General features: G+C 36.0%; 1 protein-coding gene and 1 pseudogene across 1 annotated transcript in view; both read left to right on the top strand.

The window, feature by feature from the left end:
• Positions 1 to 12,181, top strand: part of BRIP1 (BRCA1 interacting protein C-terminal helicase 1) — a 116,932-nt gene extending 104,751 nt beyond the window's left edge. Inside the window, exons 19-23 of the mRNA XM_015568125.1 lie at positions 1,785 to 2,612; positions 5,159 to 5,247; positions 6,748 to 6,826; positions 9,411 to 9,632; positions 11,976 to 12,181. Coding sequence (XP_015423611.1) covers positions 1,785 to 2,612; positions 5,159 to 5,247; positions 6,748 to 6,826; positions 9,411 to 9,632; positions 11,976 to 12,166 — 1,409 coding nt within the window. The 3' untranslated portion in view covers positions 12,167 to 12,181. The remainder of the gene's footprint in view (positions 1 to 1,784; positions 2,613 to 5,158; positions 5,248 to 6,747; positions 6,827 to 9,410; positions 9,633 to 11,975) is intronic.
• Positions 12,182 to 63,006: 50,825 nt separating this feature from the next.
• LOC102765621 lies at positions 63,007 to 68,184 on the top strand (annotated as a pseudogene).
• Positions 68,185 to 72,089: the final 3,905 nt, after the last annotated feature.

Below are 72,089 nucleotides of genomic sequence, written 5' to 3'. Positions count from 1 at the left end.
TAGAAAAGTCTTCCATTATTTTTAGTGAAGTGATATTTTTGTGTTGTAGATTAATGTCCTTAAATACCTTGGTTTGTAATGTAAAGTATTATTATAAATTAGTGAAGTACTAAAGTATATTGGAATGGGAACAAACTTTTGTCAGGAGAGTTGAGCACATTTTCTGATTTTCCATTAACAAACTTTGCTACTACTCCCGGCTGGCATGACTCAGTGGTTGAGCGTTGACTTATGAACCAGGAGATCATGGTTTGATTCCCCAGTGTGGGGCCTGCAGGAGGCAGCCGATCAATGATTTTCTCTCATCATTGATGTTTCTATCTCTCTCTCTCCCCCTTTCCCTTCCTCTCTGAAATCAATAATAAAAATATATTTTTAAAAATAACAAAAACAACTTTGCTACTAACTAGCTTTGTGACCAGGAGCAAGTCACTTAACTTTTTTGAGTCTTAATAGAAAAAGGATTATCTGCATACCTATCCCTCAAAGTTGGATTGTAAAGATTTAATAACATAAATATTACAGCATTGTAAAGTACTATGCAAATGCTAGGTGTTTTTCTAAAGGTTATATTGAAAATTGGTCTCACTTATAGGTCTTTTTCTTACATGAATTTCTTAGTTTAAGGAAATGAAGCCATGTATTCTAAATGATAAAAAAATATTTCAAAATATATTAGAATATAATGGTCAATATCAGGGATTGGCAAACTATGGCCTCTGGACCAAATTTGGTCTGCTATCTGTTTTTTTAAATATAGTTTAATGGAACACTGTCACATCCATTCATTTATATATTATATACAAAGGTGGAGTTGAGAATTGTACTTATTACACTAGAACAGCACAATTGAGTAGTTGTGATAAATACGAAAGACGCACAAAACCAAAAATATTTGCTGTCCGGCCTGTGATAGAAAAAGTTTGCCAAACTGTGTATGTATATATATATAATTGGTATCATTTCAGTTGTTTTAATGAATATATGATAGATTAATATATCAAATTTTAAATGTTTTATAGTATATGCTTCTATCTATATACATAAAAGCCTCAGCACCCATTACAAATGGACGACTGGACTAGTGGGCCAGTAGCTGTGACTCGCACTGACCACCAGGGGCAGATGCTCAACACAGGAGCTGCTCCCTGGTGGTCATTGTGCTCCCACAGCCAACCTCCCGTGGCCGGCCAACCTCCTGTGGTCCCTACCCCTGGCCAGCTGGCCCCGATTGCCGGCCAGGCCGAGGGACCCCACCTGTGCACGAATTCATGCGCTGGATCTCTAGTATACAATAAATGTCATAGTGAATCCAAGGTAATTATATTGGTAATCAGGAAACCTAGGTTCTAATTCAGGTCTGAGTACTAACCAGTTTTATATCTTAGTCTGTGTAGTGTCAGTTTCCTTAAGGGAATTAGTCTAGGTCAGTAACTAGTTGGTGGATTTAAAAAGTAAATTGTTACAGCCTGTTCCCTCCATTATTCAGCCCTCTTCCTCTTTTTACTCCTTTTCTCATTCACTCCCAAAGTTCCTGGAGAGGGATTTGAAAATATACCATACAGCATTATAACTTGGGTTAGGACTCACTGGAGACATAAGGTTCTTTTCAGAGTTAATATTTTGTGATTTACATTCTAAGATGGAAGTCCTGCTACTGGTTGTGGGCTTAGAATTTTGTCTCCTTTACAGTTATTGTAGTATTTCTAACAAAAATCATTTTGATAAAACAATTATTATGCTAGGAACAGAAAGTTAACATTTTTACATTTTTGTACTCATAGATGATCCAGAATTATTGGAAGAGTCTGGCCAGGCAATGGAAGCAGAAAACATTGGGATTTCCAGATCCACAAGCCCAACCTTCAGCAAACAAACAAATAGAGTTAGCTGGTCTAGTTCTAATTCTTTGGGACAGTGTTTTTCTAGTAAAATTCTGACTACAGCACCTAAGTTTAGGTCATCAGAGGACTGTGCCTCTAGTTCTTCCACTTTCAAAACAGAAAAGGATTGTGAAACTGTTTTGCCACTCACTGATAAATTTGAGTCCTCATCTCTAAGAGTAAGCGCATCATTTGAACCATGCCCTCAGTCAGAAACTGTTATTCCATCAATAAAGATTGAGGCTGCTCTTCTTAAAAAAGATCATTCTGAACAGCTACTCTGCTGTAAAGAAGCTCTGGATCCAGACCTTGAATTATCTCTAGTGAGTGAAGAAGATAAACTTTCTACTTCAAATAGAGCTCTTGAAACAGATGCAGAAGATGAATCTATCTATTTTACACCTGAACTTTATGATCCTGTAGATACAAATGAAGAAAAAAATGAACTAGTTGAAACTGATAGAGACAACAGATTGGCCAATAATTCAAATTGTATTTTAGTTGAAGATCTTTTTGAAACTAGGACTACAAAAGAAGTAGATTCAGTCAGGAAAATGAAAGTTGAGGATTGCCCAGACACAAAGTTAAATAGACTCATGCATATTGAAGAAAGTAAAGTTGATGATATTGATAATAATATAAAAACAACTCATATAAATGAATTGGAACTGGGGAAAACTCATGAAATGGATATAAAGGACTTTAAACAGTCTCCTCCCCAAAATAAAGGTGTGTTCCCTGGTATTAGATAATAATACTTAACTGTATTATTGTACTTATATTAAACTCTTATTATAAATGATAACTTATACATTAGCAAAGTATAATTTTTTAAATTTGAGATATATTTTTTACTTTAATTGCATTAGAGTTTTAAAAGTATAGTAAGTTCTGAAATGTAAGTTTTACTATTCTTGAGTTTTGATAAAGAGATTCATTCAAAATATTTTCTTTCAACAGTCTTCCTTAGCTAAGTGCAATTCAAAATTAATCAGTTTAAAAGATAATAGTTGTCGAGGGCATTTTAAATTTTACATAAACATTTATATATTGTACTTTTCTTCATCCATTTGTTTTCATCCAATACATAAAAATTAACAACAGTGTAAATCAGTAATGTTTTATTACAGATTTTACCTCAAATTAGTCTGACATTTCTTTTAGAAATCAAAGTTTTCTTAAAAATTTTATTCCTGTATTAAACTGTCTAATAATAATTAAGAATTAAGGAAGAAAACTGCATGCATTTTAAATTGACGTCTTGCATTTGTTTGTTTGATAAACTAAAATCAAGCATGTTTTAAGCAAACTTATGTAAAGTTATAAAATGCCAAATGAAGGACTCCGAATTTTCAATTCTGATTATCTAGCTTCATTATCATTGGGAGGAAAAGTGACATGTTTTAGCATAAAGGCTTTAATTTTGCAACTACTAAGATAAAAAACTTCATATGTAAATTTGATAAGTAAATGTAAACATGTAACTGTAACTTAAAAATGTTCCCTTACAGCTCAGTAAGTCTTTCGGTAAGTTTTGACTAGGTTTTTGTGAATGGAGCTATACTTCTTATCAAAAGTGGTTATAAAAGAAGCTCTCCTCTGACATCGTTCCAAAATTACATTCACTGATCCTTTTCTAAGAAATATCTATTATTTTATGGACATTTAGGCTTCTTGTGAGTGATTTGAATTGAAATTTTATGAGCTGTTGAAGTTGTGGAAGTGGTTTATTATTTTCAAGTCAGAATTCCCAGCAATCAAGTTTATTTTACATTTATGTGGATGATAAATTATTACATATGCATGTGTTTACTTTTATTTTGATGGTATTTAGATTGAATACAGCTTAACTGTTTTATAGCATTGGATGCCATAACTCTTAAGCATAATTCAAATTGATAATTTACCAGTTAAAGCATTCATGTAGAGATTGGGATGTACTATATCCCACCTACTATCACATATTTTTTAGTTGATCAATGAGTAATAAGTTACAAAGCATTAGATTAGAAGGTAATTTCTAAATTGTTTTCAAAGGGTATAACCATTTCTTCTCTCTGGTATATTTTTAAATTTGTTGGTAAGGGTAGTGGAGTAGTAGAAAGAATACTGGGTGGAGGAAGAAAAAAGATTTGGGCTCTATTCCTGGCTCTGCCACTAATTAGCTTAGTCATGTTGTCAATTACTGTGCCTTTAAGGGAATGTTTTAACTGAAATGCAGGATTTAGTACTATAAAATCATGTAAATCTCAGCTTTAAAAATCTATAAAGGAATATGTTATTTTACTCTGAATTACTTTTCAATTGCTTTGTTCTAAAATGAGTAAAGTTAAGCACACCATTTTATAGAGTAGATGAAATGATACTAATCTACCTTTAAGGGACTAATTTTATGAATATGTACATAATAATTTGAGGAGCAAGATACTGATTTTAATAATTCTGTGCTTAAAACGCCTTTAGAAAAATTGGTAAACTACATGAGAAAAACCAAGCACATTATATTTTATTCATATCTTAGTGTTATTATCCAAGTTGATCTCAAATACCATCCCCTTTCCCTAATATTTATTCCTTCCAAACTGTCTAAAACTAAAAAATTCTCTTATTTGGAATGTATGTAGAGATGTGCCACAGCTTTTAGTAATTCCAAGAGGTGTTTCAAACATTTTGTATAATGTCAATTTTGAATCAGGTATATATCTATATTGTATCCTTAGTTTATAATTTTGACTGAGTGGATATTGCAAAAGTACTAACCTATATAATACAGTAGGTTGTAGAACAGTTTCATTAGTGATTACATGCTTTTTAAAGATGTTTTAGAGAGTTGAATACATTAAAATATATAAAAGCATTTAAAAGAGTACCTGGCAGATGGCAAACTATCAGTTATTAGTTAGTAAATCAATCATATCTGGAGTGCATCCTTACTTTATATGAAACTTCCTAATGATGATGAAGATGATAGATAAATAAATAGATAAACCAACAATAAAGAATCATTGTATGTGATGGCCAGAGGGAAGAGGGGACAGGAGCTGGTGGAGGTGGGCAAAGGGGTGGGAAAATGGGGATATCTGTAATACTGTCAATAATAAAAATAAAGTTAAAAAATAAAAAATAATAAAGAATTGTTATATGGTTAGAAGGAAAATTATTTGGTTTATTCTTTAGGACTTTTGAGATATTTAAGATAGAAATTGCTTATCAGGTAATTTGCTTTACCCATTTGATGCATATGAAGTAATTATCTAATACTGAATTTATTCAAGGGCTGAAAGTTTATAGAACATACAAGCCACGGACCAGGAAAACTACCAGTTGGAGAAAGGGGAGAAAGGGCTTTATTCATGGAAGAAAGGTACAATGTAAAGAGTAGATGGTACCTGTCTTGACTGTTGAAATTTAGATGAATCATTTAAAACTTGTAATAGCTATGATGGAAATTAATGACAACTCTTACTCTGCTACTACTATGCATTTAATTATTACATGGTTTTTAGTTTAGCACTGTTCCAAAATTCACACAAGGCTTTGTTTTTAGTCTTCCTTATGATCTTTAAGACATTAATTTTTTGAAAAGGCTTTCCTATATTATTTTTCTGCAATATGACTATGTCATGTTATTTTCCTATGGTAAAACACATTCAAAATATTTCATTCTTTCGGATTGCTTATAAAATTTTACAAAATCAAAGTGCCTGATGTAAAATTACTTGAAAGACTGGTTATTGTATTCGTTTAACCTCAGTGATGTCATTTTTTTGGGTATATGATTACCTAAAAATTACTTTTGCTTGTGCCCTTTTTAATATTTATTAATGAGCTAGACAAGATTTTACTTTAACCTTTATGAATTCTTGGTAGTTTTCAGTCTTTAGTAAATAGAAAGTTATTAATACTGAAAATTTTATTAACAAAAAGTAAACTTAAGACTGTATCAGACAATGAATGTCTAAGGAAGCTAAAACCATAACATGAAGTATCTGCAGCTGTTAAACATACAATAGAGAACATCACTTCAGGGAATGGAAATTTAGATGGATGACCTAGGCTTATTAATTCTGTAGCCTTAAACGATTTTCATGCCTACCAAAAAAAAAAAAAAGAATTTTGTTTCTTAAGCTTTCACTTGATAGAACGAACCATTAGCTGCCTGGCTTCCTGTACTCTACAATGGAGCCTTGTTATAATATCCAAGGGATCTGAGCCAGTGGATCACCTTATTGGTGAAACCTCCTAAGAATGAAGTGCTTTCAGTAACTAAACTCTTGGACTAGGTCCAAAACAGCCCATCTTATACCAAATTCCACTCTATAATGAACGAGCTTCAATGTATTAGAAAGAAAACAAAAGCTGTATGAAACTTACTATTCCCAGAAATTAACCTTTGAAAATACAAGGATAAATACTGATTAAAAGGAATATTTATTAACAAGGCATAGTCATGTAGATATCTTACTATTCTTCATAATTGATTTGTATTTTTTTAAATTTTAAGCAGTTTCTATGATTTTGATGCTCATGCTTTTCCCCAAAATTTCATCATTTCACATTAAATTATTTTACATCAGTATTTACAAAGCTCAATATTAAAATGTTTCATTTGGCCTCTTGCTATTATAAAATATGAGATTGTATAATTGGAGTATCATTTATGCAAACTAAGTTAGATGCCATCACTTATATATGATTCATAGTAGTTGAAAAGATTTGAGGATATTAAATACTGATAGTTACTATTTTGTATCAAGTATTACCTAGGTATATTTCCTCTTTTATTTTCAAACTGCCTTATGGTATTCATTCTTTAATATTAACCGTTCTTTCAACCATTGATCTCTCTTATGTGTTGTAAAAGGACACAAGTAACCTGCCTTGCCAGTCAGGACTTTATTGTATTATTTGTGGAACTGAACTATTACCTAAAGCAGAAGGAGGTAGGAAATATAAAAAATTACTTTGTGTCATCCTTAGTATAGGTTCACCTAAATTGCAATAAAGTAGATTGGTGTATTAATATTTCCATATTTTAGTCTTTAAAGTTGATTGTTAGTATACATGGACTTTATTATCATTAGACTTGGAAACGTTCCAGTTCCAGCTGCTGACTTACTTTGATCAAGCTACTTAACTTTTGGAATTTGTTTTCTCATTTTAAAATGGAGATAAATAATTTCATAAGAAATAAATTAAACTTTATGAATACCAATGCAGTAGAGTACATTAAAGCTTTTTTAAACATCAGGCAAAGAGAAAGATAACAAAATTGGGGGTCAAAGGAATGAGTGTGAGCTTTGGCCCTACTATTTACAGAGTGGACTTGGTCATAGTATTTTGCTTTATTGCGCTTTGGGTTTATTTTCTAGTGGGGAAAGGTGAGCACTACCTACCTAAGAAAATTATTGTGAGGATTAAATGAGATGATATACAATATGTGAAAGTGCTCTATAAATTCTGAAGTACTGTGCAAATGTTAGTTGTTAGGAAACTAAAACAGTAATCTACAGTAATTGTTATCTCAGCATTGCATCTTCAAATTTGGCTGAGAAACATTTAGAGCTTCTTCAGGAAAAAAGTTCTATGTAGTTATTCTTTTACTAGCAAGACTTAAGTATTGTGAAGACTTATTTTCTGGTTTTTGTTTTTTTTTACATTTCATTTTAGTATCTTAAAATATATATACATTGAAACAACACACACACACACACACACACAAAGTTACCAAAGGAACACTGAAATCCATTGAGAACATTCTATGTAAAATCCATAGGGCAGATCAGGGATTTTTTTTGGAGGAGGGGGGTGTCTTTGCTGTTTACTCTTATACTCCCAACACTATATTAACTGACTATGACTAAATAAATTGAATAGAGCATTCTATAAATGTATTTACTTTGTCATGACTTTGTCATGACACTTGGCTCTCCTTTTTCATTTGACCAGTTTCTAGGCTCTAGTGACCTTTCTCTTTCCACAAGGAAAGGAGAGACAGAAAGAGAGAAACATAGATGTGAGAGAAACACATTCTGTTTGTCCTGTATGTGCCTTGACTGGGTAGGGATGGAACCTGCAACCTTTTGGTGTTTGGGTTGATTCGCCAACCAACTGAGCCACACAGCCAGGGCAATTTTCTTTAAGTTTTTACGGAAAAAAACAAACAAACAACAAAAACTTAAAAATATATTCTTGAGGGAATTCAGGATATGCTGTTTGTTCCTGGTGTTCCCATCTTCTGATCTCTTAGCCTCTCTACTCTGGATTCTTTACTTATAAAGCAAGCAAAGCAAAGCAAGAACATAGCAGATACATCTATGGTGCTTTAGAGTGTGCCATGTAGTGTATTATAGAGCTTTCAAAGTCAACAATACAGGTGGTATTCTTATTTTATAAATGAGGAAAAGGGAACGTTATAATGAGAGCTCAAGCAAGGTCATGGAACTCTTTCCACCATTTTGATGTATTTTTGTACTTTTATATTTATTTTAGTTTACCTTTGCCAGAATCTCTTTATGAAAGGCATAGTCTTAGAATTCTGAAAGCAAGCCTCATTCTCTTATTTTTTTCCCAAAGGTGTACTTTCCAGAATCATAGTATCTAGATATATATAAAAGCCTAAGCGACTGTTATGACCAAATGACCAGAACGACCGGTTGACCAGTCGCTATGAGGCACACTGACCACCAGGGGGCAGACGCTCAGTGCAGGAGCTTCCCCCTGGTGGTCAGTCTTCTCCCACAGGGGGAGCACTGGTCAGCCAGAAGCTGGGCTTACAGCTGGTGAGTGCAGCTGCAGTGGCGGGAGCCTCTCCGGACCCTGCGGCAGCATTACCCAGCAGTGGAAGCAGGCACAGTGGGCCAGGATGAGTGTGAGTGGCGTGGTGCCAGCTTAGGCTCCTCCCTGGCCGCCTGCCGCTTAGTGCACTGCTACATTCCCTGAGGGGTCCCGGATTGCAAGAGGGCGCAGGCCAGGCTGAGCACCCCCCCCACACACACACACCCCCATGTGCATTAATCTGTGCACCAGGCCTCTAGTTTTTATATTAAACAAAAATATATTAACATTTATTGAGGAATATAAACTCAACAGTCCTAGAGCATAGTATACAGATCAAGGTCATTGATGGCAACACACCACACTTTGTTTTTAATGTAATTTAGTTCATATTGATTTCTTAAGTCATTCTTAGAAAAAAGTACAATTTTAGATAACCAAGAAATTAACACATTAAGATACTAATTAAAAAGCCACTCAATTATATTCTTTGTAACTGCATCCAACTAGAGTTTATTATGAGAAGTGGTATCTGTTGGTGATACTAGGTTTTAATGACAATATATTTACTTGTTTTATTGTTTCCACTATGTGTAATAATTCTCCATTGAGTTGTCTTCTGATTGACAAACATACCTACACAAATTAATTTTAATAAATTACAGCAACCAGCAGTATATTTCTAGAAAATTAATATAATTACTAGTATGATTTACTTTCCTTAAATCTCTTTCACCTTATTTCTTATAGGAGTTTTAAAAAAAGTTTTTTCCAAGAATGCTATGCTGATAAAAATCCAAAGAATCTTCCTAAATGTTAAATTAAGTTGCACAGAATCCCTTTGCCATTGCTTAACTGAGTCCGAGTACAGCTCAGAAGAAGAAAATTCATTTTATGTCACCGGGGACAGTGCTGCCCTTAACCATTTAAAAACCACATTAGTGGTTTATCAGACTTCAGTAAAGAATGAAGGTAAACTTATTTAATAGCTATATTGCTTTTTTGTCACTTTCTAAACCCCTTAAACGTAAATAAGGGACTTTTTTATTTTCGTGTGAATTCTCAAATGAAAAGCATTTTTAAAAATTGCTCTTTAAAATATGTTCCACTGACTTAAGAATTGCAAAGGAAGAAAAATAAAACAGAATCTCAAATTTTGTTCAAAACAAAGAAATGTATAAATAAGAAAAGTCACATCAGGATAGATGAGGCATTGATCTATCTGTGTCTGATACTGACTCCAAAAAAGAAAAAAAAGAAAAACCACAAATCCAGGTCCCATGCATGCTTTGACAGGCTTGACCTGGGTAAAGGATGGGCAGTAACTCAGGGGAGCAACCTCCAGGGTAGAAGCAACTGGGCTCTACCAGCTATTCCTAAAACACAGTTGGCTAGATGCTTAGAGACAAACAAATGACCCGTAAACACAAGTGTTTTTACCTTTGCATAAATATGTCTCAGGTTGCCTACTGCCATTGTACAATTTCCCGGCTACTTTCAAGTCTGCTCATCATGTTCATTTTTATTCTACCAATACCTGTTTCCAATGTTGGGTAGAAAGGACTAGGCCAAACCCTACTATTCTTTATCTCAGCCCTACACTCACCTAGAAATAAGTTTGTCTACTCTTCCTAGAAGCAGTAGGGACAAGGCGAAGCATATTACTTCTGTTTCAAAATGCTGACTTCAGATAACCCAGACACCCTATCATTTACCATTTTCAACATCAGTGGGTCCATCTAAACCCTTTCTTCCCATTTAAAATCCGAGGGCAACAAGCTCTATGATAATATACATTCATTCAATACTAAATATAAAAGACCCTTAAAAATAAAACTTGGGATTTCTTTTTGTTGCTACCACCTCAAAGGTGGACCATTCAGGACAAGTCTGAATGTTTACTTTGGTTACAAATGTCTGCAGAAACATATGGTCAGATCATATGTTTCTAATAATGTTCACGTCAGTACTTTGCAGCTTTGACCAATTTCAATATTTTCTCTGGAATTGGAAATTCTTTCTTGTGGGAATGTACTCATTTATCAAAAAATGAATATGTGGTTGTTAAAATTTCTTGGCTTAGTGCAGTGTGGAAGATTGTAAGATAGTTTTGAGAATTACAACTTTGTATAGATTCATAGTCCTCTTTTACACAAATTCTTCCCATTTCAACTGCATACACTTAAGCTTGAAGTGAAAAGCTATGTTGTTAATTTTTTTTCTGTGCTGCCTCCAACATCTCATTCTGAGTTTCCACTCCTTTTTTTAGTGACTTCCAGGAACAAATAAAATTCAGTCACAAGAGAGGTTGGGGAGTACAATGTTTAAGAGAGGTTCTCTCTTGGTCTCTTGTCTCTTCTCTGCCATAACTGTACACCTTTGTTGTGTAGTACCATTAATTCCTACAGAAGGTAGCAAGTGCTCATTTAACACCTGGAACTCTCATTTCCTCCATGAAAACTTGGAGCTTTACTCATTTTATGCCAAAGGCAGTCCAACACAAAGAAGATTGTCCTTGCATATTTGAAATTTCTTCGTGGATTGTTCAACTAAAGAATATGGAGAAACTTTTTGTCCTGAAACCAAATATATAATAGTGATATCTATTATTGTTATGAATGTACTGTAAAAGGAATGCTACTCCTGCAGATGTATTATCATGTGAAAGCTTGAGCAAAATTACTTTGCTATTTTAATTGTGGGAAATTACATTCTCATATACTTGTATGATAAACAAATTTCTGTTTTAAACTTACTGGTGTTAAATTTATGAAAAGTCCCATTTCACAATTAATGTAGAACAATTTTATGATTGTAGAATATGGAGATTTATAGGATTCTCAACTATACATAGTCTTATTTGAAAACAAAGAATTACATTTTTCTCTTGAAAACAGTTTTGATTCTGAGGAAGGCACCAAGCCAAAGGGACTGAAGCATGAGTTTGGGATTTGGACATTTTAAATCCCAGCCTATTGCTTTCTGACTTTAATTTATACTCCCTGAAACTGTTTTCTCACCCATAAAATGAGGACAATAATAATTACCTCATAGTGTTGCTGTGAAAATAAAATAATGAATTTATATAATAGGCATTAATAAATGTAAGTTGTTACTCTTTTTTAAACTTATTTTCTGTACTCTACTATGTTAAACTAAAGATTATAAAAGTTAAATATGTTAAAGTAATGGTTTTCAAAAATATTACCCAATCTTAACATCCACTCCACTTTCTGTTAGACCTTTATAAGTGAAATTGAGATGTTGAATCTGGTAGTTCAGGGTTTATGAAAGGCCTTTTTTAATTTTTTGTAGGCATGGAGACAGGTTTATCTTTAAATGCCATCTGGAATACGAAAGAATGTTCTTTAACCAGCTACTTACAGTGTAGAAATTGTATCAACCAGTCTCTACTCCCATGTCCTTTAATTGGTGCTGAAATAAGTGACCCTAGAAATATTGCTGAATCGAGGGTAAGTTTATATATGTTTGTTTTTGAAACTTAATTTGAAGCTTGCCTTATGCATAACTATACCTATGTTGTGAAGATATATGAAGTATTGCTATGCTGCACATAAATATATTAATAAGGCCCATTCTCTTTTTTAATAAAAAATATAAAGTATGATATACTATTAAAGATGAACTATTCTTAGATGTAGTGCTTTAGTAAATTGGACATTAAAGCCAAAGTAAAAAACCACTTGGTGTGGCTGCATAGCAAAATTAGATACATTAAGTTTCCACATTACAGTGAAATTACACTTTAGAAACTTGCACTATTATTTTGTCTTACCTCTTTGTGTGTTTTTTAATCTGCTCATTTAAGCCTAATCAGGATTAAATATACATTGGAGACATTACCCAAAGATTAGCCTTGTAAAATAAGGATTGGATTTCCACTCAATGTAAACTGCTAGTGCATATCCCTCAACCTAGTAGGTTCAAAGTTATCCTAATGATGTAAACAATTAGGTTATAAATACAATTCCACCAGAGTATGGAAGTACTTTCAGCAAATATGTTCTATGAATAAGACTAGGTATGTTCTTAAAGAACTATGAGTTACTTTACTTTAAAAAACATCAAATCCCAGGTAAATAAATGTATGTAGTAAGATTTTTAAAAATGTTTTCTTAGTGTAATATAGTGTGGCAGGTAAGAATGTAAACTCTACAGTGAGACCAATTGGATATCAAATTCTACTTCTGCCACTTTATTAGCTCCATAACCTAGAGCAAGTTACTTTTCTGTGCTTTAGTTTCCTTTTGTGCAAAACTGGGGAAGTAATAATACCTAACCAGTAGGGCTGTTATAAGGATTAAATGAGTTAATTCCTATAAACTACATAAAATAGTGCCTGGCATGATGCAAGAGCTCATGCAACAATCAAATTGATAATAATGCTTTATTATTATTATTGATACTACTTTAAAAGTCTTTAGTTTTTAAAAAGTACAGGATCATTCATTATCTCAACATTAAATAACGTAAATAGAGGTTAGAACATTTATCTCTTAGTATTTAAAAAGTCTGATGATGGCTAGGCACATGAACAATTTAAACTATAATATTCCTGTTTTAGCATCATGAAATAATATCATAGTCCCTTAGCAACAAGAACTGCTCTACCGTTGTGGATTTTATAAGGTGAGTTTCAATACACATTCAGAGGAAATGCCATTTATAAGCATACAGTTAATTGAAGGCTCACAGGAAGAGTACAGTTCCTTTGTGGGCTGGCGAATTATGTCTTACAATGAATACTTCTCTGTGGGGAAAAAATGGAGCTTGTCTTTCTTCCAAGAAAGGTAAAATTGGCAGTATGGGAACATTGAAAAGCTCTGGCAGGGTTATATATTTTATTTTTTAAAATTTACTCTTCCCAATTGGAAATGTAATAAAAATTTTGTAACAAGATTTTGTTCCGTTGTCTTGCCTGATAAGAAATTTAGACAGGAGGATAAGAATAACCTTATTTTGGCTGGGACAGCTGGGAATTAACTGTCAAATATAACTTTCTCCTTTATAGTTATGCCCATGGCCTATCCATCCATATCACACGCTCTTACATTTGTTAGGAAATTGTTAGCTGAACATAAGCATCACCTAAGTTACTGAGAGATAACTTTTTCTTCTCTTTTTTCAATCGTACCTAACAGTAGCACACCAAAATTCAGATATTACTTTTTACTTGTTTAATATAGTGATCCTTTTGAAATAGTGAATTTATTTGGAAATCTAAAATCTGATCTGACTGTACATGCAAATTTACTTTGAAAGTGAAGGATTAGTTCTGTTTCTGGCATTATGAAGGTGGTTTTTATAGCTATTGGTAGCAATCTTATTGATGAAAATAAGGTGTGCTTTAGAGATGTTAATGTTTTCATGCCAAATACATCATATGTAACTTAATTGCTTGTGAAAGATACATTTTTTCATATTTTATAACCACATAGAGTGAACAAACTACATTTTCTCTGATTTATAGTTCTTAACATACTCCCTTTTCTTTTTATAGCATCTTTAAGCACACCTATTAAATATTAGTTTTTTAAATTTTCTATAAATTTATTTTTCTTGTCTTATTTCTCTCATTTATACCTATTTATAACCCTTCTCCCTGTTTTGCTACTTACTATTTATACCAAATTAGGGTTTGCTTATTAGTGTTCCCTAAATGACTGCATCAATATAACTTACATTAATTGCATTACTCCCTAAAAATATTTTGTGTTTTGTGGAAACCCAAAATATGGAAAACATTTGCATCCTATTTGGCAACTATTAAAAGAGAACATTGTGTCGATCCAAAACAAATCTTCCTCAATTAAGGCAGCACTTCTGCCTAAGAACAAAGCATACCCTGGGATCAGTATGTCACTTCCATAATTATATATATAAGAGGCTAAGCAACCACCCGACCGGCGGTAGCTATGAGGCACACTGACACTCAACACAGGAGCTGCTGAGCTGTGGTGACTTGGCAGCAGCGGTTCTCTGGTGACGCACCCCAGAACCAGAGAGGAGGGAGCCCGATTCCTCATGGGGCTGCATAATTCCACCTTTGACCCGTGAGTTATGTTGTTGCTGGGGCATTGTCGGCCCCAAATCTGGTTTACTGCACACTTGAGTTTGCATTCCGCACTCTGGGGCTCCTCGGGGGGTGTTGGAGAGCCAGTTTCGGCCCAGTCCCTGCAGGCCAGGCCAAAGGACCCCACCTGCCGGAGGGACCCCACTCACTCCACAGACACCCTTTGAGCGGCAGCGCCGCCCCAGGTGTGGCTGACTCGGGAGGGACCATAGGAGGTTGGCTCCAGGGTGTGTCTGGCCCAGCCCATCTCACCCAGTCCTACCCCACTGGCCACCTTCTAATTAATTTTCTTTCAATGAGTCTGTGCACTGGGTCACTAATACTGTACATCTATAAAGCATGATGAAGGATGCACTAAAAATCTCATATTGCATCCTAAGTTCAACAAGAGTAATGATTCAATAGAGAATTGGTAAAAACTTGCTTTCTTTCATCAACCAAAGGACTTACATGCAGGCATATAGGCCTAACCAATGGACACGGACAACGGGGGGTGGGGGGGTAGAGGGTAACGTGGGGACAAGGACACATATGTAATATTTTAATCAATAAAAAATATATTTAAAAAAAGAAAATTAATAAATATAGCAATTAAAAAAAAAAACTTGCTTTCTTTCACATCTCTCATGATTTAAAAATGCTCTTTTTAGCTCGGCCAGGTGGCTCAGTTGGTGCTAGCGTCATCCCCTATACCAAAAAGTTTTGGGTTCTATTCCCAGTCAGGGCACATACCTAGGTTGTGAGTTCAGTCTGATCAGGGCATGTGTGGGAGGCAACTGATTGATGTTTCTCTTCCTCTCTCTCTAAAATCAATAGTAGTAGTAATAATAACAACCCTATACAATAAAAGCCCAGCGACCGAATGGTGGAAGGACCAGAACAACCAGTCAACCAGTTGCAATGATGTGCACTGACTACCAGGGGGCAGACGCTCAATGCAGGAGCTGCCCCCTAGTGGTCATTGTGCTACCACAATGGGAGCGCCGCTTGGCTGATGGGGATGAGCGGCTGCTCCTGCTGGGAACCCTGGGCCGATGGGCAGGAACCTGGGCTGCAATCAGATTATCGCCTCCTCACCCTGGGCTCCTCCTCCTTCCTGCCGCCTCCTCCCGATGCCCGCAGGCTGTGCAGCGCAGCTGCCAGGTTCACAGAGCTGACCCTGGAGCCTAGGAGGCGGGTTCGTGGCCCCCGCGGTACTGAGGCCTACTCTGTTGTCTCTCAGTGCTGTTGTCCCTGGGCTGGGCCCCAACTGAGTCCCCTGGAGAGGTGAGTGCTCCAGCTCCTCGGAAGATGACAGACCAGGGAGCAGCCACTCAGAGGGTGGGTCCACAGGCTTGGCTGACCAGGATGAGTGGTGCTCCCACAGCGGACTGATCCCCGCAGGTCACGCCTCCCACCAGTGCATGAATCCCCTGCACTGGGCCTATAGTAATAAAAACATATCCTTGGGTGAGGATAAAATGCTCTTTTAAAAAAATATACACTAAAATTATACACACACACACACTTATTGATTTCAGAGAGGAAGGGAGAGGGAGAGAGAGAGAAACATCAATGATGAGAATCATTGATTAGCTGCCTCCTGCATACCCCACACTATGGACTGAGCCAAACCCAGGCATGTGCCCTGACCATGAATGGAACTATGACCTCCTGGTTCATAGGTTGATGCTCAACCACTGAGCCACACCAGCCGGGCAAAAATCCTCTTTTTAATAATTCTTCACTCATTTCATTAAAGCGTCAGAAATTTTGTTCGTTGTTATCCTTAGAATTTATCTTTTTAAACTTCTAGATTCTTTAGAAGATATCTTGATACTGTTGAGAAACCATTCACACGGGTTTACTGATCTTTAGTGAAAGAATTAAGCAATTATACATTGATCATCTAAAACTTTCAGTAATTATTTTAAATAATTGCCCGATTCAAATATATTGGCTATTTTCTCCAATGAGTCAATTTTCTTTGTATTTTTTTTCCAGTGAGTCAATTTTCTACATGTTTGTTATTATGCAAATCTCTTAGTACATTTCTATTTTAACCTTAAAACCCTAACACTGACACCATAATTTCAAAATAACCACTTCAAATTTTTCTTAATGAGTATATAACTCTATGTTTAAGATGGCAACTCCTGATTTTTTGTAAGACAATATATCCTTGTGACAAAAGCCATAATTATGATGACTTCTATCCAAGGAGGAAAGAACTGAAATTAATTAATATTCAAGATATTTTCGCTTTTATGTATTTAAGAATGTGTCAGGCTATTTTGAATTTTTCATACAAGATGGAAAAGTCCACTGAAATTTAGAATATGTTTAGAACCTATGTGATGAAAATTATAAAACTTTTCTGAAAGATATTAAGATTTTCAGGTGGAGGGAAGAGTATGAGCATCCTCGTATTTTGGTATCCACAGGGAGCCCTGGGACCAATTTCTTGTGAATATGTACTGAGGAACAACTTAACTTTTTGGGTAGTCTAAAGTTATATGTGGACTTGCAACTATGGGGAGTCTCCATCTCTAACCCCACATTGTTCAAGGGTTAACTGCACTTATATTTATACTTTCAAATTTATGTTTTTGGTATAGAATGTAAAAGAGAAAAATAGTGGCATTATATAATGGAAAAGGGATCAATCAAAGAAGAGGACATTACACTTATAAATATCTCTGCATCCAACATAGCACCTAAATACATAAAGCAAATATTAACAGACATAAAGGGAGAGATAGACAGTATTACAATGATAGTAGGGGGATTTAACATCCCATATACAACAATGAGAGACCATCCAGACAGAAAATCGACAAGGGAACGTTGGCCTTAACACATTATACCAGATGGACCTAATAGATGTTTACAGAACACTAGCCAAAAACAAAATACACATACTTTTCAAGTGCACATGGAACATTCTCCAGGATAGATCACATGATAAAACAATTTTATTAATTTAAGAAGACGTCATATCAAGCAACACTCCTGACCACAATGATATAAAACTAGAAATCAATTACAAGAAGAAAACTAGAAAGCAAACATGTACAGGCTAAACATGCTACTTACTAAACAACCAATGGGTTAATGAAGAAATCAAAGAGCAAATTCATAAACAGGCCAAACTAATTTATATTGTTTAAAGTCAGGTTAGCCCAACCGGTGTGACTTAGTGGTTGAGTGTTGAACTATGAACCAGGAGTGTCACCCTTCAATTCCTGGTCAAGGCACATGCCAGGGTTGTGGTCTTGATCCCCCACAATGGGGAGCATGTAGGAGGCAGCCAATCAATGATTCTCTGTCATCATTGGTGTTTCTATCTCTCTCTCCATCTCCCTTCTTCTTGGAAATCAACATAAAAATAAAGTCAGGTTATTGGGCTGGCACGGAGGTATCTGGTGACTGAAGGGGCTTCCAGGGTGCTGTTTCTTGATATTTAGTTTTTAAAAACCCAGTTATTGGTTAATGGGATGTGTTCATTGTGAAAATTTAGGGAACTCTTATTTGTGTACTTTTCTATATGTATGCTATTCTTACATAAAGTATTTTTAAAGTACGGTTTGTTGTATCCTCCTCTAACCTCTTTCATACTTTATTAATTCATGCTTACTTAGATAAGAAACAATGATCAAGCCTAATTGGATCTAAGGCATTTTAGGAATGTATGTACGAGTAAAACAGAATCACTGCAAGTTACTCAGAAAGGGTCATTGGTAGAAAAACTTAAGCAGTGGAACTGCTAAATGTTCTGTGGCATGATTTTATCATGTTTCCAGTGTTTGGAGATTAAACCAAATTGATTTAAAACTTCTCTAAAAATTAAATACATGTGACTCGTAAAGAAGGTTGGCCTATTATTTTCCTAACTGATCAGACAAGTCAGCTGCTAAAAGGTGACCTTTGTGTAATAGGGGTTTTGTGTTTTTTAAGAGGGATACATGTTAAACACATTTGATAAACTTTTTATCTTAATGCGCCTTTCTGGAATACCAGGCTGACCTCAATCTTAACAAAGCCTTAGTTGATGTTTGCAGGAGGTGCTTGGTCATTTTCTCAGCCTGTATGTTTATTATTGAATGTTAATCAGATTCATCACTAAAGATTTCATCTGCCACACAAATGCATAATTGGCTATGTTTGAGTGGTCACCTTTGTCTTGAGCAGATTGCTAAAACTGAATTAAGCATCATTAGACCAAATTATGACCTTATTAATTTGTCCTTTACTTGTTTTCTAACAGATTGGATCTTATTATTATGCAAGCACACAATGAAGTACAATCTTAGAAAAAGCTCATATGAATTCTTGTTAGTTCAAAACAGGTTTTTATATTGAAGAATGCATGTAATAATTGCTATTTATATTTATTAAACAGTTTCTTCTTGTGTATGTTATAGAGTACCATTGAGAATCTATGTGTTAAAAGTGTATAGAAGTGTATAGAAGTGAGAATTTTGTAAGCATTGCTCTTTTACCTTGATATATTTTATCCACTTTTATTGATGAAATGATACAGAGGGGAAAATATTACATATATTAATTAAACTTACATGTTAGCTTTCCCTTGATAGAAATAAACAGAAAATAATCATAAAAGTATAATTTTTAAACAACATGTTTATACATTCACATTTTCTCTACAACATATTTTCTTAGAATCCTATTTGCTGACCCACAGAATTTTATTTGTAAAATATTCATCTAAGATTTTTTTTCCCAAAAGATTTATAGGTGTGACATCTTTCTTGTTCAATTTCTATTATTATTGTGATTAAGTAAATTTAATGGCTACGAGATGCATGGTATCAGCTGTCATGTGTAATCTAACAATTTCATCATAATTGGTTTAAGCAGAATGTGCTTCATACGGATCTCAGAATGTCTTTGATAATCTGTCTGCTCCTGGTATTGAGACTTGGCCACAAATGAAATTATTGCAGCCTTAGAAATAAAATCCTCATCAGTTAAGGGTTAAGGTGGATTTAGCATTTTAATCTGGTTTAAAAGTTTTGAGTAAATGGAATTAGATAGTTGTCCTTGTTTTCTGACCAGTGAGTTTTAGAGGAAAGATATTTATTATTTTATATTTTATGAAGAAACTGAATTTTTCTAATTCATATTGCAAATTATATTAAGAATGAGTTAATGTCAAGCATTTTATAAATAAAGAATTAATTATAGGATGTAATAATGATTTCTATTTAAGAGTGAAAATATTCACTTTAAAAAAAATCCTCTAGTACCTTTATTGTTTAACTATTCTCATTTAGATTTACAGTGCATCTGGGATTTTCCCAGATTTGTGAGATATAATTGACAAGTAAAAGATGTATCAAGCCAAAACCGGTTTGGCTCAGTGGGTAGAGCGTTGGCCTGGGGACCGAAAGGTCCCAGGTTCAATTCAGGACAAGGGCATGTACCTGGGTTGCGGGCACATCCCCAGTAGGAGCTGTGCAGGAGGCAGCTTATCGATGTTTCTAACTCTCTATCTCTCTCCCTTCCTCTCTGTAAAAAATCAATAAAATATATTAAAAAAAAGATGTATCAAAAAAATATGATGTTTTGATATATTGTGAAATGATTACCACAATCAATCTAATTAATGTGTCAACCTCCTCATATAGTAACCTTGTTTTATGTGTGGTGACACGGTTAAGATCTACTCTTATAAATTTCAAGTATGTAATAAATTATTATTAACGATAGTCTCTATATTGCACATTAGATCTCTGGAACTTATTTATCTCACAACTGAAAGTTTGTACCCTTTCACCAACACTTCCCTGGTAACCACTATTCTATTCTCTGGTTCAATGAGTTAGACTTTTTTAGATTCCACAATATAAATGAGATCATGCAGTATTTGTTTTTTGTGGCTGGCCTATTTCACTTAGCTTAGTGTCCTCCCTTAGGTTTATCCATGTTGTTGCAAATAATAGGATTTCTTTATTTTTAAGGTAAATAATATTCCATTATATATTGGTAACAAAAGTACCTTTCTGATCAATGATGATAATGGGGGAAGCTATGCATGTCTGGGAGCAGGGAGTATATGGGAAATCTCTGTATTTTCCTCTCAATTTTTCTGCGAATCTAAAACTTTAAAAAGGTATTTAATAATAATAATTATTATTACAGCCAGCAAAATACTTAATTACAGTAAAAAAATCAAATACTTTTACCTAAGAATAGGAACAAAATAAGAATATGCTCTAAACACTTCTATTATACACTGTACTGGATGTCCTAGCTAGTGCAATGAAGGTGGGGGTGGGTGGGGGTGGGGACTAAGCATATATAGACTGTAAAGGAATAAGTAAAACTTTTTATTCACAGACAATATGATCACCTATGTAGAAAATCATAAAGAATCTACAAAAAAGCTACTAGAACTAATCAGTATGTTTAACAAGGTCTTACAATACAAGATCAAAAATTTAATTTATTGTTTTATTTTATTTAAATTATGTTTTATATAGAAGTTTCTCTTTTAGTTTTTGCCTGCTTGTGATGAATTCTTTTTATATTTAGTTGTCTGAAAACTTCTTTTACAATCATATTTGAAGGATATTTTCATTGGGTATAGAATTATATGTTGGAATTATTTTCTATAACCACTTGGAAAATAACAATCTATTGTCTTCTTACTTCAGTTGTTCTCATTGAAATGTCATATGTACTTTCTTTCGTCTGGCTACTTCTAAGATTTTTCTCTTTGTCTTTGGTTTTCAGCCCTTTTACTATGTTGCTCCTCGTATATTTTTCTTCGTGTTTATTGTTCGTGGCGGTATTTGTACATCTTGAATGTGTGAGTTTGGGAAAATTCTTAGGCATTATCTCTTCAAATATTTTCTGTCTTACTCTCCCTCTCCTCTTCTTCTGGGACTCCAAAAAGAGTTTCGGAACTTTCGTACCCAACCTATTACATGGTCACTGTAATATATTGGCTCAAAGTGCCCTCATCTATGTTAACAGTTTTTGGAATATTATACTATAATTTTGTTGAATATTATAATTAAAATAATTTTTTACTTAAGGAGAACACCAAAATTTCTGAATAGCTTCAAAAGAATAAGTATAATCTTTCTTTCCTTAATTTATACCTTTTTAAAAAAAATAGAAGCATCAATCTCAAATACTGTTTTGGTACTTACACTGGATTTTATAAGCATTAACTTCTATTCACCCATACTTATGGAAAAAGTCTGCATCCTTCATTTATTACTACCAGCCAGGGATATGATTGTGGATGCATATTTTTGTTTCAGCTTTTGTTTGAGCAGCTTCCAAAACATCATCCTATAGGTTTTCAGAATCTGTGCCAAGTTCAGCTCAGATTAAGTTTCTTTGTTAGAATTGCTTTTTAAAGCATCTGGATCAGAAATCATATACTTCTGCTGCATAGCAAAGAAACATTTGGAAATCATCAGGGACATCATAATAGAGGATGATAGTATTGTATGTGGTTTCTCGGAGTAGGTAATGGCTACAACAAAAAATAATTTTATTAAGAATTTAGAAAATGCTTGGCTGATGTTATTAAAACATTTTAAGCAGCTGATAGCTTACTTTGAAAATAATATTATTCTACATATTATTGTACCTGAAGCTATCATAGGAAGACTTCAGTTGCTAATATAGTACATTGTGTCATTTTCATAAATGGGCCAGAATTTCAAAAGTAGTCTCAGAACTTTTGTATCTATGAAGTAAACATAAACTATGGTTTTTAGGCTCTCCAATAGTTTATAAAATGATTGATAAATTTTGGAGAGATCTTTGATTATCCTGTATCCTATATAATAAAGAGCTAATATGCTAATTAGACCAAACAGCAGAACGACCTTCCAGATGAAGCCGGGGCTGGGAGGGCTGGCTGAGGCTGCGAGGGGCTGTGAGGGCCGGCCGAGGCTGTGAGGGGCTGCGAGGGGCTGCGAGGGACAAACCCCTTGTATGAATTTCATACATCGGGCCTCTAGTATAGCCATAAGAAGGTATATTTAGGTTGCGGTCTGGAAATCCAAATGATTTAGTGGATAAGCTCAGACTGTGGAACCAGAGAAAGGAGTTCTTTTTCTAGTTGGAGAGTGACCTTTGTCTTGCTTCCTTCTGTGCTATTCTTAAAATTAGAAATATTTTTTTCCTTTATGTTTACCTTCAAAGGATAATGTGAGCCTATGAAGTCATCAAGATACATCACAACCTTGCCGAAACCGGTTTGGCTCAGTGGATAGAGCGTCAGACTGCGGACTGAAAGGTCCCAGGTTCGATTCCGGTCAAGGGCATGTGCTTGGGTTGCGGGCATATCCCCAGTAGGAGATGTGCAGGAGGCAGCTGATCGATGTTTCTCTCTCATCGATGTTTCTAACTCTCTATCTCTCTCCCTTCCTCTCTCTGTAAAAAATCAATAAAATATATTTAAAAAAAAAAAAAAAAAAGATACATCACAACCTAAACGAACCTTCTCATGGCTGCATATAGTAAAATCAAATGATCACTCCAAATCTCATCAGTCATGAAATCATACCAATTATGATTAGTATGACTATTTTGGTACTAATTAAAGCATCTATAGTTCTTATTTTTGTGAATAAGGTCCTTCATATTGGTAGAGCTATTTTTTCAAAATCCCTAATACATGGTGTTTTTTTTCTCATCTCATTAGCAGCCATGGAAGTTATTGGAGCTAAGGTGGGCAGATCCTTCAGGGAGTAACACTTTTGCTTCTTTACAGCCTACCTTATCTCCACCTAAAAGACGTAGCTAAAATGTGATGTCTGAAATATGTGTAGCAATGAAGTTTTTATTGACTGATATAAATATGGATGGCTTTGTTCAGCTGAATACTGGTGGTAGGAGTTACTGGCGTATGTAATACATTATCTTATTACACTCATTTTATGGAAGCTGATCCTGATGGGACAGTGGAAGGAGAGCTTACTCCAGCTTTCTGGAAAAGCAATTAATCCTCCTGCTTATGTAGCAACCATGCCTTGGATTGCATTGGTGTGCTGGCACCCTTTCTCCTTTTATTAAAACAAGAATGCAGCTGCTGACCAGAAGTGCAGCTCTACAAGTGGGGCTTTCATCGTGTTGGTAAGAGATTCATATCCAGGGTTGACATCATTTCAGTTATGGTCTTTTCATTATTAAAGTTTGGAATTTCAAGTTTGTTTATTAAAGATTTAAAGCTATAGGCTAAATCACCAAATTGAAATCTATGTATTTTCCTATACTCTGATAAGTGGATAAGGTGTGCTGGAAAATGTATTTTTCAGATTTTATCACCAGGTAAATTATTTTCATTGTAAAATGCATTTTATCATAAAGAAACGGACACTTTCCCTCTTAGTCTTTAGCATTTCTTCTTTATAAATAATTCTCTACATCCCTCAGTTTCTAGTAAGTAAATTTAGCAAATTTTTAGAGTTATTGACTATTAAATGTTGGTAAAAATAGTGGCCAGGACATTTAGCCCTTGTGACAACTTTACTGTGTACTTCATCTGTTTCTCATCAGTCTCTAAAATTGATAATTTTTTAAAACACATGGCATTCACCAATATTTACAAAGATTTTTTTTTAAATTCAGTATAGTCTTGTATATAAGGACTCTCTTAATTTGTAATTCAGTATTTTTCATGGCAGTGCATCTTTTATTGCAAAACAAAAATTAGCAGAATACTTTTTATCTAGGGTTAAAAATAAATTATTTTAAATTACATAATATTGTATTGTTCACAAAACACTTTTGCAAAAACATTTATGAAACAGTTCCAACTACAACATATTTTGTATTTTTAAATTGCTAGTGTTTTAGGGTTTTGGCATTTTAGCTCTTTTTCATTAAATTGAAGTCTATTGGGCTTTAGTTTTGACCTCTATAAATATAATTGAAATAAAGACCATTGAATATATATATGTGTGTGCATATATATATGCGCACACACACACACACATATATATATATACATACACATATATATATTCTATCGATTTTATTCTCATTCTCTGTGTTCTGCATATGTGTTAGTAGGTTGGGGTTTTTTAAATTGATATTTGTTTTGTTATTTAAGATGCAAATATTTAGAAAAAGCAAGTTGAGTAATGGCTATGACATCACTGACATATTTTCTTTAAAGGCTATTTAAATTTTGTGGTTACATATTGCAGGGGGCAGAGGAGAAATAAATTTAAAAGTTTACAACTTCTAAGATAAAAGTGCTGTGTTCACACCAATTCTCTGACACCAATTGGGTGTCCTATAATTCAGTTCAGTTCAGATTTAGGACAGGGTCCTTCACAAGAATGCCCCTACTTCAGATGCCAGTCACAAGTTTTGGGAATCACCAAAACACTCACACTAACATCTGGCAACTACAAATTCAGGTAGGGTTTCCCACAACCTTCTCAGATTCATTAATTAACTAGAGTAACTCACAGAACTCAGGAAAATGCTATTCCTATAATGGCCATTATATTATAACTAGAGGCCTTGTGCATGAATTCGTGCATGGGTGGGGTCCCTTGGGGTGGCCTGTGGAGATTGGGCCCCAGCTCGTGCCCCCAGCCTCACAGCCCCGCAGCCCTGCAGTCCTTCCTGGCACCCCACCTTGGCCTGGCACTGCCCCCTCACCTGCTCCACCATCCTGCCTGTGGGGCGATCAATTGGGGCCAGGGCCCACACCCAGTTCCCTCAGTGCCTGGGAGCCGGGTGGTGGCCCTGTCCCCTGCCACCATCGCTGGGCACCATCTGTGGGGCGATCGGGCCCCTGCTCGCACCTACCGTGGCCTGGCGTCGCCCGCTCACCTCCATTATCCTGCCACAGTCCCACTCTCGTCATGGCCTATTGGGGCCCGCAGCACCTCCACTGCCACCTGCTGCCAGTGCCATGTCGCTGATGCCCACCATGTTCCGTGCCGTCCCCTGGTGGTCAGTCACATCATAGCGAGCAGTTGAACGTCTGCCCGAGGGGACAATTTGTATATTAGGCTTTTATTATATAGGATGGATTCAAATGAACAGTCAGATGAAGAGCTACATAGAGCAAGGTCTGGAAGGGTCCTGAGTGCAAGAGCATCTGTCCCTGTGGAGTCAGGGTGGGCCACCGATATATTGAAATGTTCACCAATCAGGAAGTGCCCCTGGGCCTGGGTGTGCAGACAGTTTTGTTACACAGGCATGATTGATTAAATCATAGGACCCTGTGATTGAGCTCTCCAGCCTTCTTCCTTTCCCTGAAGGTTGGACTGCCCAAAGTTCCAACCTAATAATGTGATTGGTCTTTCTGGTGACTAGCCCTCATCCTGAAGCTATCTAGGGCCCAGTTTAGAGTCACCTCATTAGCATAAAAATGACACTCCTGTAACTCAAGAAATTACAAGGGTTTTGAAGATTTGTGCCATGGATCAGGGACAAAGGTAGATATAGTTTTTAATTATAGTTGCCTATTATAATAGTTACTAGAGGCCCGTTGCAGGAAGATTCTTGCAAGAATAGAGTTTTGCTACTGCCTCTGCCGCCTTGGCTCCCTCCCGCCTCCTGCATCCTCCCGCCGCTGCCCGCCGCCTCCTGCCACCGCCTACCACCACCCACCGCTGCCCACTGCTTCCCACCGCCTGCCGCTTCCGGCCGAAGTGCCCCGTGCCCCTGGCTCCCGCCTCCGCCGCTTTGGCTCCGTTCCTGTCTCCGCCGCTTCTACTTTGCTTCCTTCTGCAGTGCTTGGCTTCCTTCTATGTTGTCTTCAGTCTTCACTCCCAGCCAGTATATCCAAATTAACCGCCATCTTGGTTGGGTTAATTTGCATATAGTTGCTCTGATTGGCTGCTGGATGTAGCGAAGGTATGGTCAATTAGCATCTTTGTCTTTTATTAGTGTAGATAATTACAAATACCTATCATTGAGATCAAAAGAAAAACCAACTAGATATTTCAAAAGATAATTCTGATGGTATTTCACATGCAGAGTGGGAGTTGCAATGTTTTAAATTCTACATTTACATTTGAAGTAGGTGATTCTATGTCAAATAAATAACCAGTTATTATGGATATTTAATAGAATCATGAAAATAACATTCTGAGTCCAGTTTTATATTTTAAGAAACCTTAAACTTCACAAAGTAAATGCCAAACACTAGTTAGGGTACATGAAATATGCATTTTCTACCCACTGCAAATTGTTATTATTTATCGTAAGTCAACTTGTATTTATGATATCCAGGTCATTGCAATTTTCTAAAGACTAACTACAGCCACACATTGTTAGTGCCAGAAACTCAGATCTGAATACTAACTTTCCATATGCCTCAACATGTTTATCAATAGTGTGATTCAAATCACTAAATATAATTTTCTGTGAAATATTTTGATGTTCAAATGATAGCATAGTATAATAATGATTGCATAACTAGTTCTTATTTGCTCTTTTGTTGATATCACTTCCAATAAACACAATAGATTACATATCAATAATGAACAACAGTATTCAAATCTAATAGACACAGAAACTGAGCAGCTATACTGCTTTTGTTTTTAGAAGGATGGGAATTAAATTTAGGTTTCTTACTAAGTTCCAGGTCTGTGTATCAGTTGCCATAATAATTTATCTTCTTTATCCTAAAATAATCATAAATCACAAAAGATATGAGGATTTATAATCTAGAAATGACTGAGCATTATTAAAGCTAAGATAAAACTACTACCACCACCATGAGAAATCAATAATTATTTTTTAAATCCTTTTTTATCAGTAACAACTATCACTCTCTTCCAATGGAACCAACAAATGCAGCAAAACAAATTTACCAAGAAGGTAATAAAGTTAAATGTTTTAAGTAGGGAATGTTACATTTGAGTGAAATCCTTGCTGTGTCCTGAGATAATGAAAACCAACCATTAGAAGAGAGGACCAGTGATTTTGGTGGAAAAAGTCAATTTAAGATAACCTAAAAAAACTTGATTTAGTGTTCTAGATTTCTTTTAAAGCAATAAGATAGGAACAAAGTATACTCATGATTAATCAATTACATAAAATTATAATATATATATATATAATCTTGGGAGTGGGAGGAAAAAGAAAAAGGAAAGATTGGGAGTAATAAATAGATGAAATGAAGAAAAAGTGAGACTCAGAATAAGTCATAAGCAGAAAAGGAAGGCACACTTAATCTAATACTAGTAAGATTGGAGTTGGGGTAAAAAGTACATCTAGTTTTTTTTAAGAGAAACATTGCTAAGCTTTCATAATCAAGTATTTATTGAGTACATATTCTGTGCTTAACACTACGTGATAAAGGGAATGAGGGGAAATTTAAGATATGGTCTCTACTTCCAAAGAATGTAAAATCCAATGGGAGTGACTGAGTTAACATACATAAGACAACTAGAGAAATAAGTTATATGGTGTGGAATGATTTAGTTTCTCAAAGGAGGTAAAATTTTCAAGTTTTAAATAAAGAGCATGCCAATTCCTTCTTTAAGTTTGATACAATATTCCTGAAATCAGGTCTGGAAAAAAACTTGTTCGATAAATTATGATGATCACAATTCCTTTTACTGAGAAGCAAGTCTATTTTAATGCTAGAACCTCATTCTTTTATGTTTTTCTAGAATGTAGCTGCTAAAGGTTTAAAACCATGTTTTTGCAACCTTTCCTGTTCCTGCTTCAAGAGCCAGCAAAAGTTAAGCTGATGTTTTGACTCCAACCCTGATATTAGGCTGGAAGTTCTCCTTCCTCTTTTGCCCCTCCCCTTTGTACATTAGATAATGAAAAAATATTAACAGAAAGTACCTATAGAAACACTTAAGTTATCAATGGGGATAAATTTGCAAGAAATAATTTTCTCAGTTTATTTCCATACTATTAAAATTATTTGAGAAAACATTATATTTAATATGAAGACTTTAAAATTAACATTCATTTGGTGAATGTCATTGCTACTAAAATTATATACATCAAGACTGTTTCACAATAGAGAAGTCATTTCTGGTCAGTGGGGCATAAATTGTGGCTTCAGATGCCAAAGTGTAATGAAATTAAATTTATGCCACTCTATTTTTGCTTTCTTTTCTATTGACTAATCATTAATCTACTATGTCACTTGAGTTTGCTTAACAGCTGGTGTTGATGAAAAGATACTGGTTTTAATATATAGTAAGGGTGGTTATAATAAACCTAGTACAATATGCTGAAAATTTTTATGAGTCAATTAATAATGTACATGTGAACTTGTCAAAAAAAAATCACTGCCTTAGTGAAGGATAAAGTTGGGGGAGAGTGGCTAAGATCAGAGTTTTTAGATTATTTTACCATTTATTTTTAATTCATTGGAAAGGAGCTATTTTTAAACTATATGTGGATTACATTTGCATATTTTTAGTTAACTATTTTGGTTCATAGGATTAGTAAGTAAATCAAAGATACTGTACTAGGAAATTTTTTTCAAACTGATAGCTTCTAGATGTTAAGAAAAATTGGGTATGATGATATTAATTTGCTGTTAACTAATGTCGTACAACATTGCTAAATGACAGTCCATCTGTCAAATTAACGTCATGACATCCTACTTGTTATTTTAATATGTTATAAAGATGAAATGTGTTTTTTAGATATGTTTTACATTTGTGCTAAGTAATGGAAAGTACAATATATTATGTGCCTGTGCCCTGAGGAACATTTTTAACAAAAGTAATTGAAGGTAATAAATCTTACCTCCTTTCCCTCTATATTGCCCCTGCCCCAGTATACTTTCTACATTATTGTATCTCCTATACATAGCAAGCTTTCTAGATAGAGACAAAGGCTGAGCACTCTTGTGTGCATTATAGAAAATAACCCACAATACCTGCCAAAAATTTGCTTTGCCCTGAAATGTTGATCTAATAAACACTCTCTAAGATCGCTTTTATGGTGATTTGATCCCCTTTCCTAAGATTGAAATGTGCTCTTGAAAGATGTTGCTATTGAACATAAGACACGTTTTTCAAATAATTAGGAACATCTACAAGCTAATAAATCTCTCCTACAGTTTTAATTTGACTGTATACCTGGTAGGTGTTTTTGCTTAAGAGAGTGTGTGTGAGGGTGCATGATTTATAATGTGTTTGGGTTTTTTGTTTAAGTTGTCATAGGCAGCAGTGATAAAATTTGGTGCAGAGAAGTGATGCAATTCATATTTGATGTGTAACTTATTATTATCTTTAATCATGCCTTGATCTTGCCAACTTTCCATGATGTGAATTTTTTAAAATTTGAAGATGATTCATTTTGAGACACGTTGTTCTAATAACTGGTGTTCCTCATAGTGCTTTGTTTTCTATGTGCAAATATATAGCACAGATGATTATTATACAATATCTTTTCAAAAATAATTCCAGTGTTTTGTAGCTTTTGTGTAACATTATTCAGAGTATTTGAATGTATAAATGTGACAATATATTGGGAAAAGTGAATTCTTAAACTATTTTAAATGGAATACTTTTCAACAAGAAGTAATGATGTGAATGAAAACTAATCCAATATATATGAATGTAGCCCAGGCTTGCAATATTGGTTTATCCATTAATTTTCTTAGCCCAGGTGTTTGTTTAGTGGGAAGTCATCTCACAAAGTGATGATAGATGTATTTTACTCAGAGCTGGTTATACAAGTCCAACATCTTGTACTTTTCATGCTCAAAACTGTTTGGTTAAGAACCATTGCTTGTAAATGTTTAAAAATCACAATTTAAGAAAATTGTTTATGATCTTTCAATAGAAAAAACACTTTATAGAAGCTTCCAATGAACCACTTAGAATATTTTAAAACTTAGGTTGGGGTGGATTTTATTAATAATTTCATTAAATTTTTATTGAATAACATTAGAACAGGTTTTTTTCAAAACGGAAACTTTTTACTGATTTTTAATACTTAAAATATACATTTGTTGTGAAAATCAATATAAAAATCTCAAAACTGGAAATTCTACCTATAGAACTTCTGTTTCCCTCTCAGACAAAACCATTGTTAATACTTTGCTGTATATCCTTCTAGGATTTTTATTTACAAAATATTTTTTTGTATTGCTATTTTTTCCCTTTATTTTATTTTATTTATTTTATTATTTTTTTCCCATCACCATTCATCCCTTGTATACCTTCTTCCACCTCCACCCCTCTCACCACATAGTCACCACACTATTGTTCATGTCCATGAGTTTTTTTCTCTTTTTTTCTCTCTTGCTCAGTGATTTATAGTCCTCAAGACTGCACAAAACTCAGTGAAGGAAATATCCACCTCCCCCACAAAATTAAAGTGATGTTAGGAAAGGAGATTGAATTTGGGATAGCCAAAGAAACATCAGATGTAAGGGAGGTGTCAAGAAGATAAGAGTCCACAGACCTTAAAAACACAAATGTCTGGTTAACCTTCTTCAAGGGTTTAAGAGGGTCTAAATCAGCGGTTCTCAACCTGTGGGTCACGCACCCTTTGGGGGTCAAATGACCCTTTCACAGGGGTCGCCTAAGACCACCAGAAAACACATATATAATTACATACTGTTTTTGTGGTGAATCACTATGCTTTAATTATGTTCAATTTGTAACAATGAAAATACATCCTGCATATCAGGTATTTACATTACGATTCATAACAGTAGCAAAATTACAGTTATGAAGTAGCAACGAAAATAATTTTATGGTTGGGGGTCACCACAACATGAGGAACTGTATTAAAGGGTCGCGGCATTAGGAAGGTTGAGAACCACTGACCTAAATGATAGAAACATAAAACGCCTCTTCACCCAAGGTCCTGAGCTCTTACAGACTCTCTCAAGCTTAAAAAAGAATTTAAATTGTCAGGGGACATCCTTCTACAAAGGGGGGAGGAGGGATGAGCGAATAAATAAACTGCAGTCGAGCATATTAATGGATTGGAGACCAACTACTTTTAACTATCTATACTTAGGGTCCCCTTTAATCCTCTTAAAGACCAAAAAGTATTTTCTTTTGTTCTCTTATCAGGAAAATGATTAGCTTCAGCTTCCCAATGACCTTTAAGTTTAGACAGTGTTTTCCCTTTTTCTTCTCTGCCCCACCAAACTCAATATTAAACCTTTTTCCTTCCTACACAGTGTCCTCCCTCCCTTCTTTTCCATCCTTCACTGATTCAAGTAAGCAATGCTGTGAAATTTGAGGTTTGAACCATGTAGTATTTCTTAGGCATACTCAATAGAAAGGAATAGCTTTTAGAATGGGACTGCTATCTGCAACCAAATAACACCCAGGAATTTATGCATTTGATATTCTACTTAGTGAGCATGAGTGGGAACAGTATTGTTCCTCTAGTCCAGCCGTGGCCAAACTATGGCCCGTGGGCCAGATCCGACCGTTCGGCTGTTCTATCCGGCCCGTGGAGCGGAAAGAGCGGAGGGTTCTCTTGCTCTCCCCTCCGCTCCTTCACCAGCAGCAGTGTTACCATGGCAACGTCGGGAAACACGGCCGCAGCTCCTTCTTCTGAGTCCAGTTTAAGAACCCATTGTGGCCCTCGAGTCAAAAAGTTTGCCCACCCCTGCTCTAGTCAAAGCTCAGCTAGTATGACTTCTACAGAACAACTTCCATATAGAAATTCCTGGAGTCTTTAGAAAATTGGAATTGGTATTTAAGTAATGATTATGTCTTAGACCCTCTTTGAAGAAATAGCATTACTATCTGGACATAGTTGTGGAATATACAGTTATGAAGATGAATCTGGGTAAAAGGGGACCACTCTAATTAACCACTCTGAGATCCTTTAACAAATATCTTGTGGGCAGAACTAATATTATAGAACAACATCCTTTGTAGTTAAGACACTGTACTTTTTTAATCTCCTATCCTATAAACGCCTATTAATGCAACACTTGGAAGTTATTTCAGATGCTTTCTTTGGATTGCAGTTTCTCTTTCCCACCTATAAATGCCCTATTCATTTACCTAAATCTATTCTTGTCCTACCCAGCCAGCATGGCTCAGTGGTTGAGCATTGACCTATGAACCAGGAGGTCACAGTTTGATTCCAGGTTGGAGCACATGCCTGAGTTGCAGACTCGATCCTCAGTGTGGGGAGTGGAGGAGGCAGCTGATCATAATTCTCTCTCTCTCTCTCTCTCTCTCTGGCTGCTTGTCCTGACGTATTAGCATGCACCAAAAAGTTGGTAGTGGTGAGTGTATATTTCTTTTTTTTTTAAATATATATTTTATTGATTTTTTACAGAGAGGAAGGGAGAGGGATAGAGAGTTTTTATTGATTTTTACATAGAAACATTAATTAGCTGCCTCCTGCACACCCCCTACTGGGGATCGAGCCCACAACCAAGGTACATGTCCTTGACCAGGATGGAACCCAGGACCCTTTAGTCCCAGGGCCCATGCTCTATCCACTGAGCTAAACTGGTTAGGGCTCCTTGTCTCTAATCTTGTCTCAGTCTGTTGCTTTACTGAGTTTCAGTCTAAATTAATTCTATTGTTAATCCATTGTAATTCCTTTGTTTGTGCATTTTGTTGTTTTGCAATGACCTTTTTTTGGTCCCTACCATTTGACCATGCCACTTGCTTATTCTTAGTGCAATTTCAACTTGTCTGGATAAAGAAACTAATTTGGTATCTACTCATATTTGTAGGCAGATCTAAGAAAAAAGCCTACACTGGTTGATAACTTCTCACTGGTTTTGAAAGTCATCATTATAATTAATCAAAGAACATTTTTAAAAAAGATGTAATGCTTGAAAAGCAATACGCTAGGCACTGGAGAGGAGGCCAATACAAAGAAAATCCATGGTTCTTGCTCTCAAGTAGCTTACTGTTTATTGAAGGAGAGGAAAATATAAACAATTAAGTTCAATATAAGTTTAAATAGGAAAATACATCCCCCAAAATATATGATTGTACAGGGAGAAGAGGCCAGGTGAGAATAGGGAAGACTTACAAAGAAGTTAGAATAAAAATATATTAATAAGAATAATGTTAATATAGAACTATGTACTAGGTACTGTTCTAAATGCTTTATGTGTATTGACTAATTCTTAAAGATGTAAGTAGGTTTTTAATATATAACTGCAGAGGGAAGATCGTAAGTCAAAGCATAAAAGCCTAACTCATAAATTCTTTCATTTTTTGTAACAAAAAGAATGGTTGAACTAATATTACCTAATTTTCATTGACCAGGAAAGGATCTGTATTAGACTGAGTGAAGAAGTAGGCCACGTGACTGAATAAAGGTACCCAGAAACAAGATCTTTTACTAGGTGAATTCCCTATGCTACAAAAAGCTAGATTATGGAGGTACTTTACCTACTATAATGTCGACCTAGTCTTACTTTTCTTTTTATAAATTTCAATGAATAGTAAAGGACTTTTTTTCAATTCAAATAAGATAAGTATTTGAGGGTGTGCTGCTATGGACAATGTAAAATGAGAAGTACAAGAGAAAGGAAGGGCTACCTTTCCAAGCCATGAGCACAGGAAGAAACCTTAAGTCCTTGGGTAGTGGCAACAGAAGCAGGAGGTTAGTATTTCATCACAGAAGGCAAGAGCATAATCTCCATTTATACATTTAGAGAAGACAAGACATGTAGACAATTTGTCTAATACTACTAAAGGAGTTGGTATTGAACAATGGATTAAATCTAATTTAGCTGATATATTTGACCAGATGCAGCTAGAATAACTTTTCAGGTAGCCAAATAAGCAGGAGGTAGAATATATAGTTCTGTTAATTTTGGTTAATTTCAAACTACTGTATCATGCCTGTAATCAAGCAGGCTGTTATTTTAATACCAGGGCCAGCCCTTCCATTTATAATGCCATGAATTCCTGAGGTATATGAATTAAATCTGGCCACTTAACAGAGATCTCTTTGGGACCACTTATATGAAATGAATAATAGGGTTAAATTTTAAAAAATTAAATCTAGAGAGTTTCCCATAAGTTATGTATAAGCCTTCATTAGGTACATTTTCCATTTTGAGTTCTGGTGGATAGGAGCCAATACGTTGCTGAAGCCACCACCACATACTACAATATACTGACTATGTAAATGCTTAGTACTTGAATCTTTCACATTTTTGGCTGGTTATAAAGCATCATCTTTCAAACCAAATGAGAATAATGAAAGAGAGAAAGCTTTTATAGGTAAAAACACCAATTTTAATAAGATGCTAAAATCACACAATGTTTTGACACCTAACCCCAGTTTCTGAGTGCATGCGAATAAAATGTCTTTATCTTTGATGGGTTTGGAGAAGACTATGCATGTATTCTCCTTGGAGAATGGACATTTATTCTCCATTTTTGTTTTAAAAATCTTTTTTAAAAATATATTTTTAGCCGAAACCGGTTTGGCTCAGTGGATAGAGTGTCGGCCTGTGGACTGAAGGGTCCCAGGTTCGATTCCGGTCAAGGGCATGTACCTGGGTTGCGGGCACATCCCCAGTAGGAGATGTGCAGGAGGCAGCTCTCTCTTAACAATGTTTCTAACTCTCTCTCTCCCTTCCTCTCTGTAAAAAATCAATAAAATATATTTTAAAAATATTTTTTATTGATTTTAGAGAGGAAAGGAGAGGGAGAGAGAGATAGAAACCTCAGTGATGAGAGAGAATCATTGATCAACTGCCTCCTGTATGCCCTATATTAGGGATTGAGTCTGCAATCTGGGCATATGCCCTGACCAAGAATCGAACTGTGACACCCTGGTTCATCGATTGATGCTCAACCACTGAGCCACACCAGTCAGGCTGTTTTTTAAAAATCTTTATACTTAAGCAATTTGGCAAAGGGACAATATTAATGCCTACGTACAATAGGTAAAAAGCCAATTCAGAAATACAGTAATATAAATTGGAAGAGACAGAAACCTGATGTGTCATTTCCCACATTGCTTTGCTGTTGCTTTTCGCTGGAAGTGATGCATTCATGATGTCCTTGGAAGGGTGATGAATTGAGATTGTGGTGAGATTCTGGATATCAGTGGGATCATTCTCAGGATAGGGGGAAGCAGTCATTTTACAGACCCAGCAGGTTACCAGGACATAAACATGGGCATTTTCTTAGAGATCCAGGAGACAATAAGCAAGACATTTTTTAAAAGGGTGCAGTATCTTTGGATGCCAGTGGCCCCTGTCCAGTCCTTGTTTATATTCTTTTTCATTGGTTACATTAAAAGGAAAAACTTGATACTATTAGAAAACAAAATCATAAGACCTTCATAAATTCAGGCTTTCTAAACTGAGGAGGAAATTTCAGAGCAATGACAGGGATTTTAATAAAGGAAACTAGAATACTAAGCCAGAAATTTGAAAATTGAGGCAATTCTTGGTGTTGATGAAAAGTATAGGTATGGAAATTTAACGAGCTAAAGGGACTTATTTTCCATGAGGAGTCTTAGAGCCTCTGGGAAGCATTCTTTCCCTGGCATTCATGAGAGATTAAATACAATCTCTCTCTCTTTTTTTCTTCTGTTCTTGAAATTTCTGGCACCGTGTCTCATTTGGCAATTGGGACTAATTGGATTCTCTTCTTCATTACAATTAGAAAACTTTGTCCCATTTTGAAACATAAAATTTATGTCTATTTAGAGTTACTCTATTGCCACTATGAACCAATTTGCTGTCATTAGGTGTAAATCAAAATATATTTATGAGTCATGTAATTTTGGTTCAAATAGAAATTCCATGACTAAAATTTAATTTCTCAAAAGATGATGCCAATTATTTCTCAGCTCTTAGAAGTCAAGAAATAGAAAATTCATTGTTTTTAATTTAAAAAATATATATCTTTATTGATTTCAGAGAGGGAGAGAGAGATAGAAACATCAATGATGAAAGAGAATCATCTATCAGCTGCCTTCTACCCACTGGGGATCTAGCCCACAACCTGGAATTGAACCGTGACCTCCTGGTCCCTAGTCGGTGCTCAATCACTGAGCGCACTGCAGCCAGGCATCAACAGCTACCAGAATAGGAACAAGGTGAAAAAGGAAGAAGAGGAGAAGAAAATGATGACATAGGCTTGTCCAAATCAAGTTTAGTAAGAAATATTATTTAACACTATAGGCCTTGTGCACCAGTGGGGTCCCTCAGTTTGGCCTGTGGCTCTCCAACATCCCTTGAGGGGTCCCAGATTGTGAGAGGGCACAGGCCAGGCCAAGGGACCCCACTGGTGCACAATTGGGGCCAGGGAGGGACTGCGGGTGGGCACCAGGGCATGTCTGGTCCATCTCGCCCAGTCCCGATTGGCTGGACCTAGCAGCAAGCTAACCTACCAGTCGGAGTGTCTGCCCCCTGGTGGTCAGTGCACATCATAGCTAATGGTTGAATGGTCACTTAGGCTTTTATATATAGACTAGAGGCCCAGTCCACGAAATTCATGCACTGGGGAGGAGGGAAGGTGTCCCTCAGCCTAGCCTGTGCCCTCTTGTAGTCCAGAGCCCTTGGGGGATGTCCAGCTAACGATTTAAGCAGGCCTAAGCCATCAGTTGGACATCCTTAGTGCTGCCACGGAGGCGGGAGAGGCTCCCACCACTGCCGCTGTGCTCACCAGCTGTGAACCTGGCTTCTGGCTGAGCGGCACTCCCCTGGTGGTCAGTGCACATCATAGCAACCAGTCATTCCTCTGTTCGGTTGATTTGCATATAAGCCTTTTATTAAATAGGATGATTCCTTTTTCCCCCTCACTGGTAAATATGTACATTTTATTCCAAAGAAACTTACTGTAGTTCATATTTTTTATAAGACTCAACTGGAAATGTAGAACATTTGTTTACCAGATATAAATACAAGAAACATCTTTTTTATATTTATTCTTTAAGACAAAGGAAATGATACAAATGGTATTCTAATTCCATATTTAGAAAAAAAAACTTTCAGAAGAAGGAAGCTATAGGTACCTGACGTTGCATATTTTTAGGATGCTGTAGAGTTTTTACTTAGGTTGCTTGTTCTTAATTCAAAGTAATAGTCCAAAAATGTATTTTTTAAATCACCTAGTGTGAATTTTAAATAGCAGATTTCTGCTTTTATAAATAAATCATTTTTATCAAGTTCATCTGTTCCTCTTCATATGGTATATCACAAGTGGGTTGCAGCTGGCGGCTTTACAAACTGGAATTTGGATTCTGATAACTTCAGTGAAAGATTCTTCTCCAATATCTGGGCTTCTTCATTGCTACAGACATTGAACATGGTTTTAGCACAATTGCTTAAAGCTCCTTCAATTAGAAATTGCAACATAGCTGTCATCAAACTTCTGTAATATGGGTAAGCCAAGCATCTGGCAGAATTCATATGTGCCATAGAGTAAATACCTATAATGAATTCTTATCTTGAAGCAAGTACATTGCTTTTATAGCTGATGGAAAAATCAGAAGTGTTTCCATTTTCCTGGTTTTTAAATTGCACATACAATAAAGCGAATCTCAAAATAAAATGCATGTTTTTTTAAAAAAAATTGCAAGTAGGAAATACAAAAAAATAGCTTTATTTTCATCACAGTGAAACTTTAGCATTATATTTAAGACATGAAATATAAAAATCACAAGAGATTGATAGCTTTTGAGTAAGTTGTATAGTTGCTAAACAGAATGAATTTTGCTGTTTGGAAAACCCACTTAAAATTCACTCTAGCCTGGCCAGCATGACTCAGTGGTTGAGGGTCGACCTCTGGACCAGGAGGTCGCAGTTTGTTTCCCGATCGGGGCTTATGCCTGGGTTGTGGGCTCCATGCATAAGGCAGCCGATAGATGATTCTCTTTCATCAATGTTTCTCTCTCTCTCTCTCTCTCTCTCTCTCTCTTTCTCTCTCTCTCTCTTTCTCTCTCTCTGATATCAATAAAAATATATCTTTTTTAAAAAACGTTTATTAAACTCTTTTGCAATCAAGCAAAGATACTGTTTTACTTCACTGAGTGGCTGCCTCCTGCATGTCCCCTAGTGGGGATTGAGCCTGCAACCCCAGCATGTACCCTTGACCGGAATCAAATCCGCAGGCCAACACTCTATCCACTGAGCCAAACCAGCTAGGGCCTTAGTAAACCTTTTTTAAAAATCTCTGATCCACTTAGAAAGTAAGAGAAAAGAGGTTTTTAAAAGTCTGTTCTGGTTACCTAGGCAAAGCTTGTGACCACTATCCTAACAGAATAAATCATATAGAAAAACACATTAGCAAAGACTGAAGAGAGTAATAAGATAAAACTATATGCTCATCCACTGATAGCAGTGAGAAAGGCAATGTGTGTTTTTGCAATGTGGTTTTCATGCAATTGAATTGAAAAAAAATTATACTAACTTACGAACACTAGGACTACCAGAGAGAGAGAGAATGGTGACCATCTGTAGCTAAGAAGTTTCTTCTTCATGTAATCATAGTGCTGACATCATTCACAAGTGGCAGAACAGAGTAAAGCATTTATCTTTTATTCCACAAGGTGGTATGTTTTATGTATAAACTATTTGGGGTAGTGTTTTTATTCTGAATTTAATTATGTGCTTTTTAAAATGGTTTTCTTATTTTTGCCTTGTTAGTACATCACTTAGAATCCTGCCTCTGGGTCTAACAAATTGCCTGATGCCAAAGTAGATACATGTACTTGTTCCCAAATTGATAACACATGCCAAGGTTTTCTGTATTGCCCTCAATAAACACACTTCTGGGGGTATTCTTAACCCTGATCTCAATGAGAACTCCAAATGTGTTCCCTCTCAGCAAGAAGATTAGCTTCCCTTTACTTTCTCCCTATGGTTATGGCTTTAAAAATTAAATATACTTCACAGAAATAATATGTTCCTTTACATATAAAAATTATTTGCATATAGTATAGGATTGAATGAAGTTGTGAAATAATATTAGAAGTTATCTAAAACAAAAGTTGAAAATTGTTGGCAATAAAATTCAATTTTAACCTAACAATCTATCTTAAGCCTTCCAAATACCTCGGATTATGCCTTTTCCTTTTTTTCCAAAATGACTTCTTCAAGGCCCCCTTCACATACTCTCAAATGAGTCTGAGATTTCAAGTTAAAGATTTTTTGATTCTTTATGTTTGCTTCCTATATCTTTGTTTCAGAAACGTCTGTAAAAACATCAGTAAGATACAAGCTTATATATAACTGCAGTATATATTTAGAGTACATTGTCCATCCACCCATTCATTTTTTCATTCTCTCACTCGTCAAATATTTATTCAGTGCCTTCATTATTGTTCCTGGCATATTGTGTTAAGCATTGAGGATACAAAATGGGATGAACTACCTTTTATGAGTAATAAAATAGTAATGATAGCCTTAAACCTAATATTCAGCAAGATAAATGAGACTGTTATTTTAAAAATATTTATTTGTAATGATTTTCTATACTTTTTTCTATTATTGATTTGAAACTATTGTTGCATTTATCTTTTGCTTACCTGTCTTCAATATACTTTAAGCTGAGTGACTTATGGTTTAAACATCACATCTTGCCAGAAAAAAATCGGTAAATGCATTTAAGTATTTTATGAGTTTCTAGTAGCTCCTAATTGTCATTTTATTCTAATTGTTCCTTTAAAATAGTTTTAGATTCTCATTGTATGTTGGGGTCCTGGAGCACTAGAAAAAAATGAAGGGAAATGGTCTCTGCCAGTAGATTGGAACTCGAATGCTATTTGTTTAGAGAGGATTATAGTTGGTATGAGCTCAAAGATCAGGAGACAGCACACACTGCAAAAACAAATATAATTATTAATAGGACACATAATAGAAGGTTTAACTGTCTATACAACAGAAATGAGTAGTCACTTTCTACCTTGGGAGGCGTTGGTTGTCTTCTTAAAGAGTGTCCTTGTTCAAATGTAAGCAAAGCCAGTGATCAAATGCTTTTCTAACTAGAGATTAGTTCAGGTGTTTACCTTTAACGGTCTTTTTACTCAGGGCACAAAAAATGGCATGTTAAAATGAAAAAAAAAACAACTTTCTGTATACTGAGAGAAAATGCTGCTGCTAAATAGTAAGGTAATTCTTATTCAAACTAAAAATGTCTCTTTTTTGTGTGTCAAATTGAGTCATCAGACTGCTCAGTATTATGCTTAAGCCAATAAAAGGAAGAAAGAATATTCAGAAGTAAAACATGCCCATACTTATACAGTTTCAAGTTAGAATGGTTGGTTATCTTATTAAGTTGCTACCCGCTACAATATTTAGTACTTTATTTCTGAAATGCTGCACAAATATTAATGAATTGATTCTGTAACACTTCTTAAAGTCTGCTAGCATTGTCCCTGAGATTTCTAAGGCTAAGAAAAAAAGATCATTTCAATAAATGTGCTTAGAGCTAGAGGAACCATAGCACGTTCATCATACCCTTAAGTAAGTCCTGTTTTAGAAGGAAAATATGTTGGACATGGTTATGTGTCAAAATAGACAATAACTGTTCCAGATCAGAGTAGAGAGGTAGAAAACTAGACCTATAGTTGGCCTTAGAGCAAAGGGCTATTTTGCTCCTTAGGAACGGCAGGCATTACAACACCATGATTCTGTCTTACACACTAACTTCTTCAGTAGTTACTTTAACACCAGGGAAGGTAATTACCCTTCCTCAGCTAACTCTGAACACATATGGAACATACTACCCTTACAGTCAAAGGCAGTTACCTTAGCATGTAAGATTGGTGCAGCCCTGCTTGACAAATTTTCCCGAAGCAAGAAGTAGTAAAAAAAACTAGCCATTCCCCAGGAGCAGATCTTCAAAATTAGAAAAGTGCCTGGAAATTTGGAAGGAAAAAAGAGTTGGAGCAACACTGTGCAGTTTTCTACATGAGCTCTCCCCCTTGCCATCACCTTTTTAAAAAATAAATTAACTCATCATGAGATTTCTAAATGCATTCTTCTAACATATGGTAAGGAGTGTAAACATACTGGACTTATTTTAGGGGAAGAAGTAACTTGATTGATTCAAACAGTACCTCAGAATTTATTTAGTAATGTCAGAAGTCACAACTTCTTTTTATCACTTCGGATTCACAAAATTGCATCAGAGGAAGATATATGCTTGAGTCTGATTGCTCCCAGACATGCATTTTTCCTCCATCAAGGATCTAAAAAAATACTAAAAAGCCAACTTGTATTTGTGTGGGTTTTCATGGCACTCATCCAGAGTGATTTCCCACTGAATGTTATGCCAAACCTGTGAAACTATCAGAATATGTCCTGACACTAGTAATTTTCTCTCGGGAGTCTAAAATTAGGGTCCTTCTGTTGAAATTAAATAAATGTGAGTAATTGCTTAATAATAGGAGAGTTCTGATACCAGAGATCATGGTATTCTTAACTTTGAAATGAGCAACACAAAATTCAAAACACAGTTTAATTGCATGCAGAGAAAGTACACACTGGAATGAAGTCAAGTATTGCCAAGGATTAAGTCTTCATTCTCTTTCATTAGGAAAAGTCCCACCCATGCACATGGGCCACCATGCTTATAGGCAGCAGGAGACACTGTTGCACTGTTTTCTTCCCAACCTGAAAGGCCTAAGGATGAAACCAGAGATCATCTGCTTGTGAATATGGGGAAAATAACCCATTTTTACAGCATGGGTTTAATGTGATGTTGATGGTAAATGACATGATCACTGAAAACAGATGCCATATGGAGTCTCGTTGATTGATGCGCAAATCTCTGACAGCAGAAACCCAGGTTGTCAGTTTGCCTTCATGGTTGTCTTACTGAGATCTAGGCAGGAAGGGATCCTCTTCATTTCAAATGCTGGGACGTGAGTCACGCTGTCAGAAATAAAGGGTCCTTCTATCTGGCCTTATTATCCCAAAGTGTAAGCAACAGGAGAATGTTTTTTAAAGGTGATACTGGGAATTTTGAAATCCCCTTGAATAAATTGTCTTTCTTAAATGAAGAACATTTTCACAGAATAGTTCATTAGAAGCTCTTTCCTTGGTTGAAACAATGTTCTATTCTCCTTAAAAGGATCGTTGCTATTATCTTTAAAGTGTATGGTATCCTTCCAGATTGATGTGTGAGAACTTTGGTTAACTTGGGATTTTGTGAAATGAGGAATTATGGCCCCTCATGCTTTTGTGTGAGTTTGGATGTGGTCCTAGTACAAAGAGAAAACAGGACTTTACCATGTGCAGTAAAAGGGGGACTGACTTGAATTAAGAGCCTCTCAGGAAGCAGCGAGAGGAGCCTCTGCACCTGAACTAAGTTTGGGAGACATGTGCCGTTTGGTTCTAATTGGTGCAGTCTGATCAAGCAAATCAAAGGAATGAAGTATTTATAAGCTCTGGAGTGAATGGTATTCTTTAGAATCTCAACAAACTATATATTATGTTAGATGTTAATCGTACGTGATTCTGTAGAGAAAAGCAGTTGGCAACAACATGAGAAATGATGGTATTGGGTAATGTGATGTAGTGGAAAGGCATCTGAACCCAAAACCTATAAATACTTCATTCCAATGGTAGATTCTAATTATATTTTCTGAATTGGTTTTTGACTGGTTGGCTCATTTTATATTTAATAATAACATCTATTAAAGATTTTTAACTACAAAAGCAATACATATTTTATTTAAAAATTAGATAATATAAGAAAAAACCACTTATATTTCTACTACCCAAAGGCAACCAATATATTTTTCTATGCACAGGTTTTTATATTTTTAAAAATATACCATATATGAAATTTTATATTTTGCTTTTTAAATTTAACATTATATCACATTTTAATTTTTTTGTTTTTGTGTTAAATTACTCTAAAATTTCTTTTATTAGCTATAATAATAATCATCAAATGAGTATCTTATGGTATTCTTAACCATTGCCTCATTGATGTGTATCACTTCTTATCATGATAATATTGCAATGAACATTTCCCTGCAAAGTTGTATTTCTGGATCTTGGTTTATATTAATACTAGAGGCCCGGTGCACAAAAATTTGTGCACTCGGGGGGGGAGGGGAAGGGGGTCCCTCAGCTCGGCCTGTGCCCTCTCGCAGTCTGGGACCCTTCAGGAGATAACGACCTGCTGGCTTAGGTCTGCTCCCGGATGGCAGAGGGCAGGCCCAATCCCTAGGTGCAGCCCCTGGTTGGGCTCAGAGCAGGGCCGAGTGGGGAGTTGGGGCGCCGCCTCCTGGTTGCACAGAGCAGGGCAGATTGGGAGGTTGCTATGCCTCCCTCAGTCATGCTCAGGGTAGGGCCGATTGGGGGGTTGGGGCACCGCCCTCTGGCACACTCAAGGCAGGGTCGATAGGGAGGTTGTGGCGCCCCCCCCTGTCACGCACAGAGCAGGGCCAATGAGGGGGTTTGGGCACTGCGCCCTGTCATTCACAGAGCAGGGCCCATCAGGGGGTTGAGGAGCTCCCACCTGTCACTCACAGAGTAGGGGTAATAGGGGAGTTGGGGCACCGTCCCCTGTCACCCACAGAGCAGGGCCGATCAGGGGGTTGGGGCGCCGCACCCTGTCACACACAGAGCCGCAGGGCAATCAGGGGGTTGGGGCACCTTCCCCTGTCACGAACAGAGCAGGGCCGATAGGGAGGTTGTGGCCCCACCCCCCATCACACCCCAAGCTGCAGGGCGATCAGGGGGTTTGGGCGCTGCCCCCTGTCACGCTGATCCCGGTGCGGGGAGGCCTCGCAGCTCCGCTGATCCCAGTGCTGGGAGGCATATTACCCTTTTACTATATAGGGTAGAGGCCTGGTGCATGGGTGGGTGCTGGCTGGTTTGCCCTGAAGGGGGTCCTGGATCAGGGTGGGGGGCCCCCCTGGGGGGCCTGGCTAGCTTGGGGGAGGGGATGATGGCTCTTTGCAGCTGGTCACACACCCTTCAGGGTGGGGGTCCCCACTGGGGAGCTGAAGGCTGTTTTCAGACTGGGGATGACTGAAGCTCCCAACTGCTCCTTTTTTTCTTTTTCTTTTTTTATTTTTTTAATTCTGGGCCAGCTTTAGCTTTGAAGCTTGGCTCCAGCTCTTAGGCCTCCGCTGCCGAAAGTAGGTTTCTGGCCTTTGCTTACAATGTTGTGATCCTGCTGGCTGAAGCCTGGCAGGTTTCTGGGGTTTTGTTTAGCTTCTATGTTTGTTACATAGTTGCTTGCAGCTCAGAGGCCTGCAGCGGCAGGCGGGGAATGTTGGAGTCCTCCTTCACTGAAGCAAGCAAGCCTCATGTTAGTTTCAAGCTGCCTGGCTTCCGGCCGCCATCTTGGCTGGCATTTAATTTGCATATCGCCCTGATTAGCCAGTGGGAAGGGCAACGGTCGTACGCCAATTACCATGTTTCTCTTTTATTAGATAGGATCATTGGTTCTCAGGTATAGAATTATTAGGCTAGACTAAAACCTTTTTAAAGGCTTTAGGTAGAAATTGTGAAATTGTTTTCCAGAATGGTTGTATCAATTTACATTCTCTCTAGCAGAGTGTGACAATATTCATTTCATGGCTCATTCAGGTGGCTGATTTTTAAAACTCTCTTGGGATTTCACGAGGCACACTGGTATTTGGAAAGCGATGTGATTGCTGTTTGACCCTTTCCTTCACCCCCACCCCCAAACTCTCCATGTACAATATTCTTTATTATGAGATGAATTACAAAATCTCATCAACATATAATTTTTTAAACTGGGAACACCTAACAATTTTTATTTTCCCCAGATGACAGTAGTCTAATGAAGGAGAGGAGGAAAAGCCTTGGTTAGGGAATCGAGGCCCATTCTCTACTTTACTCCTTCACTCACACACTATGTGACCTTGCACAAATTACTTAACCTCTTTGCGCCTCTATTTCTTCATCAAGGAGGGTAGTGGATTTAACCAGATTATCTCTAAAGTACTTCTGACTCTAAGATTCTTTGACGATATCAAAACTATTTTTTTCTAGGAAAGAATGACCCTTCTAACTCCTCCTCCTTTCAGAATCCAAATGGAAGGTGCCTGTTGTATTTATTTCTAGAAGCTTTCAGTGAATTTAAATCTATGTGGCTATATTGGGTTAACTTTCATGTTTCTATCCAGATTTACTTTAAAGAAATAGCACGACAAGAGCATAACTTTTGCTTGATCCTTTTGTCAGTTAAACAAAAACAGATGAAAGTTATAACAAAGAATCCTTTAAAAATATAAGTACATGCACCCTAACCGATTTGGCTCAGTGGATGGAGCGTCAACCTGCGGACTGAAGGGCCCCAGGTTCGATTCCAGTCAAGGGCATGTACCTGAGTTGCGGGCACATCCCCAGTAGGAGGTGTGCAGGAGGCAGCTTATCGATGTTTCTCTCTCATTGATGTTTCTAACTATCCCTCTCCCTTCCTTTCTGTAAAAAAATCAATAAAATATATATTAAAAAAATAAAAATATAAGTACATGGCAGAATGTGCCAAATTATGCCCGAAGCTTTGTAGTGTAATGGTCACTGGTTTCAGTGGGAATTTCACACAAATCTTTGAGATAAGAATTTGGAGTTCATAACTATAGCACAGATCATATCCTCTAAATGATAACATCGCCTTATCTGAGCTGCTTCGAACACTTATTTTGCTTCTTTCATTTTTGTATATATGCTTAAATATGATGCTAGCATGGAAAAAACATATATTATTTCCTAGCAGGATTTTTTTACAGAACTTTGGGTTATATTTAAAAAAAAAAGTTTTATTGAGGTACAATTCACATATCATAAGATTAACCCCCTTAAGGTATAAGTTAGTGGTTTTTAGTATATGCACAGAGTTGTACAACCATCACCATAGATTGTATTTGAAAAACAAAGGAAAGTGTATAGACAATATGCCAGTTGCTTGCTCCTATTTAGTAGGTTTGATATTATGCATAGATTCTTTTTTCATTTAAGACCTTGTTCTGTTGTAAAATTTTTAATTGTTCAGAGTTAATAAAACTGTATTATGGGCACATTTTCGGTTTAATTAGAAATCTAGCCCAACTGGTGTGGCTCAGTGGTTGACCATCGACCCATGAACCAAGAGGTCACCAGTTTGATTCCCAGTCAGGGCACATGCCCAGGTTTCCAGCTTGATCCCCAGTTGGGGGTGTGCAGGAGGCAGCCAATCAATGATTCTCTCTCATCATTGATGTTTCTATATCTGTCTCTCCCACTGAAATCAATAAAAACATTTAAAAAATCCATCTACCAAATATTTGGTTTACAAAAATAGAAAAGCTAAAAGTGTGTGTGTTTGATGGTTTTGCAATACAATGAAAGCTGAATAAGAGGCTGAAGAATTCATATGTTTCTGAATTTATTTAAAATATTTGTCATTTAAAATATTTTCTCCCTCTGTTGACTTAAAATTCAAACAGATGATTATATATCATGCCCAGACCAAAAATATCTGAAGGCGATAGAGGAATAATAGTCTTTTGTCTTCAAGCTATGAAGAAACAAAAAGCTTATATTTTGAGAAAGCATAGGTATAATTCAAAGTGATAAATAATTATAACTGAGACATATATGTTTTATCCCAAGTATTTCAGAAGATTGATTGTGGAAGCGTTAATTACATTTTTCTATTTAAGCCTTTACAATAAGCTTGCTAGTAATATTTTCTTAACTATTTTATAAACAAGCTGAATAACTTACTCCTGCACTGAGTGACTTTTTAGTAACTTTTACTGCTGAAGATATAAAAACAAAACATTATCATTGTAAGTTTAGATAAAAACGTTTTCTTTTAAACTTTCCAAGATAGCATCTCATCTATTTTAAAAATAAATGTATGGTTTTATTGATTTTTTTTTTAAGCCAGAGAGAGAGAGGAAAACATTGATTATCAGCTGCCTCCTGTATGAGCCCACAGCCTGGGCATGTGCCCTGACCTGGAATCGAACTGGTGATGCTCAATTGCTGAGCCACACCGACTGGGCAGCATCTCATTTTTCTTCCCCAGTCTATCTCTTAGGAATTGTATGAGTTGTCATAAATTATTATCTTACTGTTCAGTTTGAGAAATTGATACCTATTTTACAGAAGGGAAATTTGAAGTAAAAAAGCAGAGGCCTAACATTTTTGCTAGAACCTCAGTACAGTTCTTAATTCTAAGACCCTCTCCTCTAAGTGTTTATTACTTGAAATGACCTTGACTAAGTCATCTAACCTTTACATGTCTTATTTTCCTCATCTGCCAAATGAGAGTAAAGGATGGTCTAGTTACATGGCAGCTTCTGATGACCAAAAGTAGTTGTATAACATCAAGTAATTGTATGTAATCTTTCCCTTGGAAAGATACCAACAAACTAATATTTTTATATGACTTATACATTTATTTATGATACCTCGATTCACATTTGGGAAACTTGTTGAACTCTTAATCTAAAATACACTGAAACACGATAAGAGTTTAAATAAGCTAACTCATATTAGGATATTTGAGAGAGATTATGAACACTGATTTTTATTTTGTTTTTAAGTAAGCACTGAGATATATGAGAAGTGAACTTAGCTTGAGGAAAATAAGATGGCTCATAATGAGACATAAGAAAAATTCATAAAAATATGTGGTACAATTAGCTGAATCGAATTACTTTAGCTGAGAACAACCAAACTTGCTAACAAGGTAGAGACTAGAAATAGAGAGCATGATATTCATCTTTATAAAATTGGGAATGTTCTGTGTTTTATAAATGTGATTTACATATTAGTGGGATGCTAACTACTAAGGCAGCATTGTTCTCTAGGAAAAAGATGGATGCCCTCTGCTGCCATCTTATTTCCCTCTGCTTGCTGTCAAAACAGGAGGGAAAAGGCAAAAGCCACGCAAGGTGGTCAGGGAGTGGAGCTGGGAAGGTCTAGATCTAGAATCAGCACTCCCAAGGGTCTGCCTATATTTATAACTTCACTCTAAAGTGATTTTACGTAATCATTAGCATATACACACATAATTTTAAAAAAATATTTCTAGTAGTAATACCATCTGAAAGAAATGTGTGCCGTAAAAATTCAGGAAAACTAGTATGAGGTAGAAGTATCTTATCTATGAGATTTCTCTTAAAGTGAAACTAGTTTCACTTCAGCCAAAAATTTTTTTGGAGCTAAAGAGTACCACCTTATTCAATTAAGCAACCTAAAAGATTACTTAAGTGTATGCTGTGGGCCTAGAATTGTTTTTTCATTGTTTTAGTGAAGCAGATGAAAAATTCTGGCTGTAGGTGGCAGCATCACACTAATGTGTTCTTCCTAAAGCCTCCCAAGGCGAGTTTGTGAGAAAGATGTTAGGGGCTCTGGTTCCTGGAGGACTACAGTTCATTCACTAAAACACCAGCCACGGTTTTTCTTTGTTGAGGGTGAAAATTTTTCTTCACTCTGAAAGTATCCACTTCTAAATTCACTACATTCAGGCAGCTTTAAGCACGTTCCTTTCGTTGTGGAATTGGGGAGACACCATGAATGTGTACTTTATAAGAGGTTCTAAAAATACCAATCACAGGGCCTTTGAAAACACAGATTTGTCAGCATTTCACATTAATGGCCCTTTTATTTGTTTGTTTTCATTCCTGATTTATAGACAGCACCCCATTATAGAGGCAATATATTTTCATTTAAATAACTTTCAAGTTATTTATGACTGGCAATGACTTTGAGGTTGGGTGTTTTACTTTGTTTTATTTTTGTTAACAGGTTCATTCTGGTGCTAGTGATAACAATTAGAACCTAAAATAAAAGCAGTTTTATAGAGTTCTCTGGATGTTTGCAATAATCTAGTTAATTGCATGAAAGACCTCACTTTTTCATGGAACATCCTTTTTCACATTCAGCTATATTCTAACTTAAATTTTTAACAAAAAAAACCCGAGTAATCAGTAAGTGAGGGAAACTCACTATGTGGCAGATACTATGTAAGGTCCTTTTATATTTCATTTAAGACATGTTACAAACCCAGTTATTTTTATTTTGCACATGAAGAAGCAAGGGCCACAAGATTCAATGACTTGCCCAACTTTTCACAGCTAACAGTGGTGGGGGCAAGCTGCAATTCAGGTTTTTTATTCTAAGACTAGAGGCCCAGTGCACAAAATTTGTGCATGTATAGCATCCCTTTTGGCTGCCGGCCACGGGCCTGGGCCTCCCTTCCCTCTGGCTGCCTGCTGCCGGCTGGTGCAGGCCAGCCAGGGGATAGGGCCTTGGGCAGTTCCAGCTGGCCCCACCCCCTGGTCGAACTCCCAGTCAAGGGGACAATTTGCATATTAGACTTTTATTATATAGGATCAGTTTTTCAGAGCCATTACAGCTGCTTCTCTGAAGAGAAAGAGACTGGTAGGTAGAACATGATAGATTTAAGACAGAAAAATGGGTATAATTTGCAAGCACTTGGAGTGGGTAGTGGATGGTTTTAAAATTTGTTTTCTTTATTCAGTAAATATTTATTAAATGTTTGTTATGTACTAGACCCAGGATAAGAACTGAGGAAACACTGACACTTGCCCTTTTGTAGTGTTTAGGGGGAAGCCAACAAACAGATAATTATAGCACAGTATGCTCTATCATTGCATTTACTACATTGTATATTATGGTAATATGGGAACACAGAGAAGGCAAAAGTCACGGGGTGTAGAGGGGAAGACCCTTCCTGAAGGAACTGACATTTCAGTTGTGTCTTATAGGCTACACCAGCCAACTGGAAGGCATAGAAGAGGAGTATTCCAAACAGAGGAGCAGCATGAACCAAAGCGTGGTATTTACATTAAATAGTACCATTTAGCTCTAATACTAAAGCAAAAAATTTAGAAAATAATTGTGTTGAGTTCAAAGTGAAGAGACAGGGTCACTATTTTCTCATCAACCCTTAACTACAACCTAAAAAGATTAGTTTAATAATGCTAAATCTCAAGGACATTTAATTATATGACAAACTCAACCATTAAAATTATAGTGAAGAACCTGGGAGGGGAAGGAAAATAAGAAAACTGACCTTTATTGAATAGCATTCATGTTATCTCAGTACTTCACATTAACTCTGTGATATTAATAGTAATGGATCTGTGTTAGGATAGCATTTAAAAACATTAAGGAGCTTGCCCATAGCAAGCTGGGGAATGGTAGAGCCACAGTTGAGGCTCTAGTGACCATAAAACCTGTACTGTCTTTATGCCTTTGTAGGCGAGGAAAAGGTATCTTCTCTCCCGCCATTCCTAGTTCTCATCTGGGGCTCCTGTAACAAGGCAGATTAACAAGAGAAAAATCATACAAGTCTATTTTATATAAATTTTATATGACATGGGAGCCTTCCTAAGAAAATGAAGACCCAAAGAAGTGATGAAATCCGAGTGATTTTTATGATAGGTGTGATGAAGAGTGGACAGTTGTGGAAAGTGTGATAGGACAAAATTACTATACGCTGAGTGCGGTAAACTGGGGAAACTTAGTAAGGCCTGTTTATTCAAATTCCTCTCTGTGTCCCTCTGTCTTCAGAGATAAGGATGCTCCTTTCTTCCAAGTATGCAGAGGGCACTGCTCATGTGAGGGTCTTATGACCTGCTTCAAGGGAAGGTCAGAAAGTTCTTCCTGTACATGCTGTTTCTCAAATTCCTTCAACTTAAAATATTCAGTATGCCAGTGGGCCATATTTTGAGGTAGTGTGATCTGAACCCTGTCACTTTCTTCCTTCATAGTAGTCAAAAGTTAAGCATCACAAAGACTATACACTATAACTTCCTTATGACTTACTTGCCTACTCCTCATCATCTCATATATAGATTAAAAACTAAATTCCTAACTCTGTCTCAGCCTTACCACCAGCACTACTTTGCAAAGCACTTACGTTATTCTCCTAAACAGAACTAGTCACGTCACTTATTCAAAAAACCTTAACTGCCTTCCAATTGCCTTCATAATAAAGTTCACTTCTCTCTCTCCCTCTCTCTCTCTCTCACATTAATAAAAATATTGTTAAAAATTGAATTTATTTCAGTGTACTTTAAAGGCAAATTCATACTAAAAGTAATGAGCCTGTATCATTAAGAAAGTATGGTGACCTGGCCAGTGTGGCTCAGTGATTGAGTGTCAACCTATGAACCAGAAGGTCATGGTTCGATTCCCTGTCAGGACACATGCCCAGGTTGCGGGCTCGATTCCCAGTGTGGGCATGTAAGAGGCACCCCATCAGTGATGCTTTCTTATCATTGATGTTTCTATCTCTCTCTTCTTCTCCTTTCCTCTGAAATCAATAAAAACTTATTTTTTTAAAAAAGAAAGAAAGCATGGGGGCATAAGAATAGATATATAGATCAATGGAAAAGAATTGAGTGTCCAAAAATAAACCCATATGTCCATGGTCAACTGAATTTTGATAAGAATGCCAAGACTAGGAAAATATAATCTCTTCCACAAATGGTAATGGGACAAGTGGATAGCCACATGCAAAAGAATGATGTTGGGCTCCTATCTCAAACCATATACAGAAATTAACTGAAAATGGATCATAGACCTAAATGTAAACTATAAAACTCTTAGAAGAAAAATTTAAGTGTCAATCTTTATGATCTTGGATTTGGCAATAGATTCTTAGATATGACACCAAAAGCCCAGGCAACAAAAGAAAGAATAGATCAATTGGACCTCACTGAGCTTAAAAATTTGTACATGAAAGAACACTATCAAGGTAATGAAAAGACAATCTAAAGAATGGGAGATAATATTTACAAATCATATATCTGATAAAGGTCTAGTATCTAGATTCTAGACTATGTAAAGAATTGTTACAACTCAACAACAAAAATATAGACAATACAATTAAAAAATGGGCAAAGGACGTGAATAGGCAATGGCCAAAAAGCACATGAAAAGGTGTTCAACATCGTTTATTATTAGGGAAATGCAAAACAAAAACCACAATGAAATATCACTTCACATCCACCAGGGTGGCTATAAATTTTGTTGTTAATCCTCACCCAAGGATATTTTTTCCATTGAAAAAAATTTTTTTTACGAGAGTGGAAAGGAAGGGGAGAGACAAAGAGAAAGAAACATGGATGTGAGAGAGACACATCAATTGTTGCCTATCTTAGGTTCCCCGACTGGGACAGGGGAGCCTGCACTAAGGTACGTGCCCTTGACCAGAATTGAATCCAGGACCCTTCAGTCCCAGGGCTGACACTCTATCCACTGAGCCAAACTGCCAGGGCTATAACAATTTTTTAAAAAGGAAAATAACAAATGTTGGTAAGGGTGTAGAATAATTGAAACCCTTGTGCATAGCTAATGTTAATACAAAATGGTGTAGTTGATGTGATAAGCAGTTTAGTGGTTCTTCAGAAAGTTATAGAATTACCATATGACCCAACAATTCCACTCCCACCTATACATTCAAGAATTGAAAACATGTATTCTTACAAAACATGTACTCTTACAAAATGTTCATAGCAACACTATTCATAATAGTAAAAAGGTGAAAATTCACTCATCAGTTGATAGATATTTGGGTCTCATTATGCTCTGTATATTTTTCTGTTACAAATGATAATACAGAATTTAAGCTATAAGATATAAAGCATTCAAAGAAAATCATATTTAAAAGGTACAGTAATGCCCTGGTTTGGCTCAGTGGATAGGGCATTGGCCTGCGGTTTGATTTCGGTCAAGGGCACGTACCTCGGTTGCAGGCTCTCTCTTCCACTCTCTCTAAAAATCAATGGAAAAATATCCTCAGGTGAGGATTAAAAAAAAAAAAGGTACATTAACCCAAATTTTTTCTTTAATTACATTTCAATTTCTAGGGACATTAGCCATATACGTAATACAAGCATTTTATAAAAATTAACACTATTGAGAAATGCAAGTAGATTCAAAATATCTAGATAATTTGGGAATAAAATTATGTAGATAACCGTATAAAGTCAAAAGTATGGTTTTAATCATAATCATACTTAATATCTACACATGGCTCTGTATGTTTATGTCTTTTTAAAAAAGTTATTAAATTTATTGGGGTGACATTTACATTTTTAGATGAGAACTTGCCACAGTTGTATGCTTAACCTTCACCCATATTTGCTTTGAGACACTAATTTTATCAGGAGGTGAACTTTGCTGTTTGATGGTTTTATACATCATTCAGGCACCCCTACACTTCACCCTAGTCTGGCTACTTTTCATCTCTTGTGCACATGACAGAAGCAACCTCTGCTTTGACTCAGGAAAGGCATTTGTTCTGGGCTGGAGTCTTTGATCTCCTCTCCCACTCTGCCTCTTTTGTGCGCACGTTGTTATCTACAAGAACTCAAGGATGGACAAGAGGTTTGGCTCCAATTAGTATCCTCTGGCACCCGAGCCATTAGGTTGACAATTCATTTACACATCTTTCTGAGTTACTCATGATTTGACTCAATGACATTATTTTCCTGGGTGGTATTTTTTGTTGTTGAACTTTATGCTTAAATATGGGTTCTTATTTTTCTCTGTGAATCATTATGTCAACATAGGTGTGGTTGGTTAGGTAAACACAGAGGAGATAAATGAGCTAAAATGAACTTGTAAAAGCATTCTATTTTCAGTGCTTATGGTAATGACTGGCATATTTGCAATGTTTCTTTCTGGCTTCTTTTCACAGTGAGTATTGATTGAGTCTGAAAGTAAAAATAAAAAATAAAAAAAAATTTAAGAAATGGAGATAGATAGAGATAGGCAGGGAATGTTTCCCAGCAAGAGCTCAAGCCATCTAAAAAAGTTAGCCTTGAGTAACAAAAATGCACATAAAACACTTAAAACAAAGATACCTAATAGTTCTCTGGTAGAATTAATCACCATAACTTTGTAATACCTTCTAACGTGTGCTTCTTCTTTGAACTTTCACTCGAAATGAAACCTGTGTTAATTAGCATGCAGTTTCTTGTCTTGGAGAGCAACATGTTTAAAAACCAGATAAAGAAGTCAATGTTTATGTTAATCTAGGGTATTTGAAACTTCTTTTATCTTTAAAATATTCAACTTTCCAGCTCTATAGAAAAATAGGTGTTTGTTAAAGTATTTTTAGCTTGTTTTTGCTTCATTTTCATTATTGGATTTCATAGAGACAATAGTTTCTAGTAATAACTGCAGTGAAAAGAAGTTCAAGGCAAATTGAAAATATTTTTTGAATGAGCTCAAACAATTTACAATTTATATAGAATACAGTTCTCTTTTATTCATAGGTAATATTGTTTGGTCATTGTTAACATGTTAGGTACAAGATCAATGATTTCTGCTTGATAATACCTTGCACTTTAAAGTGTATTTAGTGTTTATTATCTGGTTTTAATGTGGTGGAGTCATAATACATAAAAGGGAATATTCACTAGGCCCATCTTTTGGGTTACACCCATTAACACAAAAGTTGTAATGTTTTCCAAAATGCCTTCATTTAATTGCCAGTTATGCTGAACTTTTCACAAGTTGCATCAATGATGAGTCACTTCAATTAAAATCCACCAATGTGTACAGTAGAACAAAAGAGAGGTACAAAAGAAGTTTCAGTCCCTAGATAAAAGTGGAATTTTCAAAAGGTACAGAGAAATAACCTTTTGTCAACTTTCCATCCCATAGAAGAGCTGTAAGAAAGATACGAAAGAGTCTAGTGCCCTATAAACATTAATAGAAAACTAATATTTCAGCAGGTGTGTAAGTTGCTCTTTAAGTTGAACATGGTAATCCTTTGATCATGTCCCTGAAAAGTTTTTCTTTCCCAGATATGTTGCAGCAACTTTTCTTAAAGGTATAGCTTCCTTTTCTGGAAATTCTTGATATTATTATTAGTTTTTGTTTTTTAAAAAAACTTTCATCAAAGTAATTTGGAAATTTAATTATTGGCCATTCTGAGAATATGTTTTACTTTTAGAATTTCTCATATTTAGATGAATTAATCACTTCTGGTCATAGCTATGTCACTCACTGATACTGGCTTTATTATAGTAAGAATTATACTTTCCTTATAAGATCACACTATATTAACATAATAAAGGTTCACTAATCAAGTATTTATAGTATGTCTACTACATATTCAGGAATGAACTAGATACTGTTAGATAAATATAAGAAAAAGTTACTGTCTTCAGAGAAGTTACAGTCTAATTGAGGAAATGACATAAACATATTAATATAGTATGTGTAGGACTCAAGATATGGGTGATACCAGGTAAACTGTCAACAATTAGAAAAGTAATTTAAAAAAGCAAAACTATAAAATTGGTGCTATATTAACGTGCTTTGATAGTATCATTACTATAAAATGTTTTGACTGAACATTTGCCAGTCTCATTTTTTCCCAAGTTTTGTCAATACCCAATAGATGCAGCCTAAGGACAATCCTTTCCACTCTGCTTCTCATACTCTAGTTCAGACCTGCTTCATATCTTGCCTTCTAGCCAGGTTTCCTGCCTCTCACTAATCTTACCCTCTAAACCCATCATACATATTGCATCCACAACAGCCTGCCTACAACTTCCTGCTTAAAACTTCATTGCCAACCAAATAAAGTCCGAGTTCTTTAATGTGCATGTAAGACCTCTGGCCCGTCATTGCTCAATATTAGTTTCTACATCCCTCCATCTAGAATTTTATGCTCTGCTAATATGATTTTTTTAAATTGTAACATATACACACATGCTATTTCATACCCCTACTGCATTTTTCTCATTGTTTCCTCTACGTGGATTGTCCTTCCCATGAATCTTTGGTTGGCTAATTCGTACTCATCTTTTAGGACCCCAATTGAGGCATCATTATCTCTTGAGGTCCTTGGTTGTACTTTAAAAAGTCCCTTTCTCACCTAGCTGGCATGGCTCAGTGGATTGAGCATCGTCCCATGCACCAAGAGGTTGCTGGTTCGATTCCCAGTATGGTATGTCTGGTTATGGGCTTGATTCCCAGGAGGGGGCCTGCAGAAGGCAGCCGAGATGTTAGAAACATTTTCTCTCCCTCTACCCCCCTCTCAAATAAAAATATTTAAAAATAAAAAATTTTAAGTCCCTTTTTCCCTGACCCCATAATGGTCTCTGCAAATCTCTATTCAGCATATTATATTGAAATCATTTCTGTTACATATAGAGCAATGTCATTTTATGCCACCAGTGCCTAACACTAAACTTACTGCATACATTTGTATGTTTTCTGGAGTAAACATAATAGTTTATAAGAGTTTAGTAGGTGGGTTTTTTTTTCTTATTTATAACTTTATTACTTTGTAGGTAATTGCCCTTAGGCAAATGAGTTGCCTCTTTGAAATGGCTTTTTACATCTTTAAAATGAAGATAATAATTGCTAATATTTATTAAATATCAGCTATGTTACAGGTATTCTTCTAAGTACTTTGCATATGTACACATAATGCTATGAGGTAGATACTATTATCATCCCTATTTTGCAGATCAGAAAATTGAAGCTTTAGAAAAGAAATTTAACCATTTGGCATAGTTAGTAAGTGGGGAAGCTAGACTTCTAGCCTAAGCAGTCTGGTTCCAGAATCCATACTTTTAACAACACTATGGTGCATTACAGGAGCAAGGTTATTAGGAGGAGCCAGTGAGATGCCAGTGAGAACACTTTCAAAGCACAGAATTATAACTACTGTTTGGGGCACTAGTATGTGTTGTGCATAGTGCAATTTACACATATTAACTTAATCCTAGATGCTGTTGTAATCTCCACTGAAGATAAGACAATCAAGGCAAAGAAAAATTGTACAGTAGTAGGTGGTAGCACCTGAATTCAAGCATAGCAGTCTGTATCTGTAGCCAGCATGCTTACCCACAATGCTATGCTGCCTCTCAAATATTAATTATTATAAATATAGTTTCTGTGTGTTCCCTGCAGGTGAATTTTGCCACATAAATCTTAGCACTTGCACTGCATGTATCAGAAACTATATGTTTTAAACAGTGGGTTTATTCCATTTGGCAGCAAAAGGAAGTGTTATATGAGGACTTTCAGAATTGACACCTAGAAATATCGCACTTGCCTCCTTAATGGGCATGTATTTAACCCCTTCCCCCAAAATTTTTTTGTTAAAAACGTTTCTTTTTCAGACTAATTTTTTTATTTTGGTTCTATATAGTATTTTTGATGCTGGTTATGAAAACAGTTTGTAACTCGTCTTCCTATAAACCATATTTTTTTACCATATTTTCTTAGTATACTCGTCGACGACTGAAAAAGAACATTTTGTGAAAACGAGTATACACGTTTCTGCCGGGGAAGGGGTTAAAGATAGAATCACACATATAGTACATGTGTTTACACATATGTTGCAAGTAAAGGAAATCAATGAAAAATTCAATCATGATTTAGAAAGCAGTGTCCAGTTTATTATTATCTAATTCATACTTCCTTAAAAAGATATACCAGAGTTATATCCTCTTCTGAAGAATTATTGCATATGAAATAACCAGAGACTTTTAAAAAATAAAATCATCTGTTTCGTTGAAATGGGAAGATAGGAGCTCCAAACACCCTGACTTTGGTGGGTTTATGTGAGAAAATAGAATCACTTCATTTTAGTGCTTGTTTTTATTTTTTAATTTCCTTTTATAAAAGTTGTTTGACCTTTGTGGAATGCAAAAGGACTGGAAAAAGTAACCCAGTGCTTCCCCCCATCTCTCTAGAACCATCTTCTCCAAAGGATCCCTAGACCAGACCACCTGCTTTAGTATAGCTCAGCCGTATTCTGATGGATAGGCTTATACCTTCCAACAACAGAAATGCTACATGAGAGACCATAGCCACTATGGCATAATATGGGATGTTTACCCCACAGCCTGCTCTGTGCTGCATATGAAGTTCCTTTTCACAGCTGTTTGTTTCTGTTGGACTGTATGTGTTAAAAATAATATAAGGTCAAATTCCATAGGAAAGCATGGTTCTGATCGACTTTCCAGTTCCAAACTCTGGACCCACACCAGTAGGATCTGGGAACGTGTCAGGGATAGTATGCCTTACATTGCAGCACTCGAAAGTGACTACTTAGGTTGATTAACTCATGGTGCGGATAGGTTTGAAAAGATATTTGAACCTGGCTCATTAAGCAGTCAGATAAAGCAAAAAAGTGAGTGAAATATATGCCACCTCTCTGGAAGGGAGATAAAAGAATATACTGGGGAAAATGGAAATAAGTAAGTTAATGTGCTGGAGCCATAGGGAGGAAAGTTACCTCCATTGTATGCCTCATGTTGTTTAAAAATAGAAGTGAGAGTGTTTAAATGTGATTTGAGTTAGACTGAGAGTCCAAGCCTTAAGTATATGTATATAGCTATATAATTTCTGGTGCGATTTATTATAGGCTTCCTATTTGCCCACATTCTCCACAATGTTTATATGAGCTCCTCTCCCTTTTATCTGCAAATTTATTTATCAGTTGTACTGAGATTAGACATATTACTTTGAATCCATTATTTGTTCAGAAAGTATTTGTCAACTACCTACTTTTGCATTGCCAAAATTTTATCAATATTAATTCATTTTTCTAAAATGTTAATAAATAAAAATATTCACTACCATAATTTTTATAGCATTTTGCAGCCTACAAAACACTGTCACAATCACCATTTCTTTAAATTTTCCAAAATTTATGAAGCGGATATTATTAATCTCAACTTTAAAAATATATATGTATATTTTTATTGATTTCAGAGAGGAAGAGAGAGAGAGAGAGAGCGAGAGAGAGAAACATCAATGATGAGAGAGAATCATTGATTGGCTGCCTCCTGCACACCCCACACTGGGGATTGAGCCCATAACCTGGGCATGTGCCCTGACTGGGAATTGAACTGTGACCTCCTGGTTCATAGGTCGATGCTCAACCACTGAGCCATGCTGGCCGGGCTAATGTCAACTTTTAAGGGCTTTCTTAGATTCTCAACTAACTTTAATTAAGAATGCTTTTGCCGAACCGGTTTGGCTCAGTGGATAGAGCGTCGGCCTGTGGACTGAAGGGTCCCAGGTTCGATTCCGGTCAAGGGCATGTACCTTGGTTGCGGGAACATCCCTACTGGGGGGCGTGCAGGAGGCAGCTGATCGATGTTTCTCTCTCATCGATGTTTCTAGCTCTCTATCCCTCTCCCTTCTTCTCTGTAAAAATTCAATAAAATATATTTTAAAAAAAGAATGCTTTTGTTTAATCATGTCAATTTATACAATTTAGGATCTCTAAGGGACCTTAAAGATCTAGTCCCACTCCTTCTCTTACAGATAAGTAAATGATATCTGGACAGGTGAAGTGACTTCTCTATCACATATTCTTAATAAATGGCAGAGTCTAAACTGCCATAGAATCTTCTGAGTCCTACCTTAGTGTTCTAGCCATTATCTACATTGTCTTTTTTTTGGTCTAAGACAAAAAAGTGTGAGTATCCTAATTTTTGAGAAAGGGAGTCAAATACATAGTGATGGAAGAAGATTTGACGTTGGGTGGTGGGTGTACAAAGCAATATTCAGATGATGTATCATTAACTAAACACTTGAAACTATATAATTGTATTAACCAATGTCACTGTAATATATGTAATTGAAAAATCCTATCTTTTCATTTTTGGGAAGTGTTATTTCTGACAGTTTTGTAAATCTCATTCTTGACATAGTCCTCTTTCTGGATTTGCATTCTCTTTTTCTCCTTTTACTATCTGAAGTGGAACTTATGCATACCTATCCTGTGTGCAAGAACTTTTTCTACTCAATTTCCTCTGTCTCTAGATTTTATCTATCTAGTTTATTAACCCTGTTTTCTTTTCTTTTTCCCAAATCTAGTTTCTTGGCTTTTAGTTCTTGTTTCAATAATCAGTTAGTTGGGTAGTTTTACAGCATTTACCCAAAGGTCTGCTGAGAGACCTGGGTGATATGATACATGGGTACTCTTCTTTTGCTGAGAACTCAGTTTTAAACTGGAATGAATTCTTAGAGATAATTGGTCTAATTCATTGTTTTTCAGATGAGGAAAATGAGCTTTGGTGAAAAGAAATTTGCCTAATGTATATAGCTTGGCTCCAAATCCAGGATTCTAACCATGGTCTTTCTACTACTTGTATTGCTTATTGAATAGAAATAAGATCTCTGAAGAAGGGCAAGGACGTTGAAAGTACAGAGAAGAGAAAGCAAGGAGTTTATGCTAATGAGGTCAAACTTGATAATCCTAAACTGGTTAACAATTTAAACAATTTGAGGATTCCATTTATAAAAATTCACCTTAATTTGCAACTAAATCTGGAGAGGTCTTCTGAAGAGCCTAGCACACCTTATTTTTCTAATCTACTTTCTCAAATCATTAGAAGTATAATCATATTTTTCTCAAGGAAAATGATCTTAGTGTGACAACTCCTAGTACTTTATGCCATTTTGTCTTTAAATATAAACCCTATTATTTTTTCATGGCACATTATAGGGAAATACTGGTAGTGTCTCAGCTGAAATTAGTTGAATTAGACATAGTGTGTAAACCCTTTATAATTTATTAAGATTTGAGCATAGAGGCTGATTTGGGTAAGATTTGGTTCTGTGAGACAGAGTCTTTGCATTGATTTAGGATACCTCAATTCAGACTGAAACTTTCCAGACTTGAGAGTGTTCACATTTTCATAGCTTAATTGTAAATCATCTTTCATTAGAAGATTTAAAGACAAGCTAAAGAACTAAATCTTTTCAGTCACCTTCCTAACTAGGAAAAGCCTTCATTTCAGAGGAGCCGTATGGTTCTTTCCAACGGGTTAGAACAAACAGTTTGATAATGTTCACATAGGACAAATACTATCACAAAGAAAACAACGTTTTCCTCCAAGAGTTAAATGTGAAATTAGGTGTCATTATAGGGCTTTTGGAAGACGTTTGAGAGCAGTCTAGCCCCAGCAGGCCAAACCGCTCAACTGTAATGGGCAGCAAATCAAAACCAGAGTGGTAGGCTTGTTGTTCTCCTATTTGTTTTGCTTCATTCTGCTTGATTATTTTGGCAAAGTTAAGCTGAAACGGCAGTGCTCTGAAGTTCTGTGAATTTAAGCTTTTAATTAGGTAAAAGCGTCCTTTGCAGCTCTTGCTGAGTGCTCATTTTGTGTTTGAATGCTTTACTCCCTACACTGGTGTGCTTTGAAAGTTGTACTCTGAGCTGACTCTCTCCAGCAGTCACGAAAACCCTCATGGATCTTTTCCGAGTTCTTTCCGCTTGGATGTTGTTGCTCTATAGGTGCCTAATGCATTTGAACATCTCTGGGATTTTCTGTACATTTGCACTGTTAAAGAAAAACTAAATTCTGCTTAAAGTTAACTCCGATGAAAGATTTTCCATTTTAAATTACTTTTAAATTTAAAAAATTTAATTAGCACTGCCTGTAAATGGTAGATTTTTCTCAGAAGAAATTATTTTCTACTTTACTGTTTCACTAATATTTTCTCAAATGTTGAACTGATTTGCACATGGCTTTATGTCTGTGGTTTTAGCTAAAAATGGAACATAGGAGAAAAATAATTATCAAAAAATGGTACAAGACTGGCTGTGTGGGTTTTTTTAAAGATAAAATTTAAAGTCTTTAAATTAATATATTTAATTTGGATTTTAAAAAAACACCTTTAAATAATACTCTCCATACTAGGACTTTAAAAGATTAAAGTCTGCCTTATAAAGAGTTTATTTAAACAATGTAAGGATCATGAGGGAAAATTGATCAGAATCAACTAGGTTAAGTGTATGTGCAGAAACAAAGGTCACTTTTAGTGGTTTTGGCGTAGTTAAGAGAAATCTCTAAATTGGCTTCCTTCTGAAATAGGAAATCTATTGCTTATGATTTAGTAACCACACTTAGAGGACAATCCTGGCTTTCAATTAGAATCTAGTCTGCTTTTTACCTGGAATATAACACTTAACTACATTATAGAAAAAGCACCTTTATGAAAATGAATCCTAAATTATTTGTGTCAAAAAAATTGTAAGAATGTTTAAAGAAAAAAAAATTGTTACCCACAGACAGTCTTATCACACTTACTTATGTGAAACAGGTGTCTGTACTGATTTGGGGGCTTTGGTTTTATTTTTGTCAGTGTTTAATTCCCTGCCATGCAGGTGAACTTCTTGTGGAGGGATTAATGTGATTAAGTGGCAAAGCAACAAACAAGGTTGTCTGGTGCGCATCTTCCCTCTTTAGCCGACTAATCACCTTTGGATTCTGGGCTTTGACAATGAGTGAATCCCTTACACATTTATCAGTCTAAGCATTTGATCTGCACGTGACTGCATTAGTTAAAGGGGAAGTCTAAGATAAAAGTTACAATTTGGATTTAGAAAGACATTTTCTAACCCTAAATTGGAAATGGGTTTCTCAGCTGATGTAAGCATCTTTCCCCCTGTTTATGTTGACAGTACAATCTGGTGCAAGTACTTCAGCTTCGGTGGGAAGCACCGCACTGCTGTCAAGATTGAAAGCCTCAAGAAAGATAAACTAGTCAAGATCATACCTTCTCATAGCAATGAGGTTACTTTGAATGCAGAATCTTTTTTTCTGAGAAGCAAAATGTTCACAGTGAAGGCTTGAGGCTTATAGAAACTCCTTCTGACACCAGTACTATAGTCGGCATATCTCTCACTTGTCCTTGACTTGACACACAATTTGAGGGATTGGAGGTGATTAATAGCTTACTCTCTCTACAGGGTGATGATTACCTCCCTGCAGGTACTATCATCCTCGCGTATTAGTGGTAGTAATGACTGGGATTTATGTAACACCATCTTAAGGAAGATTGCAAAGTATTGTATGCTTATTATCTTTTCCCTTTGAGGTGCGTGCCAGAATTGTTATTTAGAACATTCTGGTGGGGAAACCGAAGCACTGTATGTAGGGGACTTGTCCTAGGTCCCACTGATAGGCAGGGACAGAAGCAAGACCCTTGATCTCTTGATTGCTAACCCATTATTTCTTCAACCCAATTGCTGCTCCCTCTTCATTTTCAAAATGAATAGGAACCATTAGCTTTCACATTTCACCCCACGCATTGAAAACAACAAAATCCCCTGGCTCTATGAAAATACATTTGTGCACTAGCTTGAATTTGTATTTTAGCATATGGTTCTCTGCATATGGTTTGAGATTCCCTTTTAACAACAACAACAACAAAAATTATGATGGGATGACCTAACTATGAGTCCTCAAGCTGAGGCATGAGAGCTATTGAACTTTCTTTGTATAGAGCAGTGGTGGCGAACCTTTTGAGCTCAGTGTGTCAGCATTTTGAAAAACCCTAACTTAACTCTGGTGCCGTGTCACATATAGAAATTTTTTGATATTTGCAACCATAGTAAAACAAAGACTTATATTTTTGATATTTATTTTATATATTTAAATGCCATTTAAACAAAGAAAAATCAACCAAAAAAATGAGTTCGCGTGTCATAGATTTGCCATCACTGGTATAGAGTGACTAAATGCACACGTTGCCTGTTGGGAACTTGAGTACACAGTGCCAGTGATAGTATGAACCTCCTCGGCATTTGGGGTTTCTGTTTTTCTTGTTTCAAACTTCCGTAGGCTTTTCTCCCTCATCAATCCCTGTACCAAATAACATGCTCACATGTGACCATAGATGCTGACTAAAAACTCTTTGGTAATTCTAATGGATTTCTTATACAAAATGGGTTATGCCTTTGGTACTGTATGCGTACAACCAAACCCTCTAGTAGCTAGTTTCTTTTGACTGCATTTCTTGTGCTAAAAACACAATCTGATAAAGGGAAGAATTTGGTTTGACTCACTTTTGGCTTGAGAACATGATGTTGATTAAGGACTCCACCTAGGCATGTTTTTTAGACAGTTAAATAACTCTCACTTTGAAGTGATTATTGTGCTCTTTACAAAGAGAAGGAAAAGGAAGAGAAGGGAAATTTCGATATATTCGGCATTCATTTTGTGCTGGTCTCTGTCATATACTTTTCATAAATGCTAACATATTCAAACCTCATAAAACCCCTGTTTTAACACGGGAGAAAGTCAGAGAGGTTAAGTAACTTGAACAATAAACTAATAAATGGCAGAGCCCAAATTCAAACACTAGTGTGTCTGATATTTATTAGTCAAACTATACCTAGGGAAACCCTTGGGTCAGTTTAATAGCTATCAATGAATATCGTGGAAATAATGGAACTAAGGCTCCCTTAAAGGGAAAGCTGTATAAAGAACCATAACCATGCGTATACTAAATATAATCACAAAAGAAATCTTCCTTAACCCTATAGTTTGTGACATTTGAGAAAAGCTTCTCTCCAAACAAATAAACAAACAACACTTTAAAAGTAATTGAACTGTTTAAAAATCTTTTGAGATAACTGTCAGGAAATCTGAGGGAAAATGTGTATCCTATGCTCAGTTGCTTGGCAAACTCAAACATCTTTTGGATTCAGACTTTGTGGAGGAGTCAATTGTAGGAGAATCTGGTGCTTTCAGTCAACATATCAGCATTTAGGTAGATTACGTAAAGGAAAAATTATCTGGAAAAGGGAATATTTCTATTGACCAGTTTGCATTTCTAAGCCCTCCATCTCAGATGAGCTCTTTTTTCTAGAGGCGGGGGTTGGAGAGAAAGAAACACTCTCTTCCCTTTCTAAAAGGATTTGAGCATAGACTGGGAGAATTTGGAGTATAGTTTATTCCAACTCGTAGCATCAATGGATTTAAATTGCATAAACATTAAATTTGCTGTGTAATTGTTTCTCAAAACCCCCCCACAAAAAACCACAGTAGTATTCAGCCCGAATGCAGACTCAGGCCAGAAGACAGTACTAGAATTCGGGGCACCTGGAGGTGAAGAAGTATTCCAGGAGGTGGGAGGAGATCTGGATTCTACCCTACTAGCATTTCTATTTAGGCTCCAGTAACACAACTAGCCTTGTGCCTCTGAAAATACTATCTGAACTCTGGGTAGGCTGTGGATTGCCGGTGCCTGGGTGACGTTTTACTGAATGCTTAATCCTAATGTTGAAGCTATTCATATTCTCAACAGTAGAGGTCCTCAGTACCATAGTTCTTCAACAAAGATGTTGAAAAATTATCCCATCCTTGAATTATTTGGCCTTCATGGCCATTTGTGGAACTTAGTCATTTTATGGATACAATTGTCTATTAATAAATCATTAATAAATGAAAAAAATTTAGTCTTTATCTGATCTTGGCTTAAAATGTTACAGTCTTGTGTAATGCCATAATAATGAGTTAACTCAATAGTGGGATATCTGACATTATCCTAACTCCTCTCAATTCCTTATTCTCCATAGCTAAGCAATCACTAAATCTTATCAGTTCTACCTCCTGTATATTGATTGTGCCATTTCCCATCTCTTTAGTCCCCATGGCCCTAGTTTAGGCCTTTAACTGTTGTAACTGTCTTCTACCTAATCTATTTCCAATAATAAATCCTCCTAAACCATTCCCTGACTATTTTTAAAAATTACCTTTCTAAAATGCCATTTCCCTGCTTAATACTTTCAGTGGTTTATCATCATAACTCAATAAAGCCCAACTTTTTAAAAAATATATTTTATTAATATTTTACAGAGAGGAAGGGAGAAAGATAGAGAGTTAGAAACATCGATAAGAGAGAAACATCCATCAGTTGCCTCCTGCACACCTCCTACTGGGGATGTGCCCACAACCAAGGTACATGCCCTTGACCGGAATCGAACCTGGGACCTTTCAGTCCACAGGCCAACACTCTATTTACTGAGCCAAACCAGTCAGGGCAAGCCCAACTTTTCTTAGCATAGCCTGCAAGTTCTTTTATAACCTTGTCTCTACCCCTTCAGCTTTATTGCTTCCTTCTCCCTTCACCACAGCCTTCAAATCTATGTTCCAATCTACACTGAACTAGAACTCTACATAGACACCGAACTATTTCAACCTTTCTGTTTTTAGATGCTGTTTTTCTTTCTAATATTACTATTAATTCTTCTGTCTTCCCTTGTTTGCCTGTCAAGCACTTAACTCTTTCTTCACAACCCAGATCTACTGTCTTCTGCTTCTTTTTTTTTAAATATATTTTATTGATGTTTTACAGAGAGGAAGGGAGAGCCATAAAGAGTTAGAAACATCGATAAGCGAGAAACATCGACCAGCCGCCTCCTGCACACCCCCCACTGGGGATGTGCCTGCAGCCAAGGTACATGCCCTTGACCGGAATCGAACCTGGGACCCTTCAGTCTGTAGGCCAATGCTCTATCCACTGAGCCAAACCAGTTAGGGCTCTTCTGCTTCTTAAAACCTTTTCTGAACACCAGGCAAGGTTAGCTATTACCCTCTTTGTGTCAATACTATACTGTGTATACTTTCCCACTAACATATTTCTAATATTAGATTAGATATTTCTTCTGCTAGACCAGTGCTCTGGGGGGAGAGGGGCAATTTTGCCTATCAGGGGACATTTGACAATGTTTGGAGATGTTTTGATTGTCACAGAAGGGTAGAAGCCCTAGTGGGTAGAAGCCAGAGATACTGCTAAACAGCCTATAACAAAGAATTATTCAGTCAGAAATGTCAGTAATACCAAGGTTGAGGTTGATGAAGACTCAGATTTTGTGCCTGCCTGCTGGCTCTGTGGGGGAAGGGCTCAGTAAAAGAACAATGGCCTCTGCCAGCACTTCCGTCTGGGAGAAAGCTGCCCCTCCAGCTCTCAAACTGAAGCCAGACAATTCAGTTCCTCCTCATATGTCCCTGTGCCTTTCGAGCTGCTGCCCCAGCGCTGGAGCTCAGCAAATGAGTTCAAATCCATGGACCAAACAGAAGAATCCTGGACTAGCCCCTTTCCATCTCCACCTCCCAGTCCAAGAAGAAAAGGACATCAACGATGTCTTTCTTTTCCAGGATCTCTTGGAAACTGAGGTTCTAGAAGAGAGAGCCTCTGAAGAATGTGTTTTTCCTCTTGATAGAAAGAGCCCCAGCATCCAGTGCTAAAAAGTGTCACATGTCAATGAAAGGCCTGGGAACCATGGCCTGTGAGAACCCCAACAAGATGAGAAAGTACAAGAAAATTGTCCTAGACCTGCTGGTGCATGGATTGTATGATCCTGTGAGTTCTGAAGGCACCTGCATGAGCAGGACGACTCTGACCATCATCCTGGGCAAGATCCAAGGGAAAGGTTTGGGTTCTTCATAGACATCACTCTTCAGACCAGGACTCTACTAGAAGCCAACAATGACAGCCTGAGACACTCAGCCTTTGTCTCACTTGGGCAATTGGCTGCTTTTGCTGGGTGGAAATGGAAGAAAATTTTCATCAATCATATTAAGCAAACTCAAAATTCCCTCCTAATCCATTTACAGGATAGAAATCTCCAGGTTGCCAAGGCTTGCAAAACCACGTTTCGGGCCTGTTCTCCCTATCTGAGACAAAGGAGGGAACACAGCTTCCAGAGTGAAGAAGAGCAAAAGAACCTCAAGCTCTGCCTGCAGCTGAGCCACTATCACCCAGTGCTTCTGCAGTACTTCTACACAAATAAAATCCTGTAAACACAGAGCCGCAGGGAAATGCTTCCACATGAGCACACTGCGGGAGCGGGAGCGGGAGCGCTGCTAGTTCCCCTCTTCAAACTCTTCAGAAGCTTCTGCTTTCTTCTGGTGACTGTGATAGAAAAGGGGATGTCAGAAGAACAACTGATGGCAAAAATAATACTGCAGAATAGTATAATTATGTCCAAAGTAAATCTAAATTGCTTTCCCTATGTCAATGTCTCCCCATAAAAATTTGACGAGAAGGTATGTCCTTTCTTTAAAACATTTAAAGTCTATGTCGATTCAGTGCTTATTTCTCAGTTTTTTCCTTAAGTTCAATGCTGTCACTTATCTTTCAGTTTTAATTTTATTTTAATTTCTGAGCCATAGGAGAATAACTATTATCTTAACTATTTAAAAAATTTGTTATTGATACTTTGTCATTTGCTACTGATTCCTTTTCTTGATAAGACCTATTTAAAGTTGGTCAAAATACCAAGAAGGTTGGAGGGGTATCTTTAGCTTCTCATAATCATCAATAGTCATTGTCTCCAAGATCATTCCAAACAAGAATTAATAAAGAGAAAAAATCTGTAAAGCATGTGTTGAAAAACCTCAGGGTGATGGTAACATATGGAATAATAAGTAACATTTATTGAGAACATTTATAATTTATTGAGTGCTAAGTGTTGTATTATTTAATACAACAACCCTATGAGAAAGGTACTATTATTATCCTCATTTTATAGATAGAAAACTAAGTCACAGGGAAATTAAAGTAACTTGCCAAGATGGCCCCAATAAACAATGGATCCAAAATTCAAACCCATATGATCTGATTTTTGGAGTCAACATTCAACCACCATGTGGTACTACCTGTTATAGAATAATTGATTGGTAGGTTAGAAATGTAAAAAAAATAAATAAATAAATAGTACCAAGGTTGAAAAACTATGCCAGACTATAAACTTGTGCCTTTTTTCACTTGGGATCCTCAGAACTTAGAACAGTTCCAGACAGAAATTAGGCACAAAATAAATACTGGTTCAGTGAATGAAAAATTCTGTAAGATTCTAAGATTCTTTGAGGAAGTAGCCAGAGCTCAATTCAATCAAGTTGTAATTTGAAACTTATTTTAAAATATCCTTCATAATGCATAGAAAGATGGGATTAAAATTGTGATCTGATTATATGCTACTTCCTTTTCCCCAAAAATTATAAGCCCCACTTGTGTGGCTCAGTGGTTGAGTGTCAGCCTATGCACCAGGAGGTCATGGTTTGATTCCCCATGAGGGCACATGCCCAGGTTGCAGGCTGGATCCCCAGGAGGGGGGGTGCAGGAGGCAGCCAATTGATGATTATCTCTCATCATTGATGTTTCTGTCTCCCTCTCTCTCGAAGTAGATATCAAGTAGGCATTGTATGTTTCATTACTAAGGTTAGATGCCAAAAGATAATGAAACAATATCTCAATTTAATCTTGGATTGTCAGACCCAACATGGTAAAGATGTCAGTTACCCTCAAATTGCCCGGAAGTTTAATGCAATCCCAGTCAAAATCCCACTAAGTATTTTCCATGGAAACTGACCAGCTGATTATCAATTGTTTATTGAAGAGACACTGAATGAGACCACAAGGGAACTATTTGATATGTGAGGGAGCTATAGCCTTGCCAGATATGGAAATATACTGTAAGCCTATGATAATTAAGACATTGTGACAGTTGTGCAAGAATAGACAATTAGATTAAGGGAACAAATACAGAGCTCAGAAACTGAAGCATTCATCCAAAGAAACTTAATTTATGATAAAAATGGTATTTCAAATGCGTGAGAAAATACTGCTGAGGTAATTACTGTCAATTTAGAAAAGTAAAATTAAAGCATATCACCATCTCACATAAAATACAAAACTAAATTCTAAATAGATTAAAAAGCTAAATATATAAAATATCACAAAAAGTATAAAAGATTATTCTAAATTTGGTCTGTTGAAGTCCTTCCTGCGCATGATGAAAATTTTAGAAGCCATAAAATAGATTGACAGTAAATAGAAAATTCTGTACAACTGAAAACACATCATTTTTTAAAATGACACAAAAGTAAGCTTTTATAAAATTGAACTGTGTACTCACCATATGTAAGTTTTACCTCAATTTTTTTATGAAAATGGAAAGAAAAATGGCAGGGAGAAAATATTTGCAACATATCTAATAAATAATGGGAACATTCAAAATATAAAGAGTAGTACAAAGCAATTAAAGAAATCATAGACCAAGAATAAAAAGGGCAATTGACTGAAAAATAAAAATGACCAATTAAGATTTGAAATGATGTTCAAATGCACGAGTAATCAGGAAAAGCAACCATGAGATATGGTCTTTTTGCTCATCTGATTGACTAAAATAAAGAAAAAGAGGTACTATCTACCACTGATGAATGTAAGCAATAGGCAGGCACTCACATGAATCATTGAGAACTGGTGGAGTTTGGAAGGTGATTTTAAGTTCTCATTAACCATTCTCATCAACCAATCACTTCGGTTCTTTTTATCCTAGATTAATATTTGTACCTGTATATGGTAAAATATGTATGAAGATGTTTATTGAAGCATTGTTTATAATAGCAAAAAACAAGAGAGAAATATAAATATTCATGGAGCTAAGTAGACTTTGGTTCAGTGGATTCATGAAATGCAATCTCATAAGAAGGATACATCAAACTCTTAATAGTAGTTACATCTTGGAAAAGGAGTAGAACTGGGGATAGTAAAAGGAAAAAAGAACTATTCAATATTTATGTTATCTATTTACATATTTTTATAAAATTAATGAGACTGTTTCTTGTATAAATAATTTAAAATTTACATAAATGTTTGCAGTGACGCTCTTATAAAAGCAATTATGTTTATTATAAAAAATTTAGAGACAAAATAAAGATTAGCTTGTAACCCCCCAAAAAACACTATTAATATTTTTATTTATACCTGCCAATTTTTTATTCACATATATGCATTTAAAAAATAAAAATGGTACTTTATATTGTGATTATCTGCCCTAACATAAAAATATTTATGTGCACTATTCCTTTTAAATGGATATATATTCCTTCATTTGTTCAATAAATACTAGGGGCAAAATGGTGAGTAGAAGTAAAATGTATTTAATCAATCTTCTGTTGTATTTTTAATTTTTCCCAATATTTCTCAGTGTTCTATAACAAAATTCTTATTGTGATTATTTCCTGAGACTAGATCCCTAAATTGCTAGAAGTGTTGTTGCTAGATCAAACATCATATGCATTTTCTAGGTCTTTGATAGGTATTTCCAAAAGCCTTTCAGTAAACTATTACTTAATACCTACCAGTAGCACATGAGAGTATCAGTTTCCTAGTGCCCTGGCCAATTGTAATTTTTAAAAATATGAATTTGATAAGTAAAGTCTGGCATTCTGTTTTTACATAAACTTATCGATTCTTTGTGAATAAGTGAATATTAAAGATATTAACCCTTTGACAGTATGTTGCAAATACACATAAACATTTTAGCCCCAAGCCATAAAATGAGATTACATTTGATTGCCTTTAGAGGTCTCAGTAATATTAGTTGCTTAAAAATGCTATTAAGCATGTATTATGTACTGTGTATATGTGTTTGTATATGCAATACATCATATACAAAAAATAACATTACCATCTTGGCTTGTGATTGATTTGCAAATCCCGTTTAGAAAAATAACTATTTTCAATCAATTAATGATATTTTAAAAATTAAAATATTTTCTGGAAAACTCCATTTTGGGGGAAAGCTTTCTCCATGAGAGATTAAAATCTGTCTTAGACTTTTACATGGATTAAGTTTTAAATTAGCATAGAAGAATAACAATATGAATCAATTTGATCAAAGAAAAAGTGTCACTAATTA

The sequence above is a fragment of the Myotis davidii genome, unplaced genomic scaffold, assembly GCF_000327345.1.
Source record: "Myotis davidii unplaced genomic scaffold, ASM32734v1 scaffold684, whole genome shotgun sequence".
Taxonomy (NCBI): domain Eukaryota; kingdom Metazoa; phylum Chordata; class Mammalia; order Chiroptera; family Vespertilionidae; genus Myotis; species Myotis davidii.
The sequence above is the reverse complement of the archived record's forward strand: the minus strand, read 5'-3'. Positions and strand labels throughout refer to the sequence as shown.